We start from the raw sequence: 59,346 nt of genomic DNA, 5'->3' as shown, positions 1-59,346 counted from the left end.
GCTTTGGCTGTCCTAGAACTTCCTCTGTAGACCAGGCTGGCCTCAAACTCACAGAGATCCACCTGCCTCTGCCTCACAAGTGCTGGAATTAAAGGTGTGACCACCACCTACAGCTGATTTCTAGGTTATAATGCTCTTTGCTTGCCAAATTGGTGAGGAGGTGGGTCTACATATTACAAGAAACAGATTTCTTGTAATATGGGTCTACATATATTCTTTTTATATTAAAAGTGGCAAAATACATATATATGGGTTCACATATATTGTTAAAAATGGCTAGACAAAGCCGGGCGGTGGTGGCGCACGCCTTTAATCCCAGCACTCGGGAGGCAGAGGCAGGCGGATCTCTGAGTTCGAGGCCAGCCTGGTCTACAAGAGCTAGCTCCAGGACAGGCTCTAAAAAAAAAAAGCTGCAGAGAAACCCTGTCTCGAAAAACCAAAAAAAGAAAAAAAAGAAAAAAAAATGGCTAGACAAAGCTTTGGTTGCTCTTTCGAGTTGTGAGTTTGAGTAAATCTGTTAAATATTTGTTAACTTTTGTGGAGTTGGAATACAATTTGGTGTTTTGTGGCTGGATGGTGTTTTATTAACCACTATAGCACAAATATTAAAACCCCAGAGACAGATATTGGGGTTCAACCTGAAGATCAGGAGTCAAAGCAGCCAGCCACTGGCTCTTACCTCTGCCTCAAACCAAAATAGCCATCCTGCGTCCATGAGTCCTCAGAATGAGACTGAGCTGAGAGAAATTTCCTCCTGTCTTATATTCCTAGCTAGTGCTGGGAGTAAAGGCGAGCACCACCACTGTCTGACCTCTGTAGTTAACTAGTGTGGCTACTAGGATTAGAGGTGTGTGCCACCACTGCCTGGTCCCTGTGGCTGTTTTACTCTGATCTCAGGGAAAGCTTTATTAAAATACAAATGAAATATCACTGCCTTCCACTAGTGCATTATGGGGTGTGGTAGAGTACCAGTCTTTCTGTGGGTGAGCATTAGCATACTGGCTTGGCAGTTCACCTGAAGGCTCAGCAAGGGCCACACCCATCTTCTTTAGTAGGAGGGCTTGACCTCACCCTTACTGCAGGGGACTTTGTTTCTTAAATGCTTTTCTCCCCTGTTAGAGGCTTCCCCACATTGTAGTTCTGTTTGTCATCACTTCTGCTGTGGAGGCCCCCCCTCTAAACTGCGCTTCCTGGGGAAATGGGCTGGATGTTTGTGCTTTCTCTGGTCTCCACTGAGGACTTGCTGCCATCAGTAACAGCCTTTGGGCATGCCTATAGGGACAATTCTTTTTTCCATCTTTGGAGATGGTGTCTCACAATGTCATCCTAAATGTCCTGGAAACTCACTGTGTAGGCCATGTTTGCTGGGACCTCGCAGAGATCCACCTGCCCCTGCCTCTCAGTGCTGGGATATTTTCTTAATTGCTAATTGATCTAGGGAGGACCCAGCCCACTGTGGGAGGTGCCAAGTGGGCCTGGGCTGTGTAAGGAGCAGAATGTAACCTTGGAAGCAAGCCAGTTGGCAACTCTCTCCTGTTTTCCACTTGGGCCCCTGCCTGTGGGTTCCTGCTCTGTCTCCCCTCCCCCTCCCCCCAGGGCGGACTGGAAGGTCCTTTTCTTCCTCAGGTTGTTGTTGGTCAGTGTCTTGTCTCATCAAGCCAGGAAGCAAATGGCCCATCCGATTTTAAGTTGCCCCCTGACTGGGAAAAAACTGAAGTCGTGTAAGGGGTAGCTAGGAGAGGGAGACTCCATTCTAGGATTTTCATTGGATTTTTGTTTAGGAACGTGTCATGTAGCTACCCAGTATTGTAAAGCAGCTCAAAGACCCCCAGTGTGGGGAGACTCTCACTCAAGTCTCGGGATAACACGACCCCCCCAGTAACTCACGAGAGACCGTCTTTGCTGCAATCACAGGAGGTTTAATCGATGAGATGGGAACCAGTGCACTGGGGCCGAGACTCATAACCCACGCAGGGGAAGAGTTCAACCCCGAGTAACCAGGAGATGAGGTTTTTAAGGGAAGAAACCACAGCCCAGTAATCCAAAGGGGTAGGGAGGGTGTCACAGAAAATTCCGCAAATACCAGTGATAATCACAAGGGGGAAAACTCCCTGTTTCTCAAGATTATTCTCAAGATTACAATCTAACTTTGTCTTCAGCTAGTTCCTGAAACACAGTCACTGAACCGGCTAATCCTAGATTTCTGATTCTTCTCTTCCTGCTTAGATTTTTGGCTATTTTTTCCTGCTGGGGGGGGGGGTTCTGGATTTATCCAGGTCTTTCATAGCCTTTTTAGGGCAGAGCATTCTGAGTATTGAGAGTCTCCACTTAACACAGAACTTTGGCTTCCCAACAAATTCTGAAGGAAAACGGAAAGCTCTTTTTATTGGATGCTGTTTCCTAGGCTGCACTGAGTTGTGTGCACTGCCCCACCGGCCCCACCCAGGAGGGAGGCGGTGTAAGAAATCGACCACAGTCATCCCTGTTCAGTAGACGGGTGTAGAGCTCCTCAGGGGATCACAGCAAACGTGGCAGCAGGCCCTTCTTCCCTGCTGACAGGCAGCACCTGCCCCATGGTTTGCCCGGGCTCTTGTTAGCTTCCCACCCATAGGGCTGGAAAGCTTTGGTTTGCTATGGGACTAGACTCGGGTGTGAGAAAAAAGGAGCTCTCCCAGCCTCCAGAGGATGGGGATGTTTGGAGTGTTACACAGCAGGAAGGATTATACCTCCCTGAAGAGCCCAGACGGTGAGGGATTCAGGGAGCAGAAAAATATAATTAGCAAAACGTAAAAATCACTGTCCTGCACCACAGGGAAATGCCGGTCATTTTTCCTGTTCTCTAGGCTGACCCCTGACTTGGCAAAGCGGTCAAATAAACTGCTTCACCTTGGCTCACTCTTGAGTCAGCAGTGCTCTTAGTAGGAAATGAGCACGGGTGTCGCTCACACTATGTGAGCTGCACTCTCGGCTTAATCTGTAGGGCTTGAGCTATGTCCCTGACAGGAGCTTGGGGGACAGGGTCTGTGTCCCAGGTCTTTGAACCCACTAAGGTTCATATCCCATAGAAGAAGCATAATCTCCTCCCAGAGGTTGTCTTACCATATGTCCCTTTCAAAGATGGTTTTTTTTGTTATTAGAATATTCTGTTGTTGTTTTGTTTTGTTTTTCTAGGCAGGGTTTCTCTGTAGTTTTGGAGGCTGTCCTAGAACTCGCTCTGTAGAACAGGCTGGCCTCAAACTCACAGAGATCCCTCTGTCTCTGCTTCCCAAGTACTGGGATTAAAGGCGTGTGCCATCACCACCCGGCTTCAAAGATGGTCTTAATAGTTTAGTAATTTCTTCTAAATATGAAAGGGCTGCATGATATATGAACCCACTAACACAAGATTAGATTTAAACTTTATTTCAGCTACTCCTCAAAAGTTAAATATTTAAACTGGGCATGGTGGCACACCCCTTTAATCCCAGCATTGGGGAGGCAGAGGCAGATCTCTGTGAGTTCAAGGCCAGCCTGGTCTACAGAGTGAGTTCCAGGACAGCTAAGGCTGTTACACAGAGAAATTTGGTTTCAAAAAAAAAAGTGAACTATTTAACAGATTTACTCAGACTCACAGTTACAGAAATCAAAAGTACAAGCAAAGTTTTCTGTCTAGCCATGACGACCGCTGAAAAAAGGAGACCCCTGGAGAGGCACTCTACACACCCGAATCTCTGCTGGTGAGTGGCAGCAGGGGTGAGGAAGGGGCCCGAGTACTCTGCCTAGGGAGTTGGGGTTCACAAGCACATTTGTCTAAACTTAGCTAATATATAGTTAATACTTATATCTCATGTGTAAATTTGATTTTAAAATTGCACTATAATTGTAATGAGTTAGTAGAATGGATTCAGAGGAAGCAATCAAAATGTGTCTGAATCAAATGGGTTGATGAGTATTGGACAAGTGATCGAAGCAGATAGACGTCGGCAGGGGTCCTTGGCTAATGGATGGTGTTGTGTTTCTTTAAAAAAATGCTACGGAGTCCCAGGTGGCTATGAAGTCCCAAATGGTGGTAGCAGGCCATGTGGCGGCAGACAGTGGGCCTTGAGATCAGCCAGTCCCAGGCAGAGAAGGCTGCCGTTCTTAGAGCAGTGGTGGCGGCCCATGTGGTGGCGGGCAGTGGGCTCTGGGAGCAGCCAGTCCCAGGCAGAGATGGCTGCCGGTCCCTGAGCAGTGGCTGGTCCTAGGCAGGGAGACACATGGCGGGCGGGCAGAAGACACAGACATGGTGAGGTTGAATATTTATTCAAGGGGGAAGGAAGGGAGAGGGGGAGGGAGAGGGGGGGGACAGAGAGGGATGGAGGGAAGGAGGGAGGAAGGGAAGCAGAGAAGTGGGGAGAGAGGGAGAAGCGAAGCTGCATCTCTGAGAGGAAGATGGAAAAGAGAGAGCTCAGGCTGGAAGCTGAAGATCAGCCTGCCTCAGCGGATGGGGAGGGAATGGGTGTGGCTTGTCTCTTAAAGGGACAGGGACCAAAACGATAACACATGGCCTCTGCGGAACCCTTTCACCTGTGTTGTGAGCACTTAAATAACAAAATGTTAGAACATGCTGTTTATTTCAAAGTAGTGAATGTCTGTAGTTGATGGGGAGACGGTGTTCTTGCATGCTGGCGAGACATCTGTGAAGTTACAGAGCTACGGAAATGCTAGAAGAAAGGGCCAGCTGGACTGGGAACTTCTTTTCCAGAAATGATAACTCAGGTTGCACCCGCCACCCTTCAAGGCTCAGAGTGCCCACCTTAGATTGTGACCGTTCATTCTGTGTTTGGTGCTGGGGATCAAATTCAGGACTTGTACAAGGCAGGGACTCTGGACTCTACCACCAGCTCTTAGTAAAACTCACTCTGTAGCTCAAGCTGGTCTCGAACTCGCAGAGATCTGCCTGCCTCTGCCTCCCGAGTGCTGGGATTAGCGGCATGTGCCACCACGGCCCGGCCAATTTATTCTTTCTGAAAACTGTCACAAAATGAGGGTCTGCCCACTTCTGACCAGAAAGCATTGGAGTAAGAGTCATGGTTTTGCTGTAATTTTTAAGAAATGCTAGGAACACCTATTAAATCCACTTGTTTTGGTTTGAACTTTGTGTATGGCTCTTTTGACTGTGTGTGCATGCAGTACCTGAAAAGGCCAGAAGAGGGTGTCAGACCCCATATGGAACTGGAGTGTTGGGAATTGAATTCTGGTCCTCTGGAAAAGCAGCCAGCTTTTCTAACTGCTGAGTCATCTCTCCAGCCCCTCAATGTTATGTAACAAAAAAATGATTTTTTTTTTTTTTGAGTTGGCTGTAATTCCAACAGTCTAGGAGGCAGAGACTGGAAGCTGGCTACATGTTCAAGACCAGTCTACTGGTGACCAGTTCAAGCCAACCAGGACTACTGAGTGAGCCCTGTTTCAGAGAAACAGAAACAACCCACTCAAAGAAAATTTAGGTAATAACCCCTTAAGAATAAATACAATGAATGTATTAATGTATTTATAAAATATATAAATATTTTATATTTAATTCCTCCCCCCTCGTTACCTAGTATTTAATGTTTGAAAAGCCTTCTGTTCACAATGAGATCTGGATCTTTGATTTTACCTTAATAAAAACTGTTTTCATTAACACGGCAGTAATGTAAACACAGCAGTGGATCATACTCATAATGTAAATGGTTTCCTAGGGAACTAGGGTTTTTTTAGATTTATTTATTTATTTTGTTTACAGTGTTCTGTCTCCATGTATACATGCAGGCCAGAAGAGGGCACCAGATTTCATTACAGGTGGTTGTGAGCCACCATGTGGTTGCTGGGAATTGAACTCAGGACCTCTGGAAGAACAATCAGTGCTCTTAACCCGTGAGCCATTTCTCCAGCTCCCCTAGGGTGTATATATATATATATATATATATATATATATATATATATATATATATATATATATATACTAAATAATTTTATTTTTCAAGGCTGGGGTCTAACTTGCCTCCAGGCTGCTAAGCAGAGTCTCTACTTAAGCCCTACACAAATGTTTTGAATTACGTATCCCTGGCTGTTTCTTTCGTTGTTACTGGCAACGCAGGGGCAGCGACTTTACAGCTCTTCCAGAGAACCTCAGCGCCCGCTTCCCCAGCGCCAGCTTCCCTCCTGATTTAGAAGGGTCTGCTCCTGGAAAGCTGACCTCAGGGTAATGCCCAGGAATTATACGTTAAACAGGGAAAGGTTGGCTCCAGCTGAAGCGGTGCTGCGCTGCTGACATTTGAGGGACCTGATGGGATGCACTGCTGTTCGTCCACACTGTCAACCGCAGAGTTGTTTTCTCAGCAGGCCTGACCACTCCAGAAAGCATGTAATTCCCTGAGAGTTGTCCTCTGACCTCTACACACATACTATGGCACTGTCTCACGCACACAATAAAAAACTTACACACGAGAAATTTAAAGTTGTTTCTTGACTGACTTTGTACAGTGATCCATGCAATAGCCATAAAAACAAAGAAACAAAACCCTTAATCCTAACTTGTCTTTGTTTCTCAAACTGTGGTGCCCAGAGCTGCAGCAGCAACAGAAAACCGGGCAGACATCAGCGGAGGACGAACACCTGTGGCTTAGCTCTTCCAGATGATTCCAATGCACTTTTGAGCCCTCTGCTGTGGGAGGGACTGGGGGGGCAGCTTGTCTATGTCACTGTTCGGAAGGAGCGGACTTGGCCAGTGGGGGACGGGTTGGGAGCGCGCACGAAGTGAGAATTACCGCGGTGAGGATGAAGTCAGTGCTAACGAACGCAGCTTCTAGCACAGACTTCTGATTGCGAACAAGGAAGAGGTGTTTGGGGCCTGCGTAATCTTCCCATTACTGAACGAAATCAATCCAAGTGGGAAGGGTGCATGAGATGGTTCAGCAGATAAAGGTGCTTGAGGCCAAGCCTGATGTCTAAGGTTCGGTGCCCAGAGCTGAACGTCAGGAAGCCTGAAGAGACCTCCATGCCCACACCATGGCACAAGCACACCCTGTACCCCTACGTAATAAATGAATGTAATAAAATACTTAGATCTCAAAAGGTGGGAGGTTTGTTTTGGCTTAGTTTTGGAGGCTCCAGTTCACGGTCTGCTGACTTCACTGTTTGGTGGTGATGGCCAGGAAGCCACTGCTCAAATGAACAGCCCCCCAATTAGACTTCTGTTGTTTAAAGGTTCTACTGCCTCCTCGCAAATGTGCCCTGGGTTAGGGAACACTGGAGACCCAAACTACCACAGGGCTAAGTGCTGTGGGACTGGGGAGGCAGGACGGCAGCTTGATTGGAACTAGGTGTGGTGGTACACAGTTGTAATTCCAGTTCTCAGGGGGCTGCGGCAGAAGGGTCAAAAGTCTGAAGCCAGCCTGGACTACATAGGGAGCTCATCGCAAACAAAAACTAAAAATCCCGTGTGTGTGTGTGTGTGTGTGTGTGTGTGTGTGTGTGTGTGTGTGTTCGTCTGCACATGGGTGGGAGTCAGAAGGCAATCTCAGGTATTGGCTCTCCAGCCATACACCTTATTTTTTAAGACAGGGTCTCTCACTGGGACCTGCAGTTCCATGCTTAGGCTAGACTCAATGGCCAGTGAGCCCTGGGGATCTGTCTGTTTCTGTCTCACAGCTCTGGGATTCACAAGCCCTGACCAACACATTGGATTTTTATATGGATGCTGGAGATGAAACTCAGATCCCGGCCAGGCATGGTGGCACACACCCTTAATCCCAGCACTTAGGAGGCAGAGGCAGGTGGATCTCTGTGAGTTCAAGGCCAGCCTGGTCTACAAATGAAGTTCAGGACAGTCAGGGTTGCACAGAGAAACACTTTCTGGAAACAAAACAAAACAAAATAAAAAAAAACCCACACATGCTGGTCATGATTATCAAAACCTGTGTTAGAGAGACTTGCTGGCCCGTGGGGAGCTACAGGTGGGAATTCCCAGCAGGGAATTGTAGTATGGTATAAAAGGGAAGCATGAGAGAGACCTCTCCAAAGGCTCCCTGAGCTGGAAGGAAAGCTAGACTCCAGCGGGGGTGTACCTTCAGGATGTCGTCCACTCTCTTCCTGTGCCAGCGCTGCAACCAGCCCCTGAAACTCTCACAGAAGCTCCGTGCAATGCAGGAAGGGCCCTCGGAAGCCCAGCAGCCTGCCAGCCCCTCCCCAAGGGCCAGGACCTCCAGCAGCCCCCTTCCTGACTGGGGGGAGTCGTCCCAGGAAAGTGCCTGCTCCACCTTCTCCCTGCTTGGTGAGTTGACTGCCCAGAGAACTTTGAACACTACCCAAGATGTTGTCTTAGAGACCTTTGAAATCCCCTCCGGCCAAAAAAATGTGGACCACCTGCTCTGTGTGGACTGTACAGACAATCTTTTGAGGGAACTAGATGCCCAGCTCACTCTAGTTGAAGCTGACACCGAGAAGTACAAAAGTTTCCTGGAGAGAGAGTCCCTGGTGAGTGATGAGGAGTGGGAGGCCTTGCATGCGAAGCTTCGGGCTGAGCTGCGGAGTCTGGAGCAGGAAGAAGCAAGGCTGGCTCAGGAGCTGAAGGACGTGGACCGCCAGCATGCAAGAATAGAGGCCGAACTCAGAGCAGCCGAGGCAGAGAGCAGGGAGCTCGAACGACAGGAGGAGCAGGATCTGAAGGACTGCACTGCCTTGACGACGGAACAGCTGGCGCTGAAGGACCAGCTGAGCAGTGTGGAGAAACGGCTGGCGTATGCCCAGAGGCAGCTGAGGCGCCTGAGAAAGACCGATATCTTCAATATCACGTTTACCATCTTGGATGAGGGGCCGCTGGGCATTATCAACAACTTCAGGCTGGGCCGCCTCCCTGGCATCCAGGTGGAATGGAGTGAGATCAACGCCGCCTGGGGACAGCCTTGCTGCTCTCCAGCTTGTCCAAGCTAGCTGGACTGCAATTCCAGAGGTACCAACTGGTTCCCTGCGGGGACCATTCCTACCTCAAGTCCTTGGCTGGTGATGGGAAGCTGCTGCTGTTCTCAGATGGGAGCCACAGAGTCTTCCACAATAACAAGTTTGATCGTGGGATGAAGGCCTTCCTGAACTGCCTGCAGCAGTTTGTGGAGGAGGCTGAGAAGGAAGGCCTCTTCCTGCCCTATAGGATCCACGTGAAGGGAGGGATGCTGGAGGATGCCAGGGGCAGTGGCGAGTGCTGCTCCATCAGTACCCACCTGAACTCAGAGGAGGAGTGGGCAAAGGCTCTTAAATTCATGCTTACCAACTTAAAGTTGATTCTTGCTTGGGCTTCATCAAGGTACTCTTTTATGATGGAACCAGACTGGAGCCACTTTGAATAAAACTTCCATTTTGAATAGGGGTCAAATAAAGTTTAAGTTCCCAAGACCTCCCTGGGTAAATGACATCCTGCTTGGCAGAGAGAGACATGTATGTGGGTAACTGGTATCCTGGCTTCAAGACAAGACTCTGGAATGAGTGGGGGCAAGCCACCCTGGCACACTGGTAAGTCAACCAATGACAAGATATGTGTACCACATAGATCAATATTCCTAGGAATGTCCCCTATCCCCGAATCCCGATGGGTAGAAAAATGTAACCGTAACTTGGTACAGATGTTGTGATTTTTCAGGCATAAAAGCATTGTAATGTTCTGGCTTAAGGCTCAGCTCCTGAATTTGTTCTGCAACTCTAGTCAATCAGTAGCAGAAAGTAATTTTTTGTTTTGTGCATTGGCTTGGTGTGTGAGTTGTGTTGGTTCCAAGTGGACTCTATAATGCTATGACAATGAACTCATCTTCTAAAATACTAGGGAAATAAGGTGGCACAATTCAAGAATGTAACACATTTGTGATCCAAAGAGATCTTTTTGTCTGTCTTGAGAAGTTCTTCATAGCTCAGGTGGACCGTAAATCCTCGACACTCCTCCTGCTAAGTCCCGAGTGCTGGGATTACATGAACCCACCAGGGACTTTTAAAATATTGCCTCTGAGGCCCTTGGTTGATCCCTAGTACCAGTTATGTGTTATTCGCTGAGAGTGATCCAGATGTCACTGCTGCACTGTGGTCTTTTTTCCTTGTATCTTTTTCTCTGGTTCATCTTCACCCAGGCTTTCAAAATGATAAGGGGAAAAAAAAAAAAAACCCAAAGACATAAGATCACTCTTGCAATTTAAAAAAAAAAAAATGATAAAGAGATGAGGAGGGAATTGGCCGGAGATGAGTGGAGTCGGGGTAGCGGGGAGAAGCTGGTCTGAACTTTCTGAGGAAACTCTGTGGTGGCTCTACTGTGTGGATGGACCTTTGGAGGGCGGCCGCCATGAGCTCAGACGTCAGGGAGTGTGAAGGTTTGGAGTTTTGTAGTGCATGAGCCTCCCTTTTCATCTCTAAGACCATTTCAATAAATGTTTACATTTTCTGAAATGAAAAGGAAACCTGTATCAGAAAACATGAGAACATATGTCATTGGTTTTGCAGGGGGGGAGAGACAGGAACCTAGAGAAATCAAGACATTCTCACTAGAGTCAGAAGGAACATAGCCCACTCGTGCCTTGACTTTTGCGTAGGGACCCATGTTGGACCCACGGCTGGAATCTCATCCTTGTACTAGTTAAAGCGCTAACTAAGGTCATGAGAGTTTGTTATAGCACTAATAGGAAACTAATATGTATTATTTAGAATGCAAATTTCTTATCCAATTAAAATACTTGATTTGCCTTTTTTGTTGTTTTTAATCTCACTATGTTACTCTGGCCTTAAGTTTGTGATAATCTTGCCTCAACCTCTCAAGTGCTGTACTACAGGCACCATGCCCAGCTAAAACACCGTTTTTAAGTAGTGAAAGAAGTAACAGTGAAACTTAGAGCTACAATTTAAGTCAGTTCGTCTATTTGGCAAAATAATCTGAATTGAATGAAAATCGTTCTTGTTTGTTGAGTTTTGGGATGGGGTCATGCTATATCACCTAAGCTGGCCCTGCCCGGGCACAAGTGATCTTTGTGTTTCAGCCTCCAGAGTGCTTGGAAGTACAGACCTGCGCGGCTCACCTGCTAAAATCACTCTTACCTCTCTTGTACAGGGAGAAACTTAGAACTTTGACTTTTAAGTGTTATGCCTTTTCATATTTTTTGTTGTTTTTCAAGACAGGGTTTCTCTATGTATAGCCCTGACTGTCCTGGAACTCACTCTATAGACCAAGCTAACCTCAAATTTGGAGATCCGCCTGCCTCTGTCTCCCGAGTGCTCGGATTAAAGGTGTGTGCCACCACTGCCCAGCTTTGCATGTGTTTTTAAATGGCAATAGATTAATATAATAGCATAATTGGTAAATAATCAAAATGTGGAGCCAGGCTCCTACTGGTGGCACATGCCTTTAATCTCAGCACTCAGGAGGCAGAGGCAGGTGTACATCTATGAGTTTGAGGTCAGCCTGATCTACATAGTGAGTTCCAGGCCAATAAGAACTATATTGTGAGCCTCTTTCTCAAGTAAAAAACCCCTGAGAAAAAACAAAACAAAAAATTTGACATGAATTCATCATTTCTTTCTGGAGGTTACATGATCAGAAAAGTGATTATTAGTCTACTACTGCCTCTGTCTCAACCTTATGGTCAGTCCTGATCTAAAAATGCATAATCATACACAAAAGTGTATCAATGTTTGCAAGTAACATTTATTTCTTAAAATCACATAATGAGGTAGACATGTACCAAGATATTCAGGGCACATATAAAGGTTTAATGAAACCTGGAGATTTTATGTAGGTATGTGTGATGGTCATCTGTAATTCTGTCTATCCACTCAAAGGCATAAAATAATTCAATGGAAAAGGTAAATCCATTTTACAGTCTTAGAAAGTTTATCTATTCTGAAATGAACATTTCACTTACCAAAACCCTTCTGTAGCTACCTTTAAAGATAGGTGGACGATGTGCAATTTACAGTTCTTACAATGTCCTTCTAGGTAAGAACTACTTAATGTGTGAGCCAACAGCCACATGAGAATGCACTGCTGCTCCTCCCAGGTTTACAATAGGTTGGATGTAAACAAGCACGGAGCCTAAATAACTCCACAACCTTGTAATGCCAGCCCGGTTGATATCTGTTTCCTATGCTTCTATAAAGACCTTAGTTTTATCTCAGTTCCCTGAGTACCTAGAACCAGATATATACTAGAGTTCAAGTCCATGTTCAATGAGAATTAGAACCCTGATTTAGCTTTCAAATACCCAGAGGAAGACAGCCTACTATTTAAAAACAAAACCACCACCCCCCAAACAAACAAAACCACCCAAAACAAAACAAAACCCAACCACCACCATCTGATACTGCCTCTGGGGCTCTATAATTTCTCCATCAAATTCTGGCTTCATGAGAACTTGAGGCCGCACATAGTGAAGGTTCATTTGACTCATTCAACAGGTATTTATTGAACAACCACTCTGTCAGATCCTCTCCCGGGCACCATGGATCCAAGAATAAAGAAGATAGCCCTGCCCTGAAGGAGCGCACAGTCTAGCAGACAAATCAATAGCACCTTAGACCCTGCGACAAAGTGTTCCAATTGGCAGTTTTTTAACTAGAATATTCCAAGTTTGTCAAAAACAAACCTAACGTTTGACCAAAAAGAGCCTTGGGAAAGCTACAGATTCGGCCTATCTTAAAGACTGTGACTGGATTTAAATCCTGAACATTATTTTATTACTCCTGGGGGGGGGGGGTTATCACCTACAGTGACATTTCTATATACATACATTCAAAAGATGTGTGCATCAGATGTGCTCCTCAGGCCTTTTGACTGAACCTCTGTCAGCTCATTTATGGCAAACTGGAGATTTTCCTGTTGGCGATAATTTCCATTATTTGAACGGGAGCAGTTCTCAGGACAGTGGCAGGAGTTATCTCTAGGATGTATGTGTTTGGTGGCCTTTAGAGTGATATCAGGCATACATTTCAATGGTTTAGGTGGCATCTCTATAGTCCTAAGCCTACCTGGAGCTTCCTTTTCCTTTTCTGCACTCCTGTTCTTAGGAACGGGCAGGACCCCTCTGACGTGGGGGTCCTTCTGTGTGTGTTGCTTACCCCTTGCAGATGGAGCGCTATTGCCGTTCAGTGCTAGTCTGGGATCCAGCAGCAGCTCTGGTTTACACATCCCTTACTTGCTTGCCCCACCTTTAACGGTGGGCTTCATTTTTCAGGTGGTGAGTAGAACACAGCCAAAGGAGCTGCCTCACTGTGTGCCCAGAGTCTGCCCAGTCATTTTTTTAGGCAGCGAGCAGGACTGGCTGACTCATGTCACAGCCCATAAGACAGCACAGAACAAAGTAGGAGCCTGTTAGAAACAGGCGTGCTGATAGAATACATTACTTTGCAATATACATTTTTAAAGCTAACAATGAGGCAAATACATAGTTGAGGGAATATTCCTAAGAGATATTTCCCACATTTCTATAGCCCTTTGTGTTCTATGAAATATTCTACATGTATCAGAGCTCGTTGTGTATTTGCAATAATACATCATGAATGTAATGTAACTTCATCATGATAAAGTGAATCAGACCGAGCATGCTGTTTAAGAAGGCAGAGAGGTAGACTACCATACCTATGGAGACTTGCATCAAAATAACTACAAATTTAAAATTTTGGCACTTAAGAGATACACATTAGTTATCCAAACAAAATCCACATATATGGATTCCTTCATGACCAACAGGTGTTACTGAATGGATCTATACAGCACCCAAGGACCACTGGTCACTGAATGAGGATGATTGTCTTCAGGAAGTTACCAGACCATATCCCCTACTTTTATAGAAGTCAAATGAAAGCCTGGCATGGTGGCATGGTAGTGCACACTTGGGAGGCAGAGGCAGAGGCAGAGGGAACTCTGAATTGGGGGCCAGCCTGGTCTACACAGCAAGTTCCAGGACAGTCAGGTCTACACACAGAAACCGTGTCTCAAATAAATAAAAATAAACTAAAAGCCAAGTGTAACAGATACGTAGGGACACAGTACTGCATGGTCCAGTGTGAGAGACACCAGTCTTCTAAGGGATTCTTGGGGTGTTTCCTCTCTGCTCCCCTTCTAGAATGACAGCCTTTAAGATTACATGAGCTGACCTGGTCCTAGATGCAGGAGTGGGGAACATGAACTTTATATTTTCCTTTGCATTGTTCCCTTCAAACTTATTGTGGCTTTTTCTTAGGGATCTAACAGGGAGAAATAACAAAACAGACATGATTGGGTTTTGTGAAAAAACAAAAAGACACTTAAAACAAACTGGGACTCACTGTATAACTTTGGCTAGCCTGGAACCTTAGCATGCAGACCAGGCTGACCTCAAGCTCACTGAAGATCCACCTGCATCTCTGCTTCCCCTGCGCTGGGATTAAAGGTGTGTGCCACCACCAGCTGTGATCACTTTTTTTAAAAATAATTTTTATTTTATGTTCACTGGTGTTTTGAATGCATGTATGTCTGTGTGAGGTGTCAAGCCCTGGAACTGGAGTTACAGACAGGTGTGAGCTGCTATGTGGGTGCTGGGAATTGAATCTGGTCCTTTGGAAGAGCAATCAGTGCTCTTAACTGCTGAGCCATTTCTCCAGCTCTATAGTCACACATATTTTTAAAAACAAGACTCTTATTTTAGCCCTTCATTTCCTGATTGAAAATAAGCAACTACTGTATATGTGATGCACCTAAGTCATTCAACATAGCATTCTCATTAACAGGTGTTCTGAAGGAAGCTTAGTCAGAATAACTTAGTTACCAAAATTTACCAACAATAACTTCATTATCAATTATACTTCTACCAATTATAATAGAAATGTCTGAATAAAACAGTAAAAAGTACCAGATTTTCAGACTGTTCAAATGGGACCTTAAAATGGTAATATGTAACTTTTCCCAATAGTACAGGTCTTCTGAGGCCCTTCAATTCTTGGTTAACACTGTCTGATTTTTGTCTTGGCCCTGACTCTCCCTCAGAGAGGGTGAAGGTTCCCCACGGCAGCATTTGCTGGCTCTTTTCAGTTCTCATCTCTGTGGCTTTGCTTTCACACAAAGCTAACCTCTACATTTTCAACACCACGAGTGCTGCTTGCTTTATTTTTAGCTTAGGAATGGCCCACATGTATGCCTGGGGTGATGATCTGCAGTCTCATGGAAACATCAGTGTTTGAAATGTTCTATGCAGCACTGAAGGCAACACGGCCAGCCTTGTAATAAGATTTTGCAGAAGATCAAGCTCATACATTAACAGATCAAGGTAGCTCATCCTTCACAAACATTAACAGATCAAGGTAGCTCATCCTTCACAAACTAAGGGGCAGAATGATAGAGAAGTCAGTACAGACTTAGTAATAAATAAACAGGCAAACCTAGGTCTGAATCCAGAGCTGCTTGGGAGGGAGCCTTGCACAGCCTGAATTTGATGCCCCCCCCCCCCCCAGGAAAACCAGAGAGAGAGAGCATAGACTCCAGATAACAGCTCGGTTATCATAAGAGGAAATAAAAAGCATCCCTCTTAGATAATTGCATTTGCATCCTTCTGAATTCTCCCATCCAGGCCTGACCCCCCCCTTAGCTTCTAAGGTGAGTTCATGTGCATTCAAGGGTAGTATGGCTGTAGACTATCATTCTGAACTTTGTATTTGCAACAAAGAACACAGCAAAGAAGTAACTCACCACCTTAATATACTTATGTCTAAATTAGCTATAGAAGCAAGCCTATGATTTTCACTGTACTTTGCTGTTTTTTCAATGACTACAAAATTTCCAGCTTTTCTAACATCTATGATAAGATCTAATTTTTAAAGACTGCCCCAGAGCTAGCATTGTTCTTTGGGAGAAACAAGCTCTTACAGGTGTGTGAATGGCTGATGGGTACTATAAAGAACTGTGCATTTATTCGTGTATTTGGGCTGTTTCAACATTTCTGTAAGGATTAAATACCTTTTTTTGCTATGGGTAAAACTCTCAGCATCTACTCCCATGGTTACCTTTTCCAGTCTAATCATCTTATTCACAATAATATAACCTAAAGACAAAATGCCCATAATCACTGATGTTTTGGTTTGGTTTTGTTTTTTAAGACAGGGTGTCTGTAGTTTTGGAGCCTGCCCTGGTACTCGCTCTGTAGGCCAGACTGCCTCTGCCTCCTGAGTGCTGGGATTAAAGGCATGTGCCACCACTGCCCAGCTGTCACTGATGTTTTTAATAGCCATAATACAGTAGAAACTGCCTTGAGCGAGGAATTAAGAGACTTGAAGCTCTGGCCTTCCCACTAACTTTGTATGACCTTAGGCAAATCATTTAACTTTCATTTGTCTAATGATGAAATGAATACCATTTCAAGTTATATGCTACTCTAAAATTGCTATTGTTGATTTATTATTATTACTGTTTAAACAGATGAAACATCTTGTGGGAATTGTGTTAAGCACCAAATGGGCATAGAAATACCTACTGCAATTTCAGGTTGTTTTCAAACTATGACCTGGAGGCCACCTGGATGTAGATGATTTAAGGTTCTGTTTATAAACAGAGTCTGGTCCTTTCCCTGCCTAAATCAGTCTTCCAAGGTCAGGCCCAGATCCTTGCATTTTTCACAAATCCTTCAAGGATTATACTGCATCCTAATATTTGAGAAACACTGGCCTAAAGGGTATGTGACCAAAGAGAGCAAGGCTATGCATAGCTTAAATTATTCCAGTTTCTAACATATCTCAACACAGTGCCAATCAATGTAGCAGAGACTGAAAGAATGCTGCCCATTCAAGACAGGAGTAGCATTGCCTTCACACCTTGCCTGATACTTTCCGTGACCAAAGCAGAGCCAGTAGTGCTACTCAAGTCGCAGACTATCAGGTTTATGACAGCAGCTAAAGGACTACAGCTCCCTTCTTAGTGAAGGCGAGAGCTGAGTTTACGCTCTCTGGCTGAAGGAATAAAGACAATAAAATCTTTTATTTTCCTTCCACCCCATTACTGTAAACAGCTCATCTGTGTGATTCAAAGAATCACAGCCAATCTAAGCCAACTTAGTCTTCTCACTCTATGGCCAGAAACTGTACCAACCTAATAAATCTTCTGTACAACAGAAATGACCGAGCTTATTCCTTTCCTTTCCAATGCTGCTGACAGGAACAAAATACCAAATAAAGACACATGCTGGAGATTTTAAATTCATACAAGTAAAATAAATTACAATGAGGTTGCAATATTTTTCTAGAATTTCACAACAAAAATCTCACATGAGATAACTTGTATAATTTTAACAGGAAATTTTAAAAGGATATTTTGTTGCAAGAGTATCAGTTATGAGAATAATGCTGTTATCTGTGCTCAATATTTGACAGCAACTTTAAAGGCCAAGTGTACTGATAAATGAAGATGAACTTTCTTTTTTTCAACAAGTGGTGTGCCAACATCCAACTTCTGGGTTTTATTTAACACTAGTGCCACAGGTTTTTCCTCATTCCAACCATGACTCTTATCCAATGCTCACAAAATTCATACCAAAATAAAATGGGGGGGGCAAGGAGGAGTGATAGAAATAGGGATAGGGGAGAGAGAAAAAGAGCCACATGCAAAATAACTAGGAAAACCCAAACTCAGAGGCACAGACAGCAGGAGCAAAGGAATGCCAACAGACGATGCTGCATGGTCGAAATGGAGATGCCCAGATGATGCTGGATGGCCAAGGACTCGGGTCACATGTGTGTTCACCAACCCATAAGAACCAATATCTTGACCAAGACTTATAAGATCTTCTAAAAAAAAAAAATACTTCACCTAAATTGAAGTAATTCATAAGCAAACACCAGAAGAGTTCCTCATTTGATGTAAGTTGTGCCTAAAACTTTGGCTGATACAGAGAGACCCGTCCACTAAGGCACCCTGAGGCAATCTGACAGTGTGTTGGAGAGAACTTTGTTGTCAGGACCACGTCATTGTGAGAGTACAGAGAGCGAATCACCCGCAGGGGGCTGGCTTCTTTGGGTAAACAGTCAACAAGCTCACTGCACTGCTTGTCAAATCCCAACAAGCGGATCCCGTAGCCATGTGGGGAAGAAATCATTCGTCCATCAGGGCTGAAGCAAAGTTCTTTGATGTAGCCCCTGCCAACATTAGCTTCTTCAATGTAATGAGTCAGCCGCAGGGAACATCGAGGTGAGATAGGCCGCACTGGAGCTCCTTCTTGGAATTCATAGACGCAAGTCCACTGGAGGAGAAAGGAGACAAAAGTTACAGATACAAACAGTATTACAGAAATACTCTTATTTCTGAGAAGCTCAAAAGAGATCCAAAACCACACGAGTGTTGCAAGAAATCAGTTAGAAGAATATCATCCCTCTTACCCAACTCTAGATTTATCTTCATAAGCTAGAGGTATTGTGTGCTATAGCTATAATGCTTTAAGACCTCTTGTTCCTGGGCTGGAGAGATTGCTCAGAGGTTAAGCGCACTGACTGCTCTTCCAGTGGTCCTGAGTTCAATTCCCAGCAACCACATGGTGGCTCACAGCCGTCTGTAATGGGGTCTGCTGCCCTCTTCTGGCCAGCAAGCATACATACATACAGAACATTGTATTTATTATTTACATAATAAATAAATAAATCTTAAAAAAAACCCAACTCTTGTTTCTAAGGCTGCCTATGACTTCTATCAATACATTTTCTTTTCTTTTCTTTTTCTTTCTCTTTCTTTCTTTCTTTCTTTCTTTCTTTCTTTCTTTCTTTCTTTCTTTCTTTCTTTCTTTCTTTCTTTCTTTCTTTCTTTAGGGCAGCAACAATCCAGAGCTCAGAGTATTTCCGTCCTCTGCATATTTCAAAGGCCTTTCTGCCTTCCTTCAGTTTGGTCTGTAGAGCCAGTGAGCTCCTTGCAGACTCCTTCCTACCACAGTATTGAGATCCTAAGCTTTTTTTTGGGTTTTGTTTTGTTTTTTTGCTACAGGGTTTCTCTGTGTAGCCTTGGTTGCCCTGGAACTTGCTCTGTAGACCAGGCTGGCCTCAAACTCTCAGAGAACTGCCTGCCTCTGCCTTCTGAGTGCTGGGATGATCCTAAGTTCTTTTTAACTCTTCCTCCAGACATCAGTTTAGCCCCTTCATTTCTCAGTTTCCTCTGGTTTTTACACAGACAGTTATGATATCTCTTTTTTTTTCTTTTGGCTTTTCGAGACAGGTTTAGCTGCCCTAGAACTTGCTCTGTAGACCAGGTTGACCTCAAACTCAGAGAGACCCGCCTGCCTCTGTCTCCCAAGTACTGGGATTAAAGGTGTGCGCCACCACTGCCTGGTGGAACTATCTTACTAAACCCTAACCCTCACATTTAAGTCAGTTTAACTGAACAGCTTGGTGTAACATATATGGTTTTGTTTGTTTTTTTCTGTTATGGGGACAGAATGAAGAAGCTAGGCATGATATCAGCTGCTGATGGTCTTTAGTGTGCTTCTCAGCTTATTATAACAAAGCAGGAGAGGAAGAAGAAACTGGAAGGGAAAAAGCAACAGAGGAAGAGGTAGAGGAGTTGAGAAGCAGGGCCTTTGGTAGTATGTCCATAGGGCAGGGCCTGAGCCTGGTTATCAGCCTAAGGTCTGCACACAGGGCAAGGGCAATCTGTCCATTGAGCCCTGCTGAATGTGAAGCAGTAGCCTATACCTCCTGATCATCAGTGTTGCTTGAGCACCGAAGAAGGGTGGCCCAGCCTTTGGGGTGCAGCTGTAAAGATGTGATGCAGTTTCCACGATCTCTCTCACCAGGAACTTCAGGGGTTAAGACTTCAAGGCTATTTCGTGGTGAAACTCCTGAGATACAAAAAAATTAAAGATTTTGGATTTTTGTTACACAAGGACTAAGGTAGAATCAGGACTTCTGGCAACTACCTTCTTGCCTTCATCCCTTACTTTATTGCTTATACTATACCACATGTAAAACCATCTTAGCTCCCTTAATCCCAATATATGAGAATTTTACAGCAGGAATAACCAGTGATTGAAGGCATGAAAGATGAGTGGAGTCTTTTTTCCATTGGACCTATCTCTAAAGGTTCTTTATTTAATAACTGAAGTCATGTGAATGGAAGGAATCTAGAAGATTAAGGTCACAATTCTCAACTCAAAGAACTTACTGGTCTATAGGTCAAAGAACAAAATGCTTAGAATCCAGGACTGCCTTTTAGAAAAAGATCAGGACTTATGGTCCTTAAGGACGTTACAGATGCTCCTTTATACTGGGATTAATAAACTCGTCCAAAGCTGAGAATATTTAGGTTGTAATGCATTCAATACACCCAGCCCACTGAATATCACAACTCTGTGACAGCTTGCCCCACAGTATTAACTGTTTATTCTCACAACGGTGTGGCTAACTGGAAGATACCCTGTTACTTTCCAGAACCATGAGAAAAAGTAATACATATTGCTAGCCAGGAATCAAAGTTCAAAATGTGAAGTTTGGTTTCTGTTGAATGCATGCCACTTTATAACACTGTGAAACTGGAAAAATTGTAAGTTGAACAACTCCAAGTTTCTACCCATACTATAAATAGATAAAAAAAAACAAGGGTGAGAAACATATTCTTGGTGACTCTACTATAAGCCACATCATTTCCTTCAGCCTAGTTCCTAGTATGCCGCTGTTGCTGATCAGAATATACGAGAAACCCTTTTCACCATTTTCATGATGTCATAAGAAAGCAGCCTAGAAAAAACTTTGTTGTTGTTGCTGCTGATGTTTTTAGACAGGGTCTCATGTAGCCCAGACTGGTTTAGACGTCTCTGTAGATGAGGATGATCTTGAACTCTTGATACTCTTGCCTCTCCCAAGTGCTGGATAATAGGTTGTGCCACCAGGCCTAGTTATGCATACATACTGATTTAATTTTCATGGCATCCTTGTTCGGAATCTACATTTCTTTTCCTTTAATATTTTACTTATTTATTATGTATACAATATTCTGTCTGTGTGTATGTCTGCAGGCCAGAAGCGGGTACCAGAACTCATTACAGATGGTTGTGAGCCACCATGTGGTTGCTGGGAATTGAACTCAGGACCTTTGGAAGAGCAGGCAATGCTCTTAACCTCTTAGCCATCTCTCCAGCCCCCGGAATCTACATTTCTTAAATACAGTACCCAAGTACTTCATCTTCAAACTAGACCAAATCAAGGTTGGGCTGGGACAATAAAACCAATGCTTCCAAGAGGTTAAAGCACCAGGTGGTTGGTCTTTTCAAACGATGGCTAAAAAGCAACATAGGACCTCATTTTTCTTGGATTTTGTTTTTATGGATTAAAACTAAACCAAAGAAAGCTATTTGATAGAAATCTATTGCTGTAAGGTTGTAAAGCCAGCTTTTAACCTACCTTCTCGTTGAGAGGCTCGTGACATGTGTTTCTCAGTTGAGTTAGAATCACTGTGATGACAAGGTGAACCAGAAACTCTAGAACCAGAAGAACTTGATGAAGTGGTCAAATCTTGAAAAGAAAACCAAACAATAAACCTAGAATAACTCTTACAGTATCTTTTAATTTTTTAATTATCTACTTGAACTTTTAATAGCTTCACCCTGCATTTCTGGCAGCTGCACACTTCTGGGGAGTCCTTGACAGACTGATTTCCTGTGACATTTGCAACTAGAATCACCAATAGAAAACTGAACAGCTTTTTGGTTTTTCAGTCAAAAACAGACAACTTCAGGGGTGTTCTTCACACACTTTTAGTCCTAACACTTCATTTCCAGATGTAGATGCAATATGCTGCCTATCGGATATACTGATATAGCATTTAAAGGTTTATGAGCCCCAGCTTCATTTAAGTTTCTGAAATCAGCAGTGAAAAAAGAACAAGGCTTGGCGAAAGGATGGTCAGCTTGTGAGTGGACATGGAGGTGCAGGATAGTTACAGACCTAGAGCTCTTGGAGTGATTGTAACTCAACATCCTAAAATAGGAACCATGGTCACCATTAAGTTCAAGGCAGGGATGGCGATTCTCTGGCTAGGAAATCAGAAAGAGCTCTTAGAGCTAAGAGTCTTTCTAGAGGCACAGGTTAATGTTATTGTTGGTACACACAGATCATTGCCCATTCTTGGAAAGCCATGAATAAGCTTCCTAAAGAACAGCTTGATTTTCTGTTCTTTTCCCTGCTCACATTTAGAACAAAACCTCTGTGGCTCAGATTCTTCAGAAAATCTTTTAATTAGAAAATCTTACCTGAACTTGAAGTAGTTCTTCTTGCTCTCAAAATGGGATAGCTGCCTACTTCTAAAGACTTAGTTAAGTCCAGATCGTGCAAAATCAAAAGATATCCAGAGGATGTTGAGATCAACATTTTAGAACAATCTGGTGTTAATCTCATTCGCATAAGAAAACGTGTATGAAAGAATTTCTTATGTGGACACCCATCTTCTGTGCACCTAAGAAGAAATCAGACCAACACACCTAGTGTTACCACAGATAGGATGGTTTGTAGTCCCAGTCAAATTGCTTTACTCTTAAAGCAGAACTGCGAGCCATGCTTTATGCTGTTTTACTTTTACTACCTCACCTTAGTCTCCAACTCTTCTTTTGAGATCATTTTCTGAATATACCGTCACAATTTTTAAGTAAAACTTTACTGAAGTGAACTCTCACTCATGCCTTTGACTCTTTTTTTTTTAAAAAAATATTTATTATGTATACAGCTAGCCAGAAGAGGGCACCAGACCTCATTACAGATGGTTGTGAGCCACCAAGTGGTTGCTGAGAATTGAACTCAGGACCTTTGGAAGAGCAGGCAATGAGCCATCTCTTCAGCCCCATGCCTTTGACTCTAAAACAAAGGTTTCCCTGCATATCCAGTGGGGAAGACAGGGACTCCTCACCACATGTGCAAGACTATCTCAGTGCTGCTATTCATCGTCTGCTATTGCCTGCTACTCAGGATATTTTTTCTACACTTTCTTCGGCTGATCTTTTTGTCTTTAGAATCCTGCAATTTTACTTTGAGTCATAAGAATTTAGATTTTTATTTATCTTTATGGAGATTCCTAAGAGTCTCTAAATCTTTATATAGTCAAATATTCTGAAAATTTTAGTCATTATCAATATTGCCTCTCACCCATTTCCTCTATTCTTTTTGGTGATTGTAAAAATCATGAACCATAGGGGGCTGGAGAGATGGCTCAGAGGTTAAGAGCATTGCCTGCTCTTCTAAAGGTCCTGAGTTCAATTCCCAGCAACCACATGGTGGCTCACAACCATGTGTATAGGGGTCTGGTGCCCTCTTCTGGCCTGCAGACATACACACAGACAGAATATTGTATCCATAATAAATAAATATATAAAAAGAAAAAAATCATGAACTTACAATAACCACAGAAAATCATAACCATGTGGGCCCTAAGGATTAAATGTAGGCTGCAGGCATATTGGCAGGCACCTTCACCCACTGAGCCACCTTGCCAGCCCATAAAACATATTGAAAATTTTAAAAGGAAGAGCTGTGACTCATTACCCAAAAGATGAATAGTACTAGCCCATTAAAAGGCCTCTCTTTCAACTATATCTTACTTTTGCTTCAAGCACTCAAGTCTTATATAGCAGAATATGGGTAGCTAGTTAGTTACTATGTTTTGTTTTTGTGACAGGGTTTCTCTGTGTTACTTTGGAGCCAATCCTGGAAGTAGCTCTTATAGACCAGGCTGGCCTCCAACTCACAGAGATCCACCTGCCTCTGCCTCCCGAGTGCTAAGATTAAAGGCGTGCACCACCACCGCCCGGCACTAGTTATTATGTTTTATTCTCCCTATGTCGTCTGTCCTCCAAAAACACTTCCTATTTATGTTTTCTCTATTAGAAGATTTTCTCGATCATCTAATTATCACTAGTCACTGGGAACTCTGAGTACAGGGTTGGGTGAAGTCATTTCTGAGGAAGCTCTCAGTGCTTAGGTCTTTGGGTTGACAACTGAAAGAAACCCACTCAGTCACCTTGGCTTCAGCAAGGCATTGAAGTCCCAACTGTTTCTGGCATCCTTCAAAATGGCAATATTTTCTATATTGCCCTCCTTACCAAAATAGAAACTTCAAGTAAAATGATGCACTGCCCATTAGAAGGGGTAGAGAATAGACCTTGAAGTTCTTAAATATTTCTCATTCAAATTTCCCCTTTAGCTACTCCTTTCAGTACAGGATACCCAGAGTTGTCAACTCCTGTGGTTTTTGAGAATTCTGGGTAAACTCAGTAAAGTCTTAAACTTTTCCCTCTGAAACTCAAGATTTAGCTTTCTTTTAAAAATTTACATTTATTTATTTATTTTTGTGTGTGTGTGTGATATGTGTGCAGGTGCCTGGGGAGGCCAGAAGATGGTGTTCAACCCCCTAAAGCTGTAGTTACTAGCAGCTGTGATCCAGCTGATAGGGTGCTAAAAACAGTGCAGGCCTTGGGCTGGAGAGATGGCTCAGAGGTTAAGAACATTGCCTGCTCTTCCAAAGGTCCTGAGTTCAATACCCACCAACCACATGGTGGCTCACAACCATCTGTAATGCGTTCTGGTGCCCTCTTCTGGCCTGCAGGCATACACACAGACAGAATATTGTATACATAATAAATATATAAAAAGAAAACGCATGTCTGGAAGAGCAGTGAGTACTCACACTCGGAACCATCTCTCCAGCCCGAGGATTTAGCTTTCTTAAACTTCTTGAGTGAGACTGCCTAAACTGCAGTTGTTAAATCAACTGACATTCTTCTACCTGCCTCCCAGATTCTAAAATCCATAGTCAAGCCTCTTCTGTTTTCCTAACATTTTAAGTTCATGTCTGACCTCCTACCCTACACCCTCTTGGTTTTTGAGACAGGGTCTCATTAAGTAGCCTTGACTGTACTGGAACTTATTATGTGGACCAAATTGGAAATGAACTTGCTGTGATTCTACTGCTTCTGGGATTATTGTAGTTTTTGAGCCTTCTTATCTATAGGTTTTATTTATCTCATAAAGACTTAAATTTAGGTCTTACAATTAGCATAAAGACTATCCATTTTCTGTGAAATTATATACTGTAGCTACATGTGGAGACATACCTGTAGTTTTAGCACTTAAGAGGCTAAGGCAAGAGGACCTTGAATTAGAGACTAGCTTGTTCTATAAAAATAAGTTCCAGGAACCCATCTCAAGATATACGTAACAATCTGGGTGTGATGGCACATGCCTATAACACAGCCCTTGGAAGGGTAAGGCTGGAGGATCAGGAGTTCAAGGTCATTCTCGGTTACCTCATAAATTGGAGGCCATTGTGAGCTATAAGAGACCCTGTCTCAAAAACAAAACCCCAACCACCAATCAAACAAATAAACTAAAAAATTATGTATTTATATTTGTGAATACATGTAAGTCTGTATATAAAACATATACACACTACTTTATTTCAAAAGTACCGGTATAGATGCTTATATACAACTCTGAAAGACAAGTTCAAGGATAAATTGGGCTACAAAATGAGATCTGTCTCAAAATTTTTTAAAAAAGGAAATCTTTTTAACTCTTTGTAAGATACACTCACAATGGGAACATGCACAATTTGTACATTATCTTATACCTAGTAATCTTTAGTTGGTTTTGTTTTTCTCCAATACAGGGTTTCTTTATGTATCCCTGGCCGTCCTGGAACTCACTCTGTAGACCAGGCTGGCCTTGAACTCAGAGATCCACCTGTCTCTACCTCCTGAGAGCTGGGATTAAAAGCATGTGCCACTACCACCGGGTCTTTATTTTTTATTAAAACATAGTACATACAATTGTATATGAAAATTGTGTATAGTTCTGGTATACAACATGATTTTTCTTTTTTTGTGTGGCTAGGGAACAAACCTGAGGCTTGCACATACTAAGCCTGTGTTCCACTACTGAGCTACATTCCCAGCCCACATGTTTTGAAATGTCTACATTGTTAAGCTAATAATTAACTTATTATTACTAATTAATAATTAACTATGTGTTACTTTATATACTTTCAGGAATTTTTGTTAGTCTCTCTATATAGCCCAAGTTGCTCTGGAATTCTCTATGTAGACCAGGCTAGCCTTGAACTCACAGAGCTATGCTGCTTCTGCCTTTCAAGTGCTAGAATTAAAAGCATATGGCATCTCTCAGGGATTTTTCAAGTATTATACACTGTTATTAACTATGGTTACTATGTTATATATTAACTATGGATACTATGTTATATAATCTATACCTCTTGAATTTCTTCTTCCTAATTGAAATTTTGTATCTGCTGACCAATCCCTCCCTTCTGCACCAGTTTCAGCTCCTTAGATAATTTACCACTATTCCAGTCATTGCTTCTCCAAGTCTACTTTTCTAATCTGTCATTCCATGTTTGGTTTATTTTATTTAAGATGTGTCTACTAGGCTCATCTATATTGCTGAAAAAGATTTCCATATTTTAAGGGGCTGAAGAACATATTGTGTATGTACCATATTTTAAACATCTATACATCTGTTGGGTGCTGTGCAATGAGTGACTGAGCACAAGCCTTTAGCAGCTGACTTCAGCTCCTCTGGATGTATACCTAGTAGAGAGACCGCTAGGTTATTATGGGAGTTCTTTCTTTCTGTCTTTCTGAGGAAATTCCATACTTTTCCATAATTTATATCTAACAATTTTGGTCAATGCTTACTAATTCTGATTATTTCTCTAAAGACTTTCTAGGATTTTTGTATAGACAAGTAGTTGGAAAGCTATGACTGTGGACCAAACTTGGTCCACTGGCTGTTTTTATACAGTGTGCATGAACATAGCCACATCAACTCATGTACTGTTCCTATGTGGCTGCATTGAAACCACACACTACCAAAAACTAAAATATTTATTACTTGGTTTTTTACAGAAAGTTTGTCTATACTTGAGAGCCACATAATCTGTGACTAATATTAAATTTCCAATCCACATACATACATGACATTTCTTTTATTGCACGACCTCACCCATGGTACTGAGGAGTAGTGGTGGGCATATTCTCTTTACCGATTTTATAGAGAAACTTCTGGAGGTTTATCACTAAATACTGTCCAGAGTACTGAGATGTCACCCAGTTATTATGTACACAATATTCTGTCTGTGTGTCTGCCTGCAGGCCAGAAGAGGGCAGCAGACCTCATTTACAGATGGTTGTGAGCCACCATGTGGTTGCTGGTAATTGAACTCAGGACCTTTGGAAGAGCAGGCAATGCTCTTAACCACTGAGCCATGTCTCCAGCCCCCTAGCACACACTCTTGTGTTTGACCCCCAACAGCACATAAACTGGCTATGGATGCACACACCTGCAATTCCAGAACTCAGAAGGTAGAGGTAAGAGGATAAGAAAGATTTCAACATCATTTTCTGCTACAACAGAGTTTCAGGCCTGAGCTAGGAATTTTGTCTCAAAAACAAACAAACAAAAAAAACCTGAATACTTTGTATACTTTGGTAAATTTCCATTTCTGTTTACAATCATTTGGTTTTCATAAAGTTTTATTGGGTAATAATTAACACACCATAAAATTCCCTCATTTTAAGTGTACAGTTAAATGATTTAGAAATTGTACAATCAATACACTATAGCTTTATAACATTTTCAGCATCTTTTTTTTTTTTGTTTTGTTTTTTTTGTTTTTCCAGACAGGGTTTCTCTGTAGCTTTTTGAAGCCTGTCCTGGAACTAGCTCTTGTAGACCAGGCTGGCCTCGAACTCACAGAGATCCGCCTGCCTCTGCCTCCCGAGTCCTAAAGGCGTCGCCACCACCACCCGTCTCGGTTCTTTTTCATTGCTAAACGGCACATATTTTTAAGTTAGATATGCTGCTTTGTTGTTTGTTTTTATCACTCTACACAGCCCTTGCTGTTCTGAACTCACAATGTACATCAGGTTGGCCACTGTCTCCCAAGTGCTGGATTAATGGCTTGTGCCACCATGCTCAACTGATATGCTACCTTGTGTTAATCTATTTACCACTTGAGAGATATCAGATTAGCTCCATTTTTGGAATCAATTATGAAAAATACTACTGTAAACATTCATGTACAAGTCTGGGTGTGCACATATATGCTCATTTTCTTGAGTAAACATACTTAGGAAGTAGAATTGCTGGGTCATAGGCTAGCTATAATATCTCATAAAGCTGGAAAGCTGAGCCAGGCATGGTATGGTAGCACAAACCTTTAATTCCAGCATTCTGAAGGCAGAGATAGGCAGATTTCTAAGAGTGGAGGCCAGCCTGTTCCACACAGTGAGCTCTAGGACAGCCAGAACTATGTAGAAAGACCCTGTCTCAAAACAAACAAAACCAGAAAGAAGCTGGCACACTGTAATTCCAGTAATGAGAATTCTAATAATAAGGTTTTCAGTAATGAATTCCAGTTTCCCACATTCTTGCCACTGTTATTAATAATATTGAGTCTTCAAACACAAACACGTAGTATCTCTCCATTCATTTACAACCTTTTTACTTTCAGCAATGATTTAGTTTTTACTGTACAAGTCATATATATGGCACACAAATGAACACACACACATTTATTTATTGTGTGCTCTCTTGCTGAACTATACTCCCAACATAAATCTTATACTTTTGTTAAATTTTTTCCTAAATTATCTTAGTTGTTCTGATGCCATTGTGAAATGGAAATATTTTTATTCATTTTTGGATTGTTTTTCTACTCATATATAAGAATAATTGGGTTTTGTGTATTAATCTTATATATCTGCTTATAAGTTGAGATACAGTTGTGTTTTGTATATTAATTAATTAATCTTGTGTATCTAGTCATATGTAAAAACATTATTGGGTTTTATATATTAATCTTGTATATTTCCTCATATATAAAAATGCAATTGAGTTTTGTGTATTAATCTTATATCTTACAGACTTGATGAACTTAGCTCTAGGGATTTTGTGGGCCCATCAGATTTTCTACACAGTGTGCAGATCCTTTGCAACTGAAGACTTATTTCTCTGTAGCCTGGATGCATTTTACTTTTCCTGTCTGACTGCGCCTCCACAGCCATGCTGTTCCTTCAGAACAATTTGGACAAAGTGATGTTAGCTCTGTCCTCAATCTTATGGGGCTTAGAAACTTTTCAACATTAAGTATTTATGACTTAAACCCCAAGTTTTTCATGGATGTTATCATTTTGAGGAAGTTCCTTTTATTCTTACTTGTATCACAAAAAGTTGTTAGTCTTGTTTAAAAAGTGCTTTTCTGATCTATTAGGATGATTATATGAAGCTTAAGCTTTATTAATATGATATACTACATTAGTTGATTCTTTAGACATTAAGCCAATTTGTATTCCTAAAATAAATTCTATTTGATTGTAATACATAATCTTTTCTAGATGTTGCTCAATCCGACTTTCCTTGTAAGTGAGCCTTTCTGACAGCTCCAAGCATGTCTAGAAGGCATCCTCTTTCCTTCCCAGCCCTGACACTGACTGAGAGGTTACTGAGTAGTTGTTTATCTTAGTTTGCTGATAGTACTAGACTGTGAAAAAGATTTTTTATGTTTTTATTTCATTGAGAGCTTCATATAGTATATTTTATCATATTTTTCCCTCCCCCAATTCCTCAAAGGTTTGGGTTGGGAAATGCTATATTTTTTGGTTGGTAAAATTCATTAGTAAACTCATTTGGGCCTGGTTTTTTAATTATGGGAAGATTTTAAAATCATCAATTCAACTGTTTTTTGTTTCTTTTCTATTCTTCATTTCCTTCTTTTTGATGTTGTTGCTCTTTTTCTAAACAGTGTTTCTCTTTGTAGCCCTGACTGTCCTGCGACTTGCTTAATGTGGGATTCCCCTCTGTATGCTGTGAATATCATTGGTTAAAAAAGGAACTGCTTTGGGCCTATAACAGAGCTATAGGGGAACAGAGCTAGGGCAGGAAAAACTAAAGGAAATGCTGGGAGAACGAGGGCAGAGTCAGAGAGAAGCCAGTAGCCCCACCAGTAAGCCACAGCCACATGGCAATACACAGATTAATAGAAATGGGTTAAATTAATACGTATGAGTTAGCCAATAAGAAGCTAGAGCTAATGGGCCAAGCAGTGATTTAATTAATACAGTTTCTGTGTGATTATTTTGGGGCTAAGCGGCCAGGAACTAACTAGTGGTTCTACACTTGCTCTGTAGACCAGGTTGGCTTTGAACTCACAGAGATCCGCCTGCCTCTGCCCCCAAGTGCTGGGATTAAAGGCATGCGCCATGACTGCCAGGCCCTAAGTATCTTTTATTTAACTTTTTTTTTGGTTTGCTTTTAAGACAAGGTCTTGCTAAGTATAGCACAGGCTGACCTCAAACTCGTGTCCTTCTGCTTCAGCTGACGTGTGGGTGTCACTATCTCAGTCTCTGTTAAGTTGGTTGGTGCTGTACTTTTGTTTTTTAATTATGACTGAATGTTGAATTTTATAAAACAGAATCATATAAATATCTAGTTTATCTGTTAATATAATTAAACCAATAGGATATCTATTCATTTTTAGAATAAATTCAACTAGGTTTGGTATTTTTGAGTTCCTATCTTTTTTAAAAGATTTATTTATTATGTATACAACATTCCTTCCATGTATGCTTGCATGCCAGAAGAGGGCACCAGATCTCATTATAGATGGCTGTAAGCCACCATGTGGTTGCTGGGAAATGAACTCAGGACCTCTGGAAGAGCAGTCAGTGCTCTTAACCTCTGAGCCATCTCTCCAGTCCTAGAATATTTTTTTTATCAGTTTTCATATTACATATTGGGATTTTCCTTTTTCCTTCTAACATTATCTTTGTTATGTTTGGCTACCCAAGTTATACTATAATAGTTTTAGGGCCAGGCGGTGGTGGCGCAGTTATACTATAATAGTTTTAGGGCCAGGCGGTGGTGGCGCACGCCTTTAATCCCAGCACTTGGGAGGCAGAGGCAGGAGGATCTCTGTGAGTTCGAGACCAGCCTGGTCTACAAGAGCTAGCTCCAGGACAGGTTCTAAAGCTGCAGAGAAACCCTGTCTCGAAAAACAAAAAACAAAAAACAAAACAAAAAAAAAGTTTTATAATGAGGTTTAAATCTCCTTTTCTAGAACCGCTCAGTTTAATTAGAATATTATTTATAATATTTGATAGAAGTCACCTACAAAACCATCTGTACTGTATTTTTTATTAGCAAATAGGTTTTAATTTAAATTTTTAGTAGATATGTTTTCATTTTTTGTCATTGAATTGTTGTAACATGCTGCCCACTGTAGGTGCTAGAAGCCAAACTGTCCTTGAAGAGAATAAAAGCTCTTAACCACTAAGCTATCTCTCCAGACCCCAATTTTTGTCATTTTGTAAAGGTCAAAGCAAAAGTAATATTCAGTACAGTATAAACACTGGGTACTTAGAATAAATGTGAGTGTATAAGGGGATTTCAGCTACTAGATCATGGGATGAAGAGTGGGCACCAGTAGGTGTGGGGTATGACTTAAGAGCACAAATATTTAATTAGTATGGCAGAGATTCACTATGTGTGGGTGCTGGGGATCAAACCTAGAACCTAGTGCAGCTATGTATCTAAGGTCCCATTGAGTTCAATCTTCTAATAGCAGCTTCTGCTGAACAGGGAATGTTGCTTAAATATCAAGACTTGATAAGAAGTCAATTCTCAGGGGCTGGAGAGATGGCTCAGTGGTTAAGAGCACCACTTGCTCTTCCAAAGGTCCTGAGTTCAATTCCCAGCAACCACATGGTGGCTTATAACCATTTGTAATGAAATCTGGTGCCCTCTTCTGGCCTGCAGACATACATGTAGACAGAATATTGTACACATAATAAATAAATAAATAAATATTAAAAAAAAGTCAATTCTCATTGGTCAATTTTACTGAGGTGCTGCTTTTGAGTTTGTTTTATTTTGATTTGATTTATTTGAAATAGGGTCTCACTGTGTAGGCCAGGTAGGCCTGAAACACTCTGTAATTTTCCTACTCAGTCTTTCAAATGCTAGGACTATATTAAAGAAGATGGCTAGTTCATCAAAGTTTTAATGTATATTGGTATAATTGTTGCTGAATTTTTTAGCTTTTAAATTATTTTATTATTTATTTCATGTGCATGTGTGGAGGACAGAGGACGACTTTCCACCAGGCAGACCTGGGGGCTGGCGGATTGACTCAGGTTGTCCGGTTTGGTGGGGAGAGGCTGTATCTACTGAGCCATTTCACTGGCCACGTGGTGCTGTTCTGAGATAGAATCCTACGGCCCTCCTGCCTCAGGCTCAGGGTTGGGATAACTGGTACACGTCACCACATCTAACTCATACTTTAGTTACAGCTCCTTTCTTCATTGCTATTATTTTTAATTGTCTTTAATTTTGAATCTTGGACCCTCCTCTATTTGATTAGCTTTTTTTATTACAAATTTTTATTTATTATGTATACAGGGTTCTTCCTGCATGTATCCTGCAGGCCAGAAGAGGACACCAGATCTTATTACAGATGGTTGTGAGTCACCATGTGGTTGCTGGGAATTGAAATCTTTACCTCTGAGCCATCTCTCCAACTCCTTGAATAGCTTTTCAAAGAATAGATTAAAAAAAATCCTTTTTTTCTTCTGGCTTTCTCAAGTCAGATTCTTATTATGTAGCTCTGGCTTTCCTGGAACTCAAAGAGATCCACCTGCCTCTGCCTCTCAAGTGCTGAGATAAAAGGTGCACACTATTGTGCCTGGCTGCATTTTCATTTTATTCTCTCTCTCTCTCTCTCTCTCTCTCTCTCTCTCTCTCTCTCTCTCTCTCTCTCTCTCTCTCTCTCTCTCTCTCTCTCGTGCACTAGTGTTTTGCCTTCGTGTATGTCTGTGTGAGTGTCAGATCCCCTTGAGCTGGAGTTAGACAGCTGTGAAATGCCTTGTGGGTGCTGGGAATTGAACCCGGGTCCTCTAGAAGAGCAGCCAGTGCTTACACTGAGCCACCTCTCCAGCCCTATATTTTCATTTTCAATGCTGATTTTATTTCTATTTTTCATTATTCCCATACATCTTTTATTGAGTTTATCCCACTTCTCAGTTTCATTGAATAAGTTTATCAACTTTCAGTCCTCTAATTTCATTATCCCTGGACTTTTTCTTTCTTCTTCCCTGACAGAATCTCACAATATGTAGCTTAGGTTAGCCTCAATCTCATCCTCCTCCTGCCTCGACCTCTTAAATGCTGGAGTTACAATGTGAACTACCATGCTAAGCCAAATGTGGGCACTTCTAATAACTGTGCTAACTAAATTGTACCGAGTTCAGAGAAAATTATTTGTGACAGCATTTCTTTGATAACTACTGTGCAGTTTAATACTAGTTGTTTTTGTTTTTTTGTTTTTGCTCTAGATCTGTTTGAAGGGATATATTTACTGTTTGGGGGAATAGAATTGAATAGAATTCTAAAAAAAATGTATGTCTTTAAATTTTCTAAAGCCTTATTCAATTTTTAAATCCCTTTTAAAAAGCATGGTGTGTGTGTATGTGTGAGAGAGAGAAGGAGAATATATCATGACATGTGTGTGGACTGATTATTTTATTAAGTTTTCACTAATTTGAAAATTACTTACATTCCTATTCAAATTTCCTTCCTAAATTAGCTCCCCACATTTATGTCTGCATTTTAAAAGATGTGTTTGTATTTCTTGAGAAACAATAACTCTGTCCTTCACTCCAACAGCTGGGTGTACCTAGAATTTTTTTTTTACCAAGAATAACTCCTTCTTAACATAACATCTGAAGGCTCCAATATGTCAACTATATTGATAATTCACCACCACTGTTAGCAACAAGCACAACAAGCCAAGCTTCAACTCTGCAAACAATTTCTCTGTAAGCGAACATTTTCTTGCAGTGCTTCACAACTGAGGTCACCGTATAAAACATGTTTTGTACGACAGGATCCTAGCTAAGCTCAGCTGGTACCAGCAGGCACCCTTTTCTTCCACAGACAATCCAAACCCACAAACCAAACAATCCCACCTATTATTTCTTTTTTTTTTTTTTTTCTTTTTGGTTTTTCGAGACAGGGTTTCTCTGTGGCTTTAGAGCCTGTCCTGGAACTAGCTCTTGTAGACCAGGCTGGTCTCGAACTCACAGAGATCCGCCTGCCTCTGCCTCCCGAGTGCTGGGATTAAAGGCGTGCACCACCACCGCCCGGCCCCACCTATTATTTCTAAACACGCTTCTAGATCAGAATCGTTCCAAATGAGAACTGCTTTTTTAATGCATGAAAATAAAATTTAAAAACTACAAAATAAATACATTTAGGACCAAAGAATGAGGAATATTTTTGTTTCACATAGGAAATAAAAATATTTTCCCTTATATTTAGAAAATTCATTTTATAAACCAATTCTCTTCATTAGATATATGCCTTGGTCTCCCGCCCATGTAATTCCCCCCATTTTCTTCTTTATTTTGCAGTGGTGGGCCCATGCAGGCTAGAAAAGCTCTCTGCTACTGAACTACATATACTCTTAGTTCTAAAATCTTTATAGCTTTACTACATGACTAAACGTAATAAAAGATGAAATCATGGTTTCCTTTTTTCGGCTTCCTCCTCCTCCTTTTTTTCTTTTAGGCTGGGTCTCTCTACATTGCCCTGTCCTGGAACTCTATATGTAGACCAGGTTGCTGAAAATTCACAGAGATCCTCCTGCCTCTGCTTCTCTGAGTGCTGGGATTAAAGGCCTGCAGCACCACACCTGTTCCTCCCACCCCACAGCCCCCAGACAGGAGCATCTCCTGTAGCCCACGCTATCCCCCAAGTTGCTATATAATCAAGGATGACCTTGAACTTTCGACCTTTCTATGTCTACCTCTAGAGTGCTGGGATAACATGCTTATATCACTGTGTCTGGCTGTATGTGGCGATGAAGAGCAATCGCCGGGCTTCGAGCATGCTAAGTAAGCATTCAATCAGCTGAGCCACGTCCCCAGCTCAGGAATCACTTTCCCTTGTTTTTCTCTCCACATTAAGCTAACTTTTTGACACCCCACTCCCGACTCTAGATCAGAATACTAAACTTGTTCACCATCTTTTCAAGACAAAAAAAAAGTTTTACAGTATTACATTCCTAACATGGTCTCCTATTTACAAACCTGTTAGTGTCCCATATAATGACATTTCCATCAAATCCTGATGTTACTAAGAGTCTTGTATTAGTATCATATTCGATGTTCTTCACCCAGCTAGTGTGACCATGTAAAGTGCATACTTTGGTGTTCAATTTTCTCAGATCCCATAGTGCTATTGTAGTATCATCAGAGCAGGTAGCAAATAGCCGGTTATCAAGAAATCTACAAAAGCAGAAAAGAAAAACTGGTTCATTTAATCTCTACTTAAAGAAAATATGATTTTAGAAACAATCTCTATACAACCAATGGAAACCAAAGGATTGCAACCTCCCTGTAGAACCCCAGCAATTCTGACACACTAGACAGTCCACAAAGACTGCTAATGAATACAAACACACTATAACTGGGCTATGTCACTGTTGATTTTATTTGAAACTAGAAATTGTGAATAGGTGTTTGGAGCATAGTTGGAGGAAGGAAGGAAGGATGGAAGGAAGGGAAAGGAGAAGGGGAAAGGGAGGAAAGGAAGTGAAAAGAAGGAAGGAAAGAACTCCAGAATCTTCCCAGGGATTGAAAAAAAAAGTTTAATAGAAAACAGATTTTAAGGATTCGACTGCTCAAGGGACACTCTATTAAACAAAAGATTCTAATAGAGATTTGTTACAAGTAATATCTCTTTATATTTATAACAAATTTACATACAAAACTTGCGTTTGAAGTGCCACCATTTAAATCTATTAATTCAAAAGCATTCCCCAAATAATCTCCAATGACAACATTTTATTAGTGAAGACTGTAAGACAGACTTATGCTACTTATGCTATAATATACACTTTTTATAATTTTTACTAATTTCCAAATCCTTAGTAACAACATATTCTCCCAGTCCTTAGTAACAACATACAAACACTTATAAACTGACCACTCACTTTTGTTTCTGTTTAATAGTAGCATAGTATCTTTAGCAAATACTGTTACATACAACTTCATAGTCTCCAGTAGAACAAATAAATTCTGGAGCTTCTTCCAACATAAAATTATATATAATTCTGTCTAGAATAAATATCAATATCCACACACAACACCATGACCTTACTGCAGTTTATCATGAATCTGTCTCTTTTGCTTGTTTTTAAGCCAACAGTCTACTTATTCCCAGGCTATCTCCCATCCAATACTAAGCAGGCTTAACCTCTGCTCAGAAGTACGGCACATGAACCTGCCTAGCACATTCGGGGCAGTATGGCCGTAGACTTACTTATAGTGGCTTTAATTCTAGGCTCACCTTCTTCCTCAATTTTGTTTTCTTTTTAATATTTAGTTGTCATCTCTTCCAGGAAGCCAGAACCTTTTTTTTTTTTTAAAAAATAAAATTCAGTCTTCTTTATCTAGTCTGAGTAGTTTACAAACATGCTATAAGCTCCCCAATCACTCTTTAATTTTGGGGTGCATGTGTGGTGTGTTTGTATGTACAGGATCACTTATGGAGTCAGAGGCTGTCTTCCTCTATTGTTCTTCACTTTATTTTTTTGAGGGAGGGGATCTTGACTGACGCTGAAGCTTGCTACTTCTGCTAGAATGGAGTTAAAAGTGAGTACCACTGAGTCCAGCTTTTGGTGGATGCTGGCGAGCTGAACTGAGATTCCTATGCATGCACTTTATCCACTGAACTATTTTCCCACCCCAGCGCTTTACACTTCTAGACAGGGTTTCTCTGGTCCTGGCTGTCTGGAACTTGCTCTATAGACTAGGCTGGCCCCTGCACTTCTTTCATAATATTTAATACTGTGGTATAAGGAGCAATTTTAGAAAGCTATAAACTCCTTGAAGACAGGGTAAAGAACCTATCATGTGATTAGAGCTGCAGTGCCGAGCACATGTGCTTATTTATTTAATTTACTTAAAGACAGGGTATCATACAGCCCAGGATGGCCTCAAACAATACTGAATTTAGGATTGTCTCACCACAGGAGCAGGTTACCATGCCCAGTTTATGTGGTACTGAAGATCATACACAGGGCTTGATGCATAAAAAGCAATCACTTTGCCAACTAAGCTAGATTTCTAGTTCTATCTGTAAATGTTTATTAAATAAATGAATTAAAGAAATTCATTACCCAGAAGACAAAAACACATTGTTACATAAAACTATTATGTGAAATAAGCAAAATGAAGATAGGTTAGGAAAGAGTACAATGAGAACTGACTGAAAATGAATAGGAACTCCCAGGGGTAAGAAACACAAAGAAAGGTATGTAAAAGATTGCTATATGTGGTTGAGGAGACAAATGGGGAATTTACTGACTTACTGCAGTGATTCCCTGCTGTGGGAGCATATTCTGCTCCTTCACCCAATAGCCTTTAAGAGACCAGGCCCATGTAGGCTGGTATCCCAATGGCTTTTCTCCTCCTTCCCTGCCTTCTATAAACAGGATCTCACTATGTAGACCTAGTTAACCTGAAATTCACTATGCAGACCAGGCTGACCTCAAACTCACTGAGAGCCTCCCAAGTACTGGGATAAAAGGTGTGTACCACCACTTCTGGCCACTTCAAGACTCTTAAGAGAGTGAGATGATTTCATAGGAATTTTAAGATCATTTAGATGACCAGATCCCCAAACTTTTGGGGTTTTATTTTAAAAGTTAAGTAAGATGGAAAAAAAAAATCAACTTTTCAGTATTTGGTAATAAAATAACTAAAGTAATCGTTGCATAAAAGATATTTTAATCTCTAAAATGTAGAAAGAATCTTAGAGTAAAAGTTAATAATTTTGAATTGCATTTACCTTAATGAAAAATTCAATACTTTGACTTTTTCACTCATTTTTCCTCAAAGTATTAACTGATAATTTTTTTATACTGGTAAAGAGAATAAATCATACAGTAGTAAGAGTAGTGTGTAGATAAAGATATTATCTATGGCAATTTTAATCCCAAAATATGTATATGTACAGAAAGTAAAGTATTACGATAGCCCTTGGATACAAGGCCCATTCCTCTGCAGTTAAAACTTAGAATAGCCTAGAAAGCTGTAACTGTTGGGCTGGGATGTAGTTCAGTTGGTAGAGTGCTTGCTTAGTATACATGAAGCAATCCCAGCATGCACTTAGAAGGCAGAAGTAGGAGAATCCTAAATTCAAGGTCATCTGTGGCTATACAGTGAGTTCAAGGCCAGCCAGGGTTATGTGAGGGTTCCGTGGTGTGCTGTCTTAGAAAAGGAAAAGTTATAAGATGTTTCTAACTCTATATTATTTGACAAGTAGGAGCTCCTCTTGCACAAACACTAAAATCTGTCTGAATCAGAACCTTTCAACTGTGCCCTGGATGGACTTCCGTCTGGAAGAGCTAAGCTCTCTATTGAGGAAAACTGGAAAAGGATAAAGGCAACTGAACGTGAATTCTTTTAGGACCTACATCTCATTGTCCAAGTCAAAAACTATTGAATATTTAACAAAACTTAAACTAAAAAAATCAGGAAAAGAAACTCTTATTTATTTAATAACTACATGTAAATTCCTAAAACTGGATTAAATCTTGAGTATTTTTCGGTATAATATCTGCAATGAAATTATGATAGAATATTTTATCTTCCCTCCATATTTGGGGTTTGTTCTATAATGAAGATCACTTTCCCATAAATCCTCAGATTTTATCAGCTGCCCCAAGAGCCAGTGAGATATTCACGAAACTCTAGGTGTCTCCTGTGCCATTATTTCCGTCACTGTTTTTTCTGAAATTTTCCTCTCAGAGCACTATTGCCAGTGATGTTACATGTGCCTTGACCACTTCTCTAGTGTCACTTTCAGGGCTTTGTGAAATTACACATGCATTTCCCCTTAGCTGGCAAATACTACATTTGTCTTACATTGTGTGAAATAAACACAAGAACCCAGGAACAACAAATAGTTAAGTAGATGCTACATTGACTGTTGCCACATCACTGAGTGTACATTCTTAGTTTTACCTTGAGGCTTTCTCCTTACAACCTCATAATTACAGGGATCTAGACTGCTATATGGACTCTTACATCTAAGTATAAATTTCTCAGGAATAAGTAAGCCTACAAAATTTAACATAAACATTTTTCTTAAAACATGAACAGAAATATTCTCAACTATCATTATTATTATTTTACAAAATTAATAATCCACAAAACTAAAAAATTAACTAAAAGACATGACCAAGAATGTACAAAATGACTGCCTTGAATGACACCTCTTCAGTGTTTACAGAGAGGTGGTCTCATGGATCCATGTATAATTTCATTTCTACTACTTCTTGTATATGAAGCCTTGAAGAAATCTCTTTATAAAAGTCATTATTTCCTTATTTCTTAAAACAAATATGGCATCTATCTCACATGAAGACATGATAAACATCAAAGTAGCTGAGGCAGATAGACCACAAGTTCAAGACCAGCCAGACCAGCCAGCCTGGCAAGACCTTACCTCAAAAAACAAATGTAAAAATTTTTAATCAATCTGCGTGTGCGTTTGTGTGTGTCCACGTCTGTGCACCCACTCTATAGTGCACACGTGGAGGTTAGAGACAACATGTGAAGTTGGTTCCACCATGTGGATCCGAGGGATTAAACTCAGGCTGTCAGGTTTGGCAGCAAAGCACCTGTTGTCCCCCACTCATCCAAATTTTTTAAAAATCTTGAACAATAGAGCATATTAAAAGTGTTTTACTGGTTTGACACACAATAAAGACTCAAGAAATGTACGTTAGTATTATCAAGTAGTGCACACTTAAGTTCATGCACCCAGAGACCTTTCAGATCCTTAACCACTTAGGTTACTTGTGCTTCTACACAAACTTCAAAATCCGTTTTCCTAGATTCAAATTTGTAGGCACGTGTGCTGTGGCAGCACGCTGACAGTAGCACATGAGAGTTGACACTGATAAAGAATTCAAACACGTTAGTCAAATGTCACTTTGAGTAGGGGCAAACAACTTGACACAAGTCTATTCTTTTGAGATAAAAGAATTTTCAATTATAAAATATTAGAAATAGAGACAATTAAAATGAATATAACAAACACCTGTGATACCCACCACCCAGCTTTATCAAATTTTAACATTTCGTTATCTTTCAGAATTGTCTGAAAATATGAACATTTGAAGTACATTGTGAGTCCCTCCCCGAGCCCATTCCCCTCCCTCCCTCTCCAGAGGGAACCACTATCCAAAATTTGTCATTCCCCATGCACATGTTTAATACCACGAATTAATATGTATGTATCCATTATTTCCATACTTTTTATATCCAATTTATTCTGGAGATAGTTACTGAGCACCCACCATGTATAATGCACAGTTCTAGGTGCTAGGATAAAACAGAACAAATGCATGCCTTCATCAAGCTTACGTTTGTGAAGCTGTACAATTTTATATAAATGGCATCACACCACACAACTCAATCTACAATTTGCTTTTCTGTCTCATCCTTACACTTCTAGGATGTTTTTGGTTCATTTAACTGATGTATAGTATTCCATTGTACACTAAACTTTATCTGCTTTTCTCTTAACAGATAATCAAGTCATTTCTACCTTCTTTTTTAGTCTAATGCTGTAACGAACCGTCCTCCCTTATGCACCTAATTCACATGGTTAAGGTGTGTATTAATTTCTTAAAAGTATGATGATCTCTAATTTTACCCGGCATTGCTGAACTGTTTGAAAACTTTATTACCCATTTAGACTATCAATATAACTAAGGGTTACTTCTCATCACTGCCAATACCTGTATTTCTTCACTGACAACTGATGAGCTTGAAAACCTTTCAAATGTACTGTGATTCTTTGCATGTTTTGTTGGGAGGTTTAACATACTCAAGATCCTTCTGCTCATGACTGGAAGTATCTTCTATCAGCCTTTATCTTCCCATTACTGTTAGGTTTTCTTTTCTTTCTTCTATCTTTTTCTTTCTTTCTTTCTTTCTTTCTTTCTTTCTTTCTTTCTTTCTTTCTTTCTTTCTCTTTCTTCTTCTTCTTCTTCTTTTTTCTTTTCTCAAGACAGAGTTTCTCTGTGTATTTTGGGAGTCTGTCCTGGAATTCACTCTGTAGACCAGGCTGGCCTTGAACTCAGGGATCCGCCTACCAAGCGCATGCGCCACCACTGCCTGGCTCTGTTAGGGTTTCTGTAACAAAACTACAATGATGTTTTATTTCACTCAGCTGAATTCACTAACCTTTAAAGGTTTATGCTTTTAGGATCTTAAAAATACTTTTTTGGGCTGGAGAGATGGCTCAGTGGCTAAGAGAACTGGTTGCTCTTCTAGAGGACCCGGTTCGAGTCCCAGCACCCACATTCACAACTGTCTGTAACTCCAGTTCCAAGGGGTCCAATACCCTCACTCATATCAACGCACATAAAATTAAATAAATTAGAAAAAAATACTTACTCACACTGAGACGTAAGTATATCTCTAGTTTCTCCTGAAACTTTAAGGTTTGCTTTCAGTCAGGTCTTTAGGTGGAAGTTATTCTCAGCTATGGTGTGAGGATCTGATTTTGTTTTACTTTTCATGAATATAATCAATGTCATCTTTTCCACCAAGTTGCAATGCCTGCTCTTATATAAAATGTTCATATTTCATAGGTCTGCTTCTAGGTGATCTATTTCATTCCACTGTTACATATCAGGAAGGGTTGCTATTCCCACATCTATTCTCCAAAACAACTTCAGCTGTTTCTGGCATACTACTCAACAAAAATGTTTAAATTTAGTTTTATGAAAATCTCTGATGGTATGTATCTTAGTCAAAAGCTCACTGCATTAATAGACTAATTTGGGGAGAGTTAGCTTTTATGGTACTGTGTTTACTTCAGGGAGGAATTACATGTTTGTGGGGTTTTTGTTGTTGTTTTTTTTTCCCAAGACAGTGTTTCTCTGTGTAGCTCTAGCTGTACTGGAACTTGCTTTGTATACCAGGGTGGTCTTGAACTCAAGATGTTCCTGCCTCAGCATCCAAAGTGCTGGGATTAAAGGTGTATACTATCACACCTGTTTTTGTCTTGTCTTTTAAGTGTGTACCCAGGCTGGCCTCAAACTTCTGATCCTTCTGCCTCTACCTCTTTCTGTGAATCCCACCAGCATATGCCACCACAACCAGCATTTGGTTTTTTTTTTTTTTGTTCTGTTTTTTTTGAGACAGGGTTTCCCTGTAGTTTCTAGAGCCTGTCCTGGAACTAGCTCTTGTAGACCAGGCTGGCCTCGAACTCAGAGATCTGCCTGCCTCGGCCTCCCGAGTGCTGGGATTAAAGGCGTGAGCCACCACCGCCCGGCCTGCATTCGTTTTTTAAGCTCAGTCAGCCAGACCAGACTGGCCTCTAACTCAGAGATCCACCTAACTCTGCCTCTAGAGTGCTGGGATTAAGAGCTATGGGTCACCACGCCTGGCTGACTTAACGTTTTTGTTTTACAGGTATCTTGATCCAACTTCCTGATGCTGGCTGGAGGTGTTAGGCTGTATAATAGGATCAGCATGTATGAGCACTGGCTTGTGGTTAACCCCTTTCCTCAATGCTAGTCTAGATTTAGAGTGCTTTATACTGAAGTGAGATCTTTTGGGTTTCAGATTTTATAGTCTTCTAGAAAAACCTTTATATGGAGCTGACCCTAGAATAAAGTCTTCTGTCCCTTGTACTCCTCATTATTGTCAAAACAAAAGCTCGGGGTCACCAGCACTTGGCAGATCTTACAAGGTAAAAGCTGAAGTCCAAACACTACTCATTGTTATAGCTTCTACTTCCTTTGTGGCTCAAGAGTTCCTTTCTTTCCTATTCATTAAACTCTGTATTAAAATGTACATACATGTATATAACTACTTCATTCAACACTTCTTTTATTGGAAATGTTATTCTGGAACCTTTTTAAATGTGCAATCTTAATTCTTCAACAGCTGAGTTTACACTAACTAGCTTTGCCCTCAACTATCAAAACCTCATCACCACTATAAACTAGGCACTTTGTTTCTGTTGTATGATTTTCTTGAGTTTTCCCTTTACTACAAATACTATTACATTTTACCCTTAATTCCTTTGCTGTCATCTGTCCAATACTGATAATCTTAGCTTTCACATTTATTTTCTTAATAAATATATATATATATAAATTATTCCTTTTCTTATTTGTTTGGTTTTCTTATTATTGTTGTTCTGTGTTTTTGAGACAGTCTGTTTAGCCCTGGCTGTCCGAGAACTCATTATATAGACCAGGCTGGCCTAGAACTCAGAGAGATCCTCCTGCCTCCACCTCCCAAGTGCTGAGATTAAAGGCACCACCAGGCCCAGCTCCAGATTGTCTTTTAATTAATATCAATCTATGTTTTCTGTGAAAGATCTAAATTTTGAACTTCAATTTCTTATCCATTCTTTGCTTTAAATTAAAAACAACAACAACAAACTAAGCTTTCCTATTTCAACTGAACTGGCCACGTGTCCTCCCTTTCTAGTGGCCTGGAAACTATAAAATTGTATTTATAAGATTTTTGTTATTCCTTTAAGCATTTTTTTGTGCACACATTTAATTATGTGCTGATCTAAAACTGTCTGAAATTGCTTGATATTTCTGTCTTCTTTTTTTTTCTTTTCTTTTTTTTTTAAATATTTATTTATTATGTATACAATATTCTGTCTACGTGTATGCCTGAAGGCCAGAAGAGGGCACCAGACTCCATTACAGATGGCTGTGAGCCACCATGTGGTTGCTGGGAATTGAACTCAGGACCTTGGGAAGAGCAGGCAGTGCTCTTAACCTCTGAGCCATCTCTCCAGCCCCATCTGTCTTCTTCTTAAACATGATGTGGGTCTTATATTACACCATCCCACACTATAAACTTTCTCTCATTAACCTATTGTTGACACTGTATAAAGTCACATTGTCAAATATGACATCTATAATCCCCACTAGGCTTTCAGACACTTGCTATGTGACCAGTGTGAACTGAGATATGTTCTAAGTATAAAATACACACTGGGTTTTGAAGACAACATTACAAAGTGGAAGTGAGAATTTTGTACTGATTATATGTTGAAATTATAGTATTTTAGAAATATTGGGCTAAATACATTAATATTGCCTTTCTTCAGTAATATAGTCACTAATAAAAATGCAAATTTGGCTAGCATTACATTTCTACTAGACAGTATTTATCTACCCTTAACTGCCTCTTTGTCTTGCTGTTTTGCAATGCAATGCTGAGAATCAAACTCAGGGCCTCCCACATGCTAGGTGCTAGGAGAACACTGACACTGGGCTGCACCTCTAGCACTGTTAACTGTTAGATGGTCTTTCTGTGCTCTGGAACTGTGGGCTGCAAGTGATCTTCCCACTTCAGCTTCATAAGTAGCTGAGGGTACTGGCGCATGCCACTGCTTACTCACTAGCTTACTGCTTTAGGTTTAGTTTTGTTTTAAACACATCAAATGCAGAAGTAGAGGCAAACCCTCAGAATTATATTTCCTGCACTGTTAATAGTTACAGTGAACATTTCACCTAATTAAAATTCCTCGGTCTGGATTATACTTATCTGACATAATGTGGTACATGGCCTTGCCTTATCAAATACACTCCATTTTCTTCTTGTATCAGCTGAGAAGAAACCCTGTCAGTTTACTTTATACTTCTAACTTTACAGCTTTTTAATACTTTTAACTTTTTTTTTTGCTTTTTTTTTTTGTTGTTGTTGTTTGTTTTTTCAAGACAGGGTTTCTCTGTGCAACAGTCCTGGCTGTCCTGGAACTCACTTGGTAGACCAGGCTGGCCTCGAACTCACTGAGATCCGCCTGCCTCTGCCTCTGCCTCCCAAGTGCTGGGATTAAAGGTGGGCACCACCACCACCTGGCTACTTTTAATATTTTTTAATTTTATGTAGGATATCTTTCCTGCTTGTATGTCTGTGTACCACATATGTGTCTGGTACCCACAGAGGCTAGAATGGGGTTCACTGGAACTGGAGATACAGGGGGTTGTGAGCCCCCATGTGGGCACTGGGAATTGAATCCAGACCTTCTGGAAGAGCAAACATCACTCAGCCATTTCTCTATCTCCCACTTAAGATTTAACCTAGAGCTTTACCACAACCTGTCCAGATACAGATTCACCATGACCGTTTTCAGAGTCTAAAGAAACTGGCTCTCTCTTATCACTAAATAGTCTGAACAACTATCAAGTTAATTTCCCAGAAATCTCTGTAACTCATTATTTACAATTAAATAATTAATTTTGAAATAAGCTTCCACTTGAGTCCCAAACTGGCCTCAAATCTGGGATCTTCCAGTTTCCTAAATGCTGGGATTTCAGGTGTGCACCACTATGTCCAGTTTTGTAATTCTTTATATATATTGTAGTTTCTCAGTTAATCTTGTATTTTAATTATATACTCATAACTTTTAATACCTTTTAATCCTTTTTTTGATGTACCGGATGAGTATTTTGGTATTATTTTCCAACTTCCAATTCACTCATCAGTGATAAAGAGTAAAGTTCATCTGATCAATTAAACTTAAAATTTTTTTAATCTATTTAAAATATGTTATTATTGCTTATTTTGCATTTGAGACAGGGTCTCATTAGTTTAGGCTGGCCTCCAACTCAACATATAGTCAAAGATTACCTTAAATCCCTCCCAGTCTTCCTGCTTCCCTCCCAAGTGCTGGGATTACAGGCCTGAGCCACCATATCCAATTTTGTGCAGCATTAAATCCAGGGGCTTCACATATGCTATCCAAGAACTCTCCCAATTAAGCTACATCCCCAGCCCCCAATTTTTTTTTTAATTTTGGTGCTAGAGATTGAACTCAGAGTCTCACATATGCTAAGCACACACTTTACTTCTGACCTACATTTCAGCCCAAAACTGGAACAACACCCCTTCAAGTGTCAAGTCTTTTGGGGTTTTGTTGTTGCTGCTGCTGTTTTCCCTAGCAATGTTATGAGATCCAGCTCAGGACCTTGCACATGCTAAACAAGTACCCTATCACTGAGTTAAGGCCCTAGCTATACCCCCCCCTTTAGAATACAATTATGTAGGAACATTTTTAATTTCTTTGTGTTCTAATCAGTTCTTTACTATATAAACCTGCTTTCATCTTTTAATGTATACTCTTAGTGTATACATTAAAGATAATGAAGAGTATACTTTACCTCTTTAAGCATCCAAAAAGGTTTTAAAGGTCTCCCAATCAATGGAATACTATGCAGCTGTTAAAAAGAATAAGATCATTCCATGGATACTAATATGAAATGATCTCTAAATATGTTCAGTTGAAAAGGCCAGGAATATAATAGTATGTGTAGAATGCTACCATTTATATAAAAGTGTGAGGTATATGTGTGTATGTGTATATTTATATGCTTGCACATGCATAAACTATCTCAGAAAAGATAGCAAATTAGTAATAGTGGTTGCCTCTGGGGAGGGAAACTGGGTGGCCAGGCGACAGAGGTGGAAATAGACTTACTTTTCACTGTTTACCCTTTTGTACCTTTGAATTTTGTACCACGTGCATGTATTACCTAGTCAAAAAAAAAATAAATAATTTATTTTTAAAAATAAAGTCTTTGTTGGACTACTTACTCCATAAAGTTAATTTCATCCAGAGAAATCCCTGTTCTGGTGGTCTGAATTTGTTGTATTAATATTAGATGTCTTCATGAATGTTGAAATTTTGGTTATAGGCTTGAGTGGGAAAAGTTAACTTTTTTCTTTCCCTTCCTATTTAAGGGTTTTAGAATTACCTCTACTTGGCCATCTGGGCCCCTAGTCTATCACCAGGTTTTAAACAACATTTCAGGGCTCCAGTTTCATGGTAATATTAGAAATAACACACATACACATCCAGTCACTGGCAAATACCTTCACTCAATTTCTGTCATGAGGCTGTGTCTTTATTAGCTAAAACCTCCAGCCCCAGGAGCAAAACAGCTTTTTCTTTCTTCAGCCTTTCATAAATGAGACAGATATTTCAGCTAATGGCTTCATGTGGTGATTGTGGCTCTGGGTCTTTCTGCACACAAAACTCCTCAGTGGTTTTAATCTTTTTAACTGATAAGATCATAACCAGGTATCAGTGCTGCAGTGAAAGCCCAGAATCCTGTAGCTTCAGCCATGTGCAAATCTCAGGTCTGTCCTCTCTGATCAGAGGTGCTGACATCTGTTCTGGAACCTAATTGCAACTTTGTACTACTTATTCTCTGGTTCTGCATGTATGTGTCAGTGGAGTTACATCAAAACAAAGTATGCTACCTAAACTACAAGTAATTTTTATATTTCCTTTTTAGGTAACATTGAAAGTAATAATTATAAAATACAATTTCACTTCATATAGTTTAGAAAATAGAAAATTAATGGTAAATTATCCAATTTAAACTATTGTTAGGAGTTAAAAACAATCTTTTAATCTTCTATATCATTTCATACTTGTATAATTTGCATGACTTTAATTTACATAATCCCAAACATTTGTCTATAGTGTTACATAATCTCTACAATCACCATTTTAAGGACTGCAGATTAATCCACTGAACTATTCACCTGTAATTTACTTCACAAATCACTGAATAGGGAAGGAGCTAGCATCCAAGGATGTTACAAAGATGTTTCTCTCCATGTGTTTTCTCTCAATACTCTGGATGTGGGTGTGGCATGACTGTGAGAGATGGTAAGCCAATGCAGAAGTGGCTTAAGTACATGGCTAAGGTTCATAGTGATGACCTTGACATACAAAGAGGAAAGAAAACAATTGCATGGAAGTAAATAATATATTGCAGAAGAGTTCCAATCCAAAAAAATCATTAAAAGTAAAATTTGCAATTATAAGTTTTGCAATTGGGTAATGCACGACATATTCTCATAACTTGCAAACCAGATTACAAATCACACTAAAATCTCGTTATTTACCAGCACACTCACCTGATATTATTCACACAGTCTTCATGCGCTTCAGAAAGGGTTTTTATGTGCTTTGAAGAAATAGGGTCAAAAAGCAGAACTTCAGTCTGTTCACAAGCAACTGTCAGCACTGACCTGAAAGGAAAGAACACACCTCTTGTTTACCTTTCTAAGACTCTCTGGTTCACTTATAATTATACATAGTATAGATAAATTTTTCTCTGGGAATTTAGTAGAGTGAAGTAATTATTAACAAATATAGAGAGACATAAAAGATATGCTTCACTGTAAAAAGGAGATATTGAAAGCAACCTAATTTAACATGAGAGAATGAGTATTTTATAACTGTCCTACTACTCATGAGGGAAATATCTCAAACCCCAAGCGGATGTCTGAAAGTCCAAATCGTAAGGAACCCTACACAAACTGTCTCCTTCCCGTACACACTCATGAAAAAGCTTATTTAAAAGTTAGACTCAGTAAATATTAACAAGTATAATCAAGCATGACAGTTATAACTACATGGTGGTACATGCTACACAAGTGTATTCACTCTCAAAGCATATTATCCAGCTGCAGATCTTAGCAGCCTTGCATGGTTGTTTTGTTTGTTGTTTATGTTGTCAAGTGGAGAACTTCCAGTCTTTGCAGTTGCAGGATGAACCCACCCTATGGCTGCTCTCTGGCTCTCCAACTGTCAGCACCACTACTCTTGTGCTCTGAGGTCTTACTACCCAAAATAACAGCTACACTGTGAAACCTGAGTTTTGGTAACCGAGAGCTCCCAAGTGACTTACAATGCGTTCTTGCACATAGTATGGATAGAGTAAAAGGGGATGCTCCATGTGGAACAGAGTGGAATGATAAGCGATTTCATCAAACTATGAAGAATGGCATGAAATGTAAAACTTGAGCTATTTCTCAATTTTTTTCATATGCTTTTTGTGTACTTCGGTTTATTAGAGGTAATGCAAAGTGAGGTCATGAATAATGGGAAATTCTGGCCGGGCGGTTGTGGTGCACATCTTTAATCCCAGCCTTGGGGGAGACAGAAGCAGGAGGATCTCTGTGAGTTTGAGGCCAGCCTGGTCTACAAGAGCTAGTTCCAGGACAGGCTCCAAAGCCACAGAGAAACACTGTCTCGAAAATCAAAACAAATAATAACAACAACAACAACAACAACAACAATAATAATGGGAAATTCCTTTTCAGACCTTAACAAAAGGACAGTGTGGGGTTTTGAATTTAGAATAGTCACCAATCCTCATAGGTTCATACAGAGTGCCATACTCAGGAAGTATGACCTCATTGGAGGAAGTTTGTCACTGGAAGGTGGGCTTTGAGGTTGCAAAAGCCCAAGCCAAATTCAGTGACTCTTCTTGCTGCCTGTGAATCCAGATGCAGAACTCAGTTTTCCCATTCTCCTATTAGTTAGTGAAAGACCTGGATAAATCCAGATCCCCCAGCAGGAAAAAAATAGAACCAAAAATCTAAGCAGGGAGAGAAGTCAGAAATCTACGATTAGCCGGTTCAGTAACTGTGTTTCAGGAACTAGCTGAAGATAAAGTTAGATTGTAATCTTGAGAATAATCTTGAGAAACAGGGAGTTCCCCCTTGTGATTATCATTGGTATTTTTTGGAATATTGTTTCAGGAACTAGCTGAGAATAATCTTGAAAAACAGGGAATTGCCCCTTGTGATCATTACTGGTATTTTCGGAATTATCTAAGAAGCCCTCCCTACCCCCTTTGGATCACTGGGGTGTGGTTTCTTCCCTTAAAAACCCCTTCTTCCAGTGACTCGGGGTTGAACTTCTCCCCTGCATGGGTTATGATTCTCGGCCCCAATGCACTGGTACCTATCAAATAAACCTCGTGTGATTGCAGCAAGGACAATCTCTCATGAGTTAGTGGGGGGGGGGGGGGGCGAGGGTCGTGTTATTCCGAGAATTGAGGGAGAGTCTCCCCACATCAGGGGTTTTGCATTAGGCAGACTTACAACCTCAGAGGAGGACAGCTTACAAACTTTTAATTAGATAGTCAATGGCTAAGGCCTTAATTATAATATTCTTATTGGAGACCTTGAGCCACTAGGTAAAATTCTTAAAGGGAGCAATAAGCCATTTTCCAATAGAGAGTTTATAAAAGTCGCCAGTCAGGTACTCAAGCAGGTAAAATATAGAACAACAGGTAAAGTATACAATAATCTACAAGCACAGTATATTAATTATGAATCAGCTATGGCGAGTGTGTGTATTAAGTACAAAACATTCTACAACAGTTTTATGAAGAAATAAAATGCTTTTTGACTACACCTTGTTTTTGTCAGTTAAGATATTAAACTCTTAATTTAGAGCAGTAGCCTGTCTGGTACAAAAGAGCAAGATGAAATCTGGGAGATGATTTGACAGAATATTGACTATAATCAATGTTTCTTATACTAAGCAATAGATTAATTAATAATTTTAAAATAGTAATTCTTGAACAATTGTGTTTGCTCAATTCAAAGACCAGAATAATAATCTTTTCCCAGATGATCGTTGCTGCAATTCACACAACTGTATTTTGCTAATGTTATAGCTAAAAATCCCTTAAAGGATTTTATACTAAATTTTACAAATGGGTCTTCCATTGGAAGAACTGCATATATGGTTAATAATAATAAAAAAATTGTAGAGCGTACCATGACTCCTTGAAAACAACTTATAAAAGTTGCAGACAAATCCTGATGCAAACAGATCTGACATGATGGCACCAAGGTGACCTTTACTAAGGCAAGGTAAAAAAGCCCTTGCAATAAATTATAAAAAGACCCGACCTATATATATTTGGGGTTGAGGATGTGTTTGTACTTTTTTCACAGAAAGAAAATGAAGCTGGACCTGATGATGTTGTAGCTGCAAACACCCCATAAAGAAGTTTGAGAAACAAGTTGGAGAGGAATCCTTGATCCAGTCTTCCCTGTCCCCATGGAGAGGAGGGCCTGATGGCAGGACCTACTAAGCCACTCTACACTTCAGGGTGTCATTCCGCCTCCAGAGAGTGTGCACAAAGAGACCTCGCTGAGATAATTGCCAAGAGGTGCTTCAGGTGGCTGAATCCAGCTCACCTCACCCAGGACTCCCACCTGCCCTGAAGCACAGGTGCTGAGCTGCCAGACACAGATGCCCTGCTGAGATGACCTGACCATGGCGACTACAATCTGCTGCAGTTTGAATCCTGTTTGCTTTGGAGCTAATATGCAGACTAAACATCTGACTGTTTTAATCTTTGGGACACAGAACTCATTTTGATTAAAATATTAACCCCTCTTCACTTAAGAAGGGGGCAGACTTGGGGTTTGACTGTTGCTCAGAGACTAGAACTGGTGTTTGATGACAACAATGTCTGTCATTGTACTGTTACTGGAATTGACCTAATGATATTTGTAATTGCTTATAGATGTTGAGAAGAGTTTGACACACCCTATAAAATGTTTGGGTTTAATGCATATGTTAAAAATTTTAGATTTTGAACCCTTTGCGCTGCCCTAAAAGAAAAATGTTTCTATACTGGTCACACTGGGATAGTTAGAGACTGGTCACACTGGGATAGTTAGAGACAATTTTGCTAAGGTCAGAAAAAGATTTTCTACGCTCTAGTGTAGAAAAAAGCAGAGAGAGCAAGAGGAGGGATGTTTTCCCCTGGGTCACCACCCTCTTACCCTTCCCTTTTGGGATCCCTTTTAGGATTTTTATTAATGGCTTTTGACCCTTGGGCCCTTAATAGGCTCACTAAGTTTATTTGCTAACAGGTGGCATCCAAGCCCATTCAGGCCCATTATCACCAGCTTGATCTGGCTAATGGTGGGCTAGAAGAAGCCCCTTAAGAGCGAGTCTCCTATAGGAGCCACATAAAACCTAGAGATATGTGTGTCTGTCCACGACAGACATGGGTACCAGCAGAAGGGGTGCTAGACAAACTGCAGGGAGAAGACCATGCATTCTGTCTCTGGGTCCGAGGAACATGCCTGATTGCATAGAGGTTGATGTCCAGAGTTATTGATATAAAAACCTAGACCCTCTCCTCCCCAAAAAGACATCTGTAACTCTGAAAAGAAAATTCTTTCACCAAGTTGGAAAGAATTTTCCCCCACCAATTAAACATGGAAGGATAGGGCTTCTGTTCCCACCCCCACTGGTTAATGCCTGCTCATCTACCAGATGACCTTTAACTGGCCTCACTCTAATACTTAAAAAGGGCGGAACTGCCTGAAGCAAAGACCCGTATTTTGAGATCTGCATTTTGTTTACAGCCATCTTAAATTCACAAGTAAGATATTCACCTTTGCTGGCAAGTTCCTGGAGCTAGGAAATTAGCCTACTGAGACCTGCAGGCACCAGGTTTTTAGGAAACATTAGCATTTTCCTTTGTTAGTCAACAATCACAGACCCTCAGTATTTACTTATCAGCTAGGGACTTCTCCAGGCCTGAATTCCAGCAGACCTGACACACCTCCCTTCCCCCTAGGTCTGCTATGTAACAGCTTCTGAGAAAAAATAAACTCGGCGGTTTGATCAGAAATACCGTCTTGCCATCATTCGTGTCTCTCACCTCTCCATTCCTCTCCCCTAGGTTTATCAGGGACCACCGTTCGTATCCCGCAGGCCAGGATATATAGCACCATATCTGCCGAGTGCTGCCATGTTCCTTCCCAGGACAGTGGACTGAATCTCTGAAACTGAAGCAAGTCCAAACTAAATGTTTTCTTTTATAAGAGTTGTCATCTGAGATCTCTCTTCTCTGTGTCCGGTCGTGTCTGGTAGTCCGCAAATAAAGCTCTTGCCCATGTAGTCATGGCCTCCCGAAACACACATATCAGAAAGCTGGCCCTTGACTTCACAGTCACTGTGGTGGTGGAGGCATATTCAAGAAAGTCAATCTTTCAGACCAGAGAGGGAAGTACATGGTCCTCTTTTTCTACCTGAAGGACTTCTCTTTCGTGTGCCCTACAGAGATCATTGCTTTTAGCAACCACGGTGAGGACTTCCAAAAGCTGGGCTGCAAGGTGCTCGAAGTGTCTGTGGATTATCTCAGCTCATGAAAAGTTGGCTTTGCATGAAATATGAGACAAAACTAAAATGCCACAAAGGAAAGAGTCATTTGTCTGATTTAATCTAATTATCCTAGTAAGGTAAAAGTCAGCTCCCTTTCAGTACATTTTATAGAAACTGATGAAGAAATGCATTATTTGGTTTTTATCTTCTCCCCTACCCTAAGTTTTCTCATGCATATTCGCTTACAACTAACTTTTTCATTTAAATACATTTTGAAGATGATTGTGGTGGTGCATGCTTGTAATTCCAGCACTCAGAAAGTTGAAGCAGGAGGTTTAACCCAATTCAAGCCCAGCCTGGACTACAATAATTGTTCAGGGCTAGCCTCAGCCAAATAGTAAGCCTCTATCTCAGAACAAAACCCTCACATATGTGTATATGTGTATGTATGTATGTATATACACAAACATATATACATATATAAAAAAGTTTTTTATATATAAAAGTTTTTTGGGGTGGCTAGCTAGAGAGATGGCTCAGTGGTTAAGAGCATTGGCAGCTCTTCTAGAGGTCCTGAGTTCAATTCCCAGCAACCACATAATGGCTCATAGTCATCTATAATTGGATCTGATGCCTTCTTCTGGCATGCAGGTGTACATGCAAATTGAGTATCATATATATAAAATAAAAAAGTTTTTCATTTCCATATTAAGTACCAGATCTCATTATAGATGGTTGTGAGCCACCATATAGTTGCTGAAAATTGAACTCAGGACTTCTGGAAGAACAGCCAGTGTTCTTAACCTCTGAGCAATCTCTCCAGCCCAATGATTACATTTTAAATCTAATACTTGTTTAATCTTTATGTTCTCACCATTATGATATAACTTAGTCACTTCAGTAATTATCTGCCTTCAAGTCAATTTTATTCTCCTTTTATTTATTTTTTTTTCCTTTTTTTTTATTTATTATGTATACAATATTTTTTGTCTGTGTGTGTGCCTGAAGGCCAGAAGAGGGCGCCAGACCCCATTACAGATGGTCGTGAGCCACCATGTGGTTGCTGGGAATTGAACTCAGGACCTTTGGAAGAGCAGGCAATGCTCTTAACCACTGAGCCATCTCTCCAGCCCTATTCTCCTTTTAATATAGTTTACCAGTTTTAGAATATTGGATATATTTTAATTATTTTCCTTTGTAATGTCCACCTTTTGAAATAGGGTCTTGATATAGTCTGAACTAATGGGTCCAACTGGTCCTCCTGCCCTCAGATTCCTGGCTGGAGCTTTTTTGTTTGTTTTTTTCACTAGAACATTTATATTTATTATACTTAGTAACATTTGGATTTATTTTCAGCTATTCTTTGTGCTTTTTATCTATTATACTTCATCAATGTGGGAGGGTCCTGAGATTAAATTCTCATGCTAGGCAAGTGCTTTACCACTGAAGAGTAATCAGCAGCTCTTTGTTTTCTGTCCTTTTCTTCCCTTTTTATGTCTGCATATGTGGTAAGCTTGTGTGCGTGCGTGTGTGTGTGTGTGTGTGTGTGTGTGTGTGTGTGTGTGTAGACCAGAGGCTACCTCTATTGCTCTCTACCCTATCTTTTAAAGTTTTACTTATTTAATGTGTGTGTTTTGCCTGTATGTATGTATGTGTGCCACATATGTACATAATGGATTCCCTGGAACTGGAGTTACAGACAGTTTTGAGCTGCCTTGTGGGTGCTGGCCCCTTCAAGAGCAGCAAGTACTGGCCGTCCAGCCTCTCTACTTTGTTTGAGACAGTTTCTCACTGAACATGGAGTTCACTGTTTTGCTACAATAAATGGCCAGTTAGCCCAAGGAACATCCTCTCTCTTTCTGAAAGTTGCTGGGTTATAAATGTGAGACACCACACCCAGTCTCCATGTGGATGCTAGTGCAAAAATGAGGTCCTAGTGTGCACAGCAAGCACTTTACCCAGTGAGCCACACCTTACCTTACCTTATTTTTGTAATCTTTTCCCAAGTTACAACCTTTTTTTGTGTGTGGTTATTTGAGGCAGGGTTTCTCTGTGTAGCCTTGGCTGTCCTGAAACTCAGGCTATAAACCAGGCTGTCCTTGAACTCACAGTTACGCCTGCCTCTACCGCCCAAGTGCTAGGATTAAAGGTGTGCACCAGCACCACCCAGCTTGTTACTATATACTTTTTTCTTTACCAGTTTGGAAGAAAATGATCTATTCTTTGCTTTCTTGAAATTGTAATACAAATACTTATTAAAGTCTCTTAAGTTATTGTGGAGACATATGGATGCATGTGCATGTCAGACGACAACAGTGGAAACAGTTCTCTCTTTACCTTCACGTGGGTTCCAGGGATCAGACCTCAGACCAACAGGCTTGCACAGCAAGTACCCTGACTTGCTGACCGTTTCATGGTCTGAATACCAGAATAATTACTTCTTAAAAATGTTTCTGGGGCTGGTGAGATGGCTCTGTGGGTAGAGGCACTTACCAACAAGACTGACTACCTGAGTTCCGTCCCTGGGACCCATGTAATGGAAGAAAAGAATGATTCCCATGGGTGTCCTCTGACCTCCATACATGTGCCTCCACATGTAAGTCATGGAATGCACATGAATCTTTTTTTATTATTTATTTATTTATTAGGTATACAATACTCTGTCTGTGTGTCTGCCTGCAGGCCAGAAGAGGGCACCAGACCTCATTACAGATGGTTGTGAGCCACCATGTGGTTGACTGGAATTGAACTCAGGACCTTTGGAAGAGCAGGCAGTGTTCTTAACCTCTGAGCCATCTCTCCAGCCCATGCACATGAATCTGTATGAATATGTGATGCCTTTAATGCAAGCACTTGGAAGGCAGAAGGAGGGGAATCTCTGTGACTTCAAGGCCAGCTTGATCTACATAGTTAAGTATCAGGGCAACCAAGATTGCTGTGAGAGACAAAATAAATACACAAACAAATTTCTCTGAAGAATGAAGAACACAGTTAAATAAGAACTATATGTAATATCCCTCAATCTAGCAGCCCTGGCATTTGAGTTAAATTTTTATATGTAATTCTAGGATCATCATTTTCTATTTAAAATTCTACCTCCAGAGAATCAATATAACTACTTCTTAAATCCTAAAAGTTCAGTTTGGTAAAACTGAGCTACAAAACAGAGAGGCATAGACAGTATTTGGGGGTGAGGGGAAAGCTTTAAGAATAGCGCATAAAGGGGGCTGGAGAGATGGCTCAGTGGTTAAGAGCACTGGCTGCTCCTCCAAAGGTCCTGAGTTCAATTCCCAGCAACCACATGGTGGCTCACAACCATCTGTAATGGGGTCTACTGCCCTCTTCTGGCCTGCAGGCACACATGCAGTCAGAATATTGTATACATAATAAATAAATATTTAAAAAAACAAAAACAAATAAGTATTTTTAAAAAGAATAGCGCATAAAGGAAGAAGGTTCCATGAATAAGCTTCAACTGAAGTTTCTATTCTCATTAGTTTTCTTCCAGATTCATGTACACTCACTGCTAAAATGCCAGCCAACTACCATAAGGAAACACTGCAGAGATTCTAGAACCAGGTATAATTAGGAAGAAACACTCTCTGCCTGGCAGTGGTGGTGAATCCCAGCACTCGGGAGGTAGATCTCTGTGAGTTCGAGGCCAGCCTGGTCTACAAGAGCTAGTTCCAAGACAGGCACCAAAGTTACAGAGAAACCTTGTCTCAAAACAACAACAACAGCAACAAAAAACCCAAAAAACATTCTCATCAATGAACTAGAACAAGTTTTACTTGCTCAGTAACTGTGTTCCCAGGCTTCTCAGCATATTTGAGGTCTTTCTTCCTTGAAAATTTTGTTTCATTATTTCCATTTCCTAACATTCTATGCTAATATGGCCCTTCAGCATAAGTCCACATTCCTATGAAATACGTCTATTCTTTACCCAGCAGTCTTGAATCATGTGGCTCCTGCAATTTTTTTTTTCCTGATCTTGATCCAGGCGTCACTTTTTCAGGGTAGCCTAGCTCAACAGGCTTTAAGCCTTTATCTCAATTTGTAGGTGTACAATGTACACCCACAGAATCTCACATCCAATTGAACTAATAGAGCCTCGGCTCAATAAAAGGAGTGTCATTAGCTAGTTTTACTCACTGCTGTTATCCATGCTTGCAACCTATCAAGCGTTCCAGGGGCATCTGGTTAATGAGGGACTGAGTGAACGAACGCATTAACTAACCAGAGACTAGTAACTGGGAGGCCGGATGTGCTAAGAATGCTAGTAATTATGTCATCTTAAGGTGAAACCATGAACAGTGTCTTTCCTCTGATTGGCTTGAACTTGTCCACGCACAAGATAAAGTATTAAATAGACCTCGGAGAGTTTTGAAATTGTCCTATAGCTTAAACTGAACCAAGAGTAAACAAACGTCAGTTTAAAAAGAAAACAAGTTGGGTACCCTTAACCCAAGGATATAGTCTATGCCACAAATGGCCCAAACACCGAGAAACGTATTTATGCAGTGTCTTAGTATCTTTCTAGAGCTTTCGATTGTCTGCTCATGGCAGGATTTGGCACAAGGTCTAAAGATTCTGGAGGCTTCCTATCTTGAACACTTTTAACACAAGCTCGGCTCACAGAAAGGCCAGCTGAGGATAACAGCGGAACGGTGGGCATTTAAAGGGCATTTACTGAGTGCCTACGGTGCACCAGGCATTCCTCCTTATGGAGCAGCTCTGACAGACCAGCAACGAGCCTCCAGGACCCCCAAGGGCAGCACTGAGCCTGCCTACCTCAAAAGGCCAGGGTGGGGCTCACAGGTGACAAACAACGTACTCCCGCAGGTAGCAGGGACACGAAGGCCGGCGGCCTCAAACCGACCTGAGCGGAGGGAGGCAGCGGCGGCGCAGGCGCTTACCCGTCGGGCGAATACTCGAGGTTGAAGACAGCCCCGTGGGTGCGGGTGCTGAGGTACACGGAGTCTGCAGGGTGGATGGAACCATACAGGTTTGTCATCGTGCGGAAGTTGTCCCGCGCCGGGTCCACGAACAGCCCGCGGCCGAGGCTCCGCTCCCTCAGCCACCCGAACAGTCGGGCGCCAGGGCCGCCCAGGCCCGCGCCGAGGCCCTGCCGGCTCCGGTGGCCGGCCCTGCAGTCTGGCCTCGAGCGCCTGCGCGGCGAGGACGACGGTGACAGCTCGGCCTGCGCTGCAGCGGCCGACAGCTCCAGAGCTCCGGGGGCCGCGAGCTCTCCCGCACGCTCGGCCGACGAACGCGCGGGGCCGCCCGGGAGGCGAGGGCTCCGGGCTGCGGGCGGGGGAGGGGCCGCGTCAGCTCCCTGCTGCTGCTGGGGCGCCGGCCGCGGAGCTGGAGAGGGCGGTCTGGAAGCTGCCGCCGGCCCTCCGAGAGGCGGCGGCTCCTCAGCTCCAGCCGCCCCGTCCCCGCCCGGGCTGTGGGGCCCGAAGGGAAACATGACCAACACCCCCGCCCCCTATTCCGGGCCGCTGTCCCGCCGCCCGACAACTCAGCGCTCCCGCTCCAGCCGCCACTTCCGGGTGCCGCGTCCTAAATCCGCCGGCTGGGAAACCCGCGTCACCGCTAGGCTGCCCTCCGTCGGGGACCGAAAAGCAGGGACACCGCCGAGTCGGGAGCGTCCCTGTTCAGGAGGACTGTGAGGTCAGGAGCGACTAGCCCTCTGTGAGCAAGGTCGGACGCACAGAACCAGCTACAAGCGGCTGAGTCGAGTCGGCCCACAGCTGTCAGGGAGCACGACTGGCTGTGTGCCTGACCAGTCCGACGAGACTGGGTCGGATTACCTACTGCTGTCCCTACGAGATTGGGCGGGGTGAGGGGGGTGGGTGCATTACTCTATTATATGTAGGTCACACGGTAAGTCTCATGGCGCACTGCCTACTCAGCCTAGAAGTCTAAAGATTCAAGAACATTTGCAGGTGAAAAGCACTAGACTGTACAGTGCCTAGAATAAAGGACTCTATATCGGTGCCTTAAATATCTGCCCAAACCCGCTTTCTCCCTGCTCATACTGCATCTGCTGAGCACTGCACGAAGGATCTTCCTCACTGCTACAGCTGAGTACAAATAACCTGTTTTGGGGAAAGCGTTAACAAGGAATGGGGGTTTTCAGTGCAAGGAACCTTAGTTCTCAAATAGGAGAGCTTGAGGGAAAAGAAAAGGCAGACATACAAGAACTGACAAGTTTTCTAGGTCTTGTTAAGGGCAGCGTTGTAGGAAGTTCACATTTGGTGACTGTAATGGTAAACCTGGAGGAAGACAGACCTGGAAGACGTCTGGAGGGAGGTAATTAGT

General features: G+C 41.3%; 2 protein-coding genes across 2 annotated transcripts; one reads left to right on the top strand and one right to left on the bottom strand.

The window, feature by feature from the left end:
• Nucleotides 1-8,073: 8,073 nt before the first annotated feature.
• Nucleotides 8,074-9,447, top strand: LOC119825911 (beclin-2-like). The gene is given in 2 exon segments (XM_038346921.1): nt 8,074-8,899; nt 8,902-9,447. Coding segments are annotated over 2 exon segments (1,266 nt in total). The 3' UTR covers nt 9,342-9,447.
• A 7,711-nt stretch (nt 9,448-17,158) lies between these two features.
• Nucleotides 17,159-58,695, bottom strand: Dcaf10 (DDB1 and CUL4 associated factor 10). Its single transcript, XM_038347370.1, has 7 exons — nt 57,939-58,695; nt 48,009-48,122; nt 35,109-35,306; nt 22,212-22,414; nt 21,364-21,474; nt 19,660-19,805; nt 17,159-18,224 (listed from the first exon to the last, which is right to left on the bottom strand). Exons 1-7 carry the CDS (start codon nt 58,490-58,492, stop codon nt 17,856-17,858), a joined length of 1,695 nt encoding a protein of 564 aa, XP_038203298.1. The 5' UTR covers nt 58,493-58,695; the 3' UTR covers nt 17,159-17,855.
• Between the last annotated feature and the right edge of the window lie 651 nt (nt 58,696-59,346).

This window comes from Arvicola amphibius, chromosome 11, assembly GCF_903992535.2.
Source record: "Arvicola amphibius chromosome 11, mArvAmp1.2, whole genome shotgun sequence".
NCBI classification, from domain to species: domain Eukaryota; kingdom Metazoa; phylum Chordata; class Mammalia; order Rodentia; family Cricetidae; genus Arvicola; species Arvicola amphibius.
Note: the sequence above shows the minus strand (reverse complement) of the source record. Positions and strands in the feature narration are given on the sequence as shown.

Excerpts from the sequence above, each read along its gene's own strand:
- Dcaf10 (XM_038347370.1), bottom strand. The coding sequence starts at position 58,492 with ATGTTTCCCTTCGGGCCCCACAGCCCGGGCGGGGACGGGGCGGCTGGA. Across the intron at positions 22,415-35,108 it reads ATTATATGGGACACTAACAG|GTGCACAGAAGATGGGTGTC; the intron begins GTTTGTAAATAG and ends ATTTCTTCTTAG. Across the intron at positions 21,475-22,211 it reads AAGAACTACTTCAAGTTCAG|ATTTGACCACTTCATCAAGT; the intron begins GTAAGATTTTCT and ends TTTCTTTTCAAG.